The sequence below is a fragment of the Coffea arabica genome, chromosome 7e, assembly GCF_036785885.1.
Source record: "Coffea arabica cultivar ET-39 chromosome 7e, Coffea Arabica ET-39 HiFi, whole genome shotgun sequence".
Classification (NCBI taxonomy): Eukaryota; Viridiplantae; Streptophyta; class Magnoliopsida; order Gentianales; family Rubiaceae; genus Coffea; species Coffea arabica.
In genome coordinates this window covers 20957837-21029925 of record NC_092323.1, presented here as the reverse complement: position 1 = coordinate 21029925, position 72089 = coordinate 20957837, and the positions used below count along the sequence as shown (strand labels likewise).

Here is a 72089-nt window from a genome sequence, read left to right as displayed (position 1 = left end):
AAGTCTTCATGTTACCTTTTCGTTCCCAAAAATCATATTTTGCACCATTGCATTAGTAATTATTTGACGAGGCATACGACTAATAGTCGAGTCTCACTTGTACATTCCGTTTACTCGATTTTGAATGTGAAACCTTCAATTGTTTTACTTTGATGATTTTAGGGTTTCTTGGCAATTAAAGCCACTTTGGCGTGAAAACTTTGAAGTATCTGTACTTGAACCGGTGAGTGTACCACTCCCTAATTTGTTACTATCTGGCTATCTGTGACTTCTGTATACTCTGTATGAAACGAGAGTGTACTTTATCGCTCTCGTTTCTCTCGTCTGTTTACTTTGTTTTCTGCATACTGTATAAGTCTGTATTTGCTCTGTATCTGTCATCTGTATCTGTTCTCGATATAAGTCTGTGACCTCTGAGTTCAACACCTGTGGTTAGTTACTCGAGTCGAGCCGGCAGGGGCCTGGTCGATTAGATAACAAACCACGGTAGTCTGTTCTTGAGATCTTTGAATATTGAGCCCCTTGATTCCGGTATACTCGAGTATTACCATTTCTGTTTCTGTTTGGCGTTCGGGTCCAGTAAGGGGTATGTTTGGTGAACGAAATTTTGGCGTTAAAGTGGTGTTCTACTGGATTGGTTCCTTTGTTAGAACGTTGACGAAGGGTCAACGAGGCTGGATCAAGTTCTGCAATGAAAATTTGGCTCCTGAGAGCCACCCGTATCCTTTCTATTGTGATGTTCATTTATTTCCCGTATTTGATGTGAATAAGTGCTTTAGAAGTGATTTCTCATGATTTTTACTATTCGTAATTTTGGTACCTCATTGAGGTTCTAACTCACCCCGACCCGTTATCCTTATTTTCCTTACAGGAAATCATCTTTTGGGCCAATGATCATTTTGAAGAATGAATTGAGCTTGCACAAATACCCCTTTATATAGCCCTTTGAAGTTGGAAATCCTAAATGTATCTTAATACAATGTTTTCTTTTGGTTTGTAAACTTACTACTATGTATATTTTGAAGTGTTTCCTCATGTTTATGTGACATATATTTGGAAATGTACATCCTCTTATGTCAAACAACGTTTAGTTGTACTTGGTTGGATTGTGAAGTGGCAGCGACACTTCTATTTCATTTTGATCGTTTTTTTTGGGAACGTTGTACCAAAGAGTTATTGTATCCTTTAGTTGGGCGCTCAATTGGGTTCTCAATGTTTATTTCTCAAAATTCTTTGGAGCGTTTGGTAGGGTTTACGTCTGTTCCGGATCCGTAGTCCCTGCGAGAGTTGGGCAGGCGGTCTGCCGAACCCTTTGGTTCGCCTTAGGGGGAGGTGGGGCCGTCATATCGGTCATGTGCTTTACCTATTAATTGAATATGATTAGCAATGTCATGAGTTTCAAAATAATATATTACCATGTAACGTCATCTTGCATTGACTAACTGCATTTGCAATAATTTGATGTGCATAAAAAATGTGTCACTCATGAACAAATTCAACAGAAAACTCAACTTTTTTGGAGGATTATTAAAATATGTCAGATAAGAAACCTATTTAATTGTAAAATATAGAAACGACCACATAATAGCAAGAGATACAGGATTTAACATAATATGAACTAAAGATCTATATATAATTGATATGATAAACAAAAAATTATCTCGTATCTAAAATCTTATTAAGACAATGAATGAGATTTTAAAAACCAAATCAAATAATTACACAATGAAAATATTTCAGATGCAAAATAAGTTTTAAGTCAACAACATACAACAAATATAACATCTTTTTTATTTTTATTTGCATAAAAAACTTTAAAATAATATATAATCATATCCACTGTCCACATACAAAAAGAGATCTCTAAAATGCAATCTCTACAGACCCACAATTAAAATTTTGTCAATGAAGTTTTCCCCGGCGGCAGTTTCATGCTGTGATGCGTGCAAACCCAAGAAAGTCAAAACTTCAGATATTTATTTATTGATCATTTAGTTTTGTTCTCAGAACAAATATATTTTATTAGCCTTGCACCTTTGCAAACAAGTAAGTTTTTAAGGAAAAAAACTAAAAATATAAATGTGTAGATGCTATTTGTTTTCTCAATTTGAATTCGATTTCTATTATTATTCAAATCAGTCAAAATTCTGAAACTCGAAAGATGAAAAGCTTCTTAACCTTATTGATGGTTCCCTAAGATTCGAATGGTGTTAATTCTTGGTTAAAACTTATAAACTATTCTGATGTACTGACTTGATACCCTCAAAACTGTTGCTACATACAAACATCAACCACGGCAGATTTGTGGCGTGCTTAATGAAACTAAAAGCACAGGTGATGAAGGCTCCAAATCAAATAGTTTAGCATTTAGTATATTCTGTATGTATACACGTTAACAAAACCCTCAAATGCTTGGATAACAAATCAACAATAGACAATGCGAAAATGAATCAATATTTGTTTATATCAAGGTCACAAAGAGAAAAATTAAATATGACCACTGAAGATAAAATGCTGATTGATTGAATCAATATGACCACTAGGGCAAAAGCCAACAAAATTCTTGCAATTGAACATCAAAATATTTTGGTCAATTTCCTCCTTCTCGATATAAATCTCGATTATGAATGGAACAATTTCGTTCCATACATCATACATTATCTCCAAAATTTCATCATCCATCACTGTGGAGACATTATAACAGGTACGGCCACACGGTTGACGGAGAAATAAATTCAACTTGAACATCCCCCTATCGACCCCTATCGACCCCCATATATTCATAAATTCTGTCAACCAACTCCTCATATCCAATTCTATGCCGTAATGTGAATGTACGGTTGGAGGTATGAGACAAGTAACAAATTGATCCATCTTCATAATGTTATTTACCTCCCCAATAAAGAGATACTCGCAGAGGTCTTTCTATAGGCATATGTGTAAAATGAATCCCTATTTTGTGGGACAATAAATTAGAATTAGTAGCATAAGAGTATGCTATGTTAATATTCTTTCTAACTTTCCTATAAATTAGCTATACAAATCTGTACATAATGTTATTCAGGAAATGTTACCGTTCGAAATAAAAAAACTAAGTTTGCTAAGGACATACTTTCGTTGTTTTATTTCACGTTTTATAACACCCCCTTTGAGCAACTATTATCACCACTCCTTAAGAGCTACTTTTAAGTTAATTATTAACCAAAAAAGACCCAAGAATTAATCTAAACGTGTATTTGTCAAAACTTTTTAAACAACTTAGTCCAATTTTTGAAAAAATTTTGACAAAGTGTCCCCTATAAATGGGTTAAAACTCCCTACCAACCTTTTCAATCACTTATGAATTTTCAAAACTACTTTATTTATTCGCCTAAAACATTACGATGCATTCACCTAATATTTCTACATCCACCAAATTCATCATATTCGTCGGCTTTATCATTCAAAAGTAAAACTACATAAAATACCATTCAAACAAATAATAAAGAGCAAAACACAATGGTAAATCAAAATTTTCAAATCCCTGGTAATTAGGTCAAAAAAATATGTATATCTCATTTTGTCATGTTTGGAATAACCCAATATTTCAAATAAAACTTAATTGCTCAAGCAAAATGAATTTGATCATATAGTTGGACAAATATCGTAAATATAAAGAGAGGTAACTTTGATAAAGTTGCAAACTAACTATTTTATCCACGAACATAATACCAAAATTTATAAACATGCTTAACCGAAAAATACCAAAACATGCTTAACGAGGTATCGCCAAAAATTTAAATAACTATTAATCATCAATTTCCTACATTTGAACTTGTAAACATGCTTAATTACCATCCATAAGTATAAATAAGGCCAAAAACATCAATACATATCATAAAAAAATCTAAATTAAAATATGTCAAAAATCACAGAAAATTGAAAAATATAAAATCTAAAATACGAATATTTGATGAAGAATCTTACCTCAATCACATAGAAGAATGTTTGGAGAAGATGCCTGTGCCAAAAGCCCTATGAAACGCCCTTTAATTGAGTTCCAATTGAAGAAATTAAAAACTAGAAACCCTAGCCTTCAATCTCCTTGAAAATCGATTTTCAGGTATTTTTGTTGGATTTTAATCGGTTACAAAGACTATATAATGCTCAAAAGGTGTTGGGTTGATGATTTTTAACCAAGATATGGAGCGAAAATAGAATTGGGTGATTTGAATGTGAAGAGATCCGAAGAAAATGCGATTGGAATGAAGAAGAAGAAGAAGAAAATTGAGGAGGGAATTCCCGTTTTCAAACTTCGTACAATACACACAACAAGCGCCTTAGCAAAACGCGACTTGTAGTGGCTTTTTGCTAAAGGCGCATTTTCTTCAAATGTCAGGGACATCACATTTCACAAATGCGAGGTCAATGTAATAGGCCTTTATTTTTGCCTCCGTGGGTGTAAAAATGCGAAGTGAATTCGCATTCACCAAATGCGATATGAATGCAAAGACCCTCTTAACGGAATTGCATTCTCAAACCGCCTCCTTTGCAAAATTTTTTTAAAATTTCATCATAATTTTGGAATTTTCTCCGCGACACAAAACCCCAAGAAAGCGGATAAGAACAAATACCACTCACTGAAAATCACAGAGGCGATGAAAGTGATAAAACTAGATAATCCGTTGCACCGACACTACCTCAAGCAGTGTACTAACTTTTGGATAAGCCACACAACAAATAGACAGCAATAACATCCAACTATTCTCTTAAATGCCAGAAAAGTAGCTGCCCTAAAATGCTCAAACCCTGGCATTACACAACCCTGAATTTGTTTGTCGTCGTCTGTGAAGAAAGCGAACATCACCCATCCGACTGCTAACAGGGTGAATTGGGCAACGCGAAAAAATGAACGATGATTATTTATCGCTTCTTGCCATAGCTAGACTCCTAACAACCTCAAATTCTCTGTGAATGTCAGATTTTGAGCCCCAATGCCTTCAAAAAATGTAACCGCAACCATTTTCAACTCAATTAACAGAACAAATACTAGTTTAGACCTTTGAATTTCACTAGTTTGGTAGTAAAGGATGGAAAGGATTTCAAATTTTGAATTGTGGTAATTGAAGTGGAGGGTGGCGTGATTTTGGAATTTATAGGACCGGAATTTTCAGGAGAGGGCTTTTGGCGGAAAAGTAGATTCTTCTTTAATCTTTTGACTTTGAGTTTAAAACTTTGGAGTTTAGGTTTTGGATTTGGATTTTCTTAAACATGCGTAGTAGTAAAACTAATATGAATTTTTCTGAAGTATGTGTTGTGAACCAACTATAACCGTGGATCTAAAAAATAAAAGATGGTCGCACCTACGCATAGACAAGCTGAAATGAAGCATTCGGATTTTGTCCCTATGGATACTCGTGCTCGATCACGTGCTTTACCTACTAATTGAATAAAATTGGCAATGTCATGAGTTTCAAAATAATATATTACCATGTAACGTCATCTTGCATTGACTAATTGCATTGGCAATGATTTGATGTGCATCAAAAATGTGCCACTCATGAACAAATTCAAGAGAAAACTCAACTTTTTTAGAGGATTACTAAAATATGTCAGAGAAGAAGCCTATTTAATTGTAAAATATAGAAACGACCACATAATAACAAGAGATACAGGATTTAACATAATACGAACTAAAGATCTACATAAAATTGATAAGATAAACAACCCATTATCTCGCATCTAAAATCTTATTAAAACAATGAATGAGTTTTGAAAAACCAAATCAAATAATTGCATAATGAAAATATTTCAGATGCAAGATAAATTTTAAGTCAACAACATACAACAAATACAACATCTTTTTATTTTTATTTTTCTTTTTATTTGCATAAAAAACTTTAAAATAATATATAATCAAATCAAATAGTTTAGCATTTGACATATTCTGTATGTATACACGTTAACTAGCCCCTCAAATGCTTGGATAACAAATCAACAATAGACAATGAGAAAATGAATCAATATTTGTTATATCAAGGTCAAAAAGAGAAAAATTAAATAGGACCACTGAAGATAAAATGCTGACTGATTGAATCAATATGACCACTGGGGTAAAAGCCAACAAAATTCTTGCGATTGAACATCAAAACATTTTGGTAAATTTCCTCCTTCTCGATATAAATCTCGGCTATGTATGGAACGAAATCATACATTATCTCCAAAGTTTCATCATCCATCACTGTGGAGACATTATAATAGGTACGGCCACACGGTTGATGGAGAAATAAATTCAACTTGAACATCCCCCTATCGACCCCCATATATTCATAAATTCTATCAACCAACTCCTCATAGCCAATTCTATGCCACAATGTGAACGTACGGTTGGAGGTACGAGGCAAGTAACAAATTGACCCATTTTCGTAATGTATTTTATCTCCCCAATAAAGAGACACTCGCAGAGGTCTTTTTACAGGCATATGTGCGAAACGAATTCCTATTTTGGGGACAATAAATTAGAATTAGTAGCATAAGAGTATGCTATGATAATATTCTCTCTAACTTTCCTATAAATTAGCTATACAAATCTGTACATAATGTTATTCAAGAAATGTTATTGTTCGAAACAAAAAAATTAAGTTTGTTAAGGATATACTTTCGTTGTTTTATTTCACGTTTCATAACACCCCCTTTGAACAATGATTATCACCACTCCTTAAGAACTACTTTTAAGTTAATGACTAACCAAAAAAGACCCAAGAATTAATCTAAACATGTATTTGTCAAAACTTTTTAAACAACTTAGTCCAATTTTTGAAAAATTTTTTACAGAGTGTCCCTTATAAATGGGCTAAAACTCCCTGCCAACTTTTTCAACCACGTATGAATTTTCAAAATTACTTTATTTATTCACCTAAAATATTACGATGCATTCACCTAATACTTCTACATCCACTAAATTCATCATATTCGTCGGCTTTATCGTTTAGAAGTAAAACTACATAAAATACCATTCAAACAAAATAATAAAGGGCAAAATGCAATGGTAAATCAAAATTTTCAAATCCCTAGTAATTAGGTCAAAAAAATATGTATATCTCATTTTGTCATGTTCGGGACAACCCAATATTTCAAATAAAACTTAATTGTTCAAGTAAAATGAACTTGTTCATATAGTTGAACAAATATCGTAAATATAAAGAGAGGTAACTTTGATAAGATTGTCAACTAACCATTTTGTCCATGAACATAATACCAAAATTTATAAACATGCTTAACTAAAACATACCAAAACATGCATAACGAGGTATCGCCAAAAATTTAAATAACTATTAATCATCAATTTCCTACATTTGAACTTGTAAACATGCTTAATTACCATCAACAAACATAAATGAGGCTAAAAATATCAATACATATCATAAAAAATTTCAAATTAAAATATGTCAAAAATCACATAAAATTGAATAATAGAAACTCTAAAATACGAATATTTGATGAAGAATCTTATCTCAATCACATAGAATGATATTTGGAGATGATGCCTGAGCCAAAAGTCCTATGAAACGCCCTCCAATTGAGTTCCAATTAAAGAAATTAAGAACTAGAAACCCTAGCCTTCAATCTCCTTGAAAATCGATTTTCAGGTATTTTTGTTGGATTTTAATCGGTTAGAAGGGCTATATAATGCTCAAAAGGTGTTGAGTTGATGATTTTTAATCAAGATATGGAGCGAAAATAGAATTTGGTGATTTGTGTGAAGAGATCCGAAGAAAACGCGGCTGAAATGAAGAAGAAGAAGAAGAAAACTGAGGCGGAAATTCGTGTTTTTAAACTTCGTACAATACACAAAATAAGCACCTTAGCAAAATGCGACTTGTAGTGGCGTTTTGCTAAAGGCGCGTTTTCTTCGAATGTCAGGGACCTCGAATTTGTGAAATGCGAGGTCAATGTAATAGTTCTTTTTTTTTTTTGCCTCCGTGGGTGTAAAAATGAGAAGTGAATTCGCATTCACAAAATGCGATATAAATGCGAAGACCCTCTTGACGGAATTACATTCCCAAACCGCCCCCATTGCAAAATTTTTTTTAAATTTCATCACAATTTTGGAATTTTTTCCATCACACAAAGCCCCAAGAAAGCAGATAAGAACAGATACCACGCGCTGAAGATCACAGCGGCGATGAAAGTGACAAAACTAGATAATCCGTTGCACTGACACTGCCTCAAGCAGTGTACCAACTTTTGGGTAAGCCACACAACAAATAGACAGCAATAACATCCAACTATTCTCTCAAATGCCAGAAAAGTAGCTGCCCCAAAATGCTCATACCCTAGCATTACATTACCCCGAATCTGTTTGCCGTCGTCTGTGAAGAAAGCGAACATCACCCATCCGACCGTTAACAGGGTGAATTGGGCGACGCCAAGGAATGGACGACGATTATTGATCGCTCCTTGTCATAGTTAGACCCCTAACAACCTGAAATTCTCGGTGAATGTCAGATTTTGAGCCCTAATGCCTTCAAAAAATATAACCGCAACCATTTTCAACTCAATTAACAGACCAAATACCAATTTAGACCTTTGAATTCTACTAGTTCGGTAGTGAAGGATGGAGAGGATTTCAGATTTTGAATTGTGATAGTTGGAGTGGAGGGTGGCATGGTTTTGGGATTTTATAGGACTGAAATTTTCAGGAGAGGGTTTTTGGCGGGAAAGTAGGTTCTTCTTTAATCTTTTGACTTTCGGTTTAAAGCTTGGGAGTTTAGATTTTGGGTATGGATTTCCTTAAACATGCTTAGTAGTAAAACAAATATGAATTTTCCTGAAACATGTGTTGTGAACCAGGCCTAACCGTGGACCTAAGAAATAAAAGATAGTCGCACCTACGCATAGGCACGCTGAAATGAAAGATTCGGGTTTTGTCCCTATGGATGCTCGTGCTCAGTCACGTGCTTTACCTACTAATGGAATATGATTGGCAGTGTCATGAGTTTCAAAATAATATATTACCATGCAACGTCATCTTGCATTGACTAACTGCATTTGCAATGATTTGATGTGCATAAAAAATGTGCCACTCATGAACAAATTTAAGAGAAAGCTCAACTCTTTTAGAGGATTACTATATCCGATAAGAAGCCTATTTAATTGTAAAATATAAAAATGATCACATAATAGCAAGCGATACAGGATTTAATATAATATGAACTAAAGATCTACATATAACTGATAAGATAAACAACCCATTATCTCGTATCTAAACTCTTATTAATACAATGAATGAGTTTTGAAAAACCAAATCAAATAATTACACAATGAAAAGATTTCAGATACAAGATAAGTTTTAGGTCAACAACATACAACAAATATAACTGACAATTTCTGAGCAAATTGGCTGAATGCCTTTTACTTGATGATCATTTCCCTTAAATAAGAATTTTTGTACAATCTATTTTAGGTAGTCATCTATACATAGCTAATTACAGCTAATGTCCTAATTACTGATATTCTATTCTAGGTAAATATATATACACAATTAATGAACAAATCTTGGGCATGATTTATGCCATAATCTTTGCTACAATTTCTGCCATCATTTTATGCCATAATCTCTACCATTGATATCCCCCCTCAAATTGATGCTGGGTGATCAACTAGCATCAATTTGTCAACAAGAAAGTGATGTGTAGGTTTGAAAAGAGCCTTAGTAAACGCATCAGCAGTTTGGAGAGCAGTGGTGATATGCGGAAAAGAGATGACATGAGCATCAAATACTTCACGAATAAAGTGACAATCTACTTCAATATGCTTGGTACGTTCATGAAATACTGGGTTAGCAGTAATTTGAATAGCACTAGTGTTATCTGCATGGAGCGGAGTAGGCTCAATTTGAGGAAACCCAAGTTCACCCAACAATCCATGAAGCCAAACAATTTCAGAACATGCAGAGGACATGGCCCAATACTCAGACTTAGTAGAAGACTTAGACACCCGATCTTGCTTCTTGTTTTTCCAGGAAACGAGAGAGTTACCAATAAACATGCACCAACCGGTAATGGAACGTCTAGTATCAGAACAACTAGCCCAATCAGCATCACTGTATGTAACCAGACGAATAGGAGAGTCGACTTGAAAGAAAAGACCTCGAGCAGAAGCGCCTTTCAAATAGCGAACAATGCGACGAACAGCGGTGAGATGAAGGTGCCTAGGGGCTTGCATAAATTGACTGACTTGTTGAACAACAAAAGAAATATCAGGCCGAGTAATAGTCAGATAATTGAGGCTGCCTACCAGCTGTCTATATAAAGAAGGATCAGATCCTCATCATGATGATATTTAACATTCACCTCCAAGGAGTATCAACTGAACGACTATCTTGAAGGCCAGCCAAAGCAATTAACTCTTGAATGTATTTATGCTGGTGTAAGAAGGTACCAGCTGAGGTGGAACGCACCTCAAGGCCAAAAAAATACTGTAAAGGACCCAAGTCCTTTATATGAAAAGAAGTCTGAAGATGATCTTGAAGCTTAGAAATCAAGTCAGTAGCAGTCCCTGTAATAACAATATCATCAACATACACTAGAAGCAGGACAATTCCTTTAGGTGTGTTGTAAAGAAACAAAGAGGAGTCATACTGACTTTGGACAAATGAGAAATTAATAAGCGTAAAACGAAACTTATCAAACCAAGCACGTGGAGCCTGTTTCAAACCGTAGAGTGATCGTTTCAACTTACAAATATCAAATGAAAGTGTAGAAAATAACCCTGATGATGGAGTCATATAAATTTCTTCTTTAAGATCCCCATGCAAAAAGGCATTCTTAACATCCATTTGTCGCAATGACCAGCCCTTAGAAGCAGCAATAGCTAGAACAAGGCGCACTGTTGTCATAGCTAATTGCGACGGGTGCAAATGTCTCCTCATAATTTATTCCATATGCTTGTTTATTATCAAGTGCCACCAACCTCGCTTTATATCGATCAAATGAGCCATCAAACCATAACTTAATGGAATAGATCCACTTACAACCAATGGGCTTAACACCACTAGGGCATGGAACAATATCCCAAGTATGATTCTCCTGGAGAGCATGAAGTTCTTCTTGCATAGCTTTTCCCAACATGCATGCTTAGTTGCTTGAGAATAAGAGGTAGGAACTGCAATATTAGCTAAAGTGGCAGAGAAGCCATACCTAGCAGGAGGTTGACGGATACGAGAAGATCTTCGAAGAACCACTGGAACAGGCATTGATTCAGGGTCGGGAAGGATTTGTGATGATGGGGCCCTGCGTCGTTGATAGATAATGCCGGGTTTAAAACGCTCAACTGGTGGCGAGATATCATCAAAGCTAGGAAGAAGGACACGCTTGGAAGGCAAAACATGCTGCTGAAAATAGTACTCATGCTCAAAGAAAATTACATTTCTAGAAACGCGAAAACGGTTAGCAACAGCATCATAGCATAAAAATCCTTTCTGAGTGGTGCAATAACCCATAAAAGCACACCGAACTGATTGGGCTGTAAGCTTGTGACGCTTATGAGGTGGCAAGTGAACAAAACAAACACAGTCAAATGGGTGTAACATGTGATAATCAGGATGGACACCAAAAAGGCGATAATAAGAAGAGTCAAAACCCAATTGTTGAGAAGGCAGACGATTAATCAAATACACTGCAGTTGTCAAAGCTTCAACCCAAAATTTAGACGGCACTGAAGACTGTAAGAGTAATGTTCGAACAATATCCAACAAGTAACGGTTTTTACGCTCAGCCACCCCATTCTGTTGGGGCATATAAGGACATGATCGCTGAGAGAGAATGCCTTTATGTTACAAGAAGGCTTGAAAGGTATGTGACACGTATTCGCCACCATTATCAGATCGAAAAATCTTAATAGTTGTGAAAAATTGTGTCTCAATATAAGCCACAAAAGTTTGAAAAACAGTAAATACCTCAGTTTTGGTGCGCAAAAAATATATCCATGTGAACCGACTATAGTCATCAATGAACGTCACAAAATATCTATAATGCGCATGTGAAATGACAGGAGTAATGCCCCAAACATCACTGTGTATTATCTCAAAACATGCATTAGCACGACTACCATAAGTAGAAAAAGGTAAAGTTTTGCTCTTTCCTAACTTACAAGTAGAACAATCAAGAGACAATGCATAAGTAGAACACTGATCTTTTTTTCCAAGAAGACCACGCTTCATCAAATTAGATAATATCACATTATTTGGATGACCTAATCGCCCATGCCAAACGTCAGCCTTATTTTCAACAATCATAGAGGCTAACGATAAAGGTTTAGGAATAGCAAATTGCAACGGAAATAATCTTCCCACTTTAGGCCTCCTTGTGATCACCTTCCCCGTCATCTGATCCTACACACGACAACCATCACGAGAGAAGTTGACATTGTAGTTATCATCCACCAACTGACCAACAGAAATTAAACTAGTAGACAACTGAGGAGCGACAAAAACATAACGAAAAGAATGTCGAAGATCACCAATGGCTGTAATTGAAAGATTACTACCATTAGCAATCTGTATATTTTGTCTACCAGTATACTGCTGCAAATTCTGTAACGAATCAGTAGAGCCAGTCATATGATTGGATGCTCCAGAATCAACAAACCAAGTAGAAGAGATTGTCTTACCTTGGCCCTGAAGCCCAAGGGCAGAAAATGCTATGAGAATCATCTGTTGAACCATTTCTGGAGTAAGAACAGCCTGATTGGTGCTTGTGGTTGTAAGTGGAGGACCAATAACAGTAGAATCTGGAACTGCAGCGTGAAAACCTTGAGTTCGCCTATTTTCTGGTCGTGTAGGACAGTTCTTGATAATATGTCCATTCTGTTTACAGTAATTGCAAAATTTCTTACCACAATTGCGAGCAATATGTCCAAACTCCTTGCAGCTGTAGCACTGCATTAATCCCTTTCCTCTATTCCTCCCTTGTGCAGCATAAGCAACATTGACAACTTCTGATGTCCCTCCAGATGCACTTAGAACAGATTGTGTAGCCAATCGCTGTTCTTCCCGTAATAATTCACCAAGACAAACATCCAAAGAAGGAACCGGATTTCGATTCAGCAATCCACCCCGAGTAACCTCAAATTCTGATCTCAGTTTTATCAAAAATTGATCACGCATACTAACTTCATGAACCTGTTGAAGGCTGCCTAAGGCCTCCTTAGGTACCTTAGAGTAGATAAAACCAGAATATTTGCTCCATAAATTAATAAATCCAGAATAATATTGCTCAATAGAGAGATTACCTTGACTGAAGGTACTAATCTCGTGTTCAAGCTGAAATCATCTTGCAGTATTATTCTGATGATATATGCGCTGCAGATAGAGGTGGCAAAATGGGCGGGATTTGCTTGGGTTTGAAATGGAATCGAGTCATATGGGTTTGGGGCTAACCTTACCCATATGTGTTTTAGGACTAATTTGGGCGGGATCACTTTGGGATAGGTTTAGATTGATCCCGTCCAATACCCAAATCTATTTTCTACATATTTTTTCCTTTAATTCATTTTTAATTTTTTATATAACTTTAATATTTTTTTATTTATTAAATTTCTTTTAGTTTTATTATAAAAACATGCAAGTGCTTTATACTCAGGATTCCCACCAAAAATTGGATTAACAAATAAAGGAAAAGATAGATATACAACCACATTCCAACATATATCAAGATGACCAAGACACTTAGGGTGTTGAATATTTATACTCATCATTGTCCAAGGATGACGGGTATAAACTGACTGAAATTCTAGAAATTCTTGTGGATAATGACTAGGAAGACTGCTAGATTATATTCGCTGGTATGACTATAAAAATTGTTAAAGATAATTTTTGAATCTAAGACTCCGTTTGGATTGGCTATTTTTTTAAAAAATAAAATTTTTAAATATAATGTTACAGTAATGTATAATAACTCAAAAAACATCCCATCCATATTAGTATATCAAATATTTCAAAAAAAATTTATAGTAAAAATTTTTCATATACACTGCTACAATAAAATATTTCCAAAATACCCCCAAAAATAACTAATCCAAATGGAGCCCTTGCTATTTGAGCCCAATGGGTACCCAAGTATTTTTCAAAATTTTCCATCAATTAATGGGTACAATTGAGATTTGTCCCATTTTGAACCCAATATCAAATTTCAATACCCATACCGCCCAAAGTCCCCATGGACATGGGTAATCCATTGGGACTTGGGAAAAATTGACACCTCTAGCTGCAGATAACCCCACATCTCCTAGCTGTACCAAATGAACGCAAATTGTTCACCATATGAGCTACAATGGAAGCTAAAATCCAAGAAATAATTCTAGCATCCTTTGCCTCCTATTGACCAAGTTCTTTCTCATTTTCGGGAGCAGGAGAAGTCCCATCAATGTGACCCCAAAGCTCCTTCCCTTTCAGAAACATTCTGAATTGAAATTCCCAGGCCGCATAATTCTTTCCTGTAAATTTGATAGCTGAAGTCTCTGTAGGTGAGCATACAAAAGAATTTTCAATAGACATTCTTAAAAATGAGAAAGAAAAAAAAATTCAATGCAATTTTGAAATCACAAAATTGATTGAAAAAAAAAACTCTCAAAGCCAAAATTTTGATTAGAAATTAATCAACCCAGAAAACTAAATGATTCAAATATTCAGCTATGGATTCAAGAGACTAGCTCTGGTACCATGGCAATTTCTGAGCAAATTGGCTGAATTCCTTTTACTTGATGATCATTTCCCTTAAATAAGAATTTCTGTACAATCTATTTTAGGTAGTCATCTATACATAGTTAATTACAGGTAATGTCCTAATTACTGATATTCTATTCTAGGTAAATATATATACACAATTAATGAACAAATTTTGGGCATGATTTATGCCATAATCTTTGCTACAATTTCTACCATCATCTTATGCCACAATCTCTACCATTGATAATAACATCTTTTTTATTTTTTTCTTTTTATTTGCATAAAAAACTTTATAATAACATATAATCATATCCACTGTCCACATACAAAAGAGATCTCTAAAATGCAATCTTTACAGACCCATAATTATAACTTTGTCAATGAAGTTTTCCCCGACTGCAGCTTCATGCTGTGATGCGTGCAAAATCAAGAAAGTCAAAACTTCAGATATTTGTTTATTGATCATTTAGTTTTGTTCTCAGAATAAATATATTTTATTAGCCTTGCACTTTTACAAACAAGTAACTTTTTAAGGGAAAAAAACTAAAAATATAAATGTGTAGATGCTATTTGTTTTCTCAATTTGAATTCGATTTCTATTATTGTTCAAATCAATCAAAATTCTGAAACTTGAAAGATGAAAAGCTTCTTCACCTTATTGATGGTTCCCTAAGATTCGAATGGTGTTAATTTTTGGTTAAAACTTTTAAACTATTCTGATATACTGACTTGACACCCTCAAAACGGTTGGCTACATACATACATCAACCACGGCAGATTTGCAGCTTGCTTAATGAAACTGAAAGCACGGGTGATGAAGGCTCCAAATCAAATAGTTTAGCATTTAGCATATTCTGTATGTATACACGTTAACTAAACCCTCAAATGCTTGGATAACAAATCAACAATAGACAATGAGAAAATGAATCAATATTTGTTTATATCAAGGTCACAAAGAGAAAAATTAAATATGACCACTGAAGATAAAATGTTGAATGATTGAATCAATATGACCACTGGGGCAAAAGCCAACAAAATTCTTGCGATTGAATATCAAAATATTTTCGTTAATTTTCTCCTTCTCGATATAAATCTCGATTATGTATGGAACAATTTCGTTCCATACATCATATATTATCTCCAAAGTTTTATCATCTATCACTGTGGAGACATTATAACAGGTACGGCCACACGGTTAATGGAGAAATAAATTCAACTTGAACATCCCCTATCGATCCCCATATATTCATAAATTCTGTCAACCAACTTCTCATATCCAATTCTATGTCGTAATGTGAACGTATGGTTGGAGGTACGAGACAAGTAACAAATTGACCCATCTTCGTAATGTATTTTACCTCCCCAATAAAGAGACACTCACAGAGATCTTTCTACAGGCATATGTGTAAAATGAATCCCTATTTTGGGGACAATAAATTAGAATTAGTAGCATAAGAATATGCTATGTTAATATTCTTTCTAACTTTCCTATAAATTAGCTATACAAATCTGTACATAATGTTAATCAAGAAATGTTACTGTTCGAAACAAAAAAGCTAAGTTTGCTAAGGACATACTTTCGTTGTTTTATTTCACGTTTTATAACACCCCCTTTGAGCAACTGTTATCACCACTCCTTAAGAGCTACTTTTAAGTTAATGACTAACCAAAAAAGACCCAAGCATTAATCTAAACATGTATTTGTCAAAACTATTTAAATAATATAGTCCAATTTTTGAAAAATTTTTTACAGAGTGTCCCATATAAATGGGCTAAAACTCCCAACCAACCTTTTCAACCGCATATGAATTTTCAAAGCTACTTTATTTATTCGCCTAAAACATTACGATGCATTCACCTAATACTTCTACATCCACCAAATTCATCATATTCGTCGGCTTTATCGTTCAAAAGTAAAACTATATAAAATACCATTCAAACAAAAAAATAAAGGACAAAACACAATAGTAAATCAAAATTTTCAAATCCTTGGTAATTAGTAAATCAACATTGTCATGTTCGGGACAACCCAATATTTCAAATAAAACTTAATTGTTCAAGTAAAATGAACTTGTTCATATAGTTGGACAAATATCGTAAATATAAAAAGAGGTAACTTTGATAAGGTTGTAAACTAACCATTTTGTCCATGAACATAATACCAAAATTTATAAACATGCTTAACCGAAAAATACCAAAACATGCTTAACGAGGTATCGCCAAAAATTTAAATAACTATTAATCATCAATTTCCTACATTTGAACTTGTAAACATGCTTAATTACCATCAACAAGCATAAATGAGGCCAAAAACATCAATACATATCATAAAAAATTTCAAATTAAAATGTCAAAAATCACAGAAAATTGAAAAATAGAAATTCTAAAATACGAATATTTGATGAAGAATCTTACCTCAATCACATAGAAAGATGTTTGAAGATGATGCATATGCCAAAAGCTCTATGAAATGCCCTCCAATTGAATTCCAATTGAAGAAATTAAAAACTAGAAACCCTAGCCTTCAATCTCTTTGAAAATCGATTTTCAGGTATTTTTGTTGAATTTTAATCGGTTACAAAGGCAATATAATGCTCAAAAGGTGTTGGGTTGATGATTTTTAACCAAAATATGGAGCAAAAATAGAATTTAGTGATTTGTGTGTGAAGAGGCCCGAAGAAAATGCGGCTGGAAAGAAGAAGAAGAAGAAGAAAACTGAGGAGGGCATTCGCATTTTTAAATTTCGTACAATACACACAATAAGTGCCTTAGCAAAATGCGACTTGTAGTGCCATTTTGCTAAAGGCGCATTTTTTTCGAATGTCAGGGACCTCGCATTTGTGAACTGCGAGGTCAATGTAATAGTTCTTTTTTTTTTTTTTTTTTGCCTCTGTGGGTGTAAAAATGCGAAGTGAATTTGCATTCATCAAATACGAAGGCTCTCTTGACGGAATTGCATTCTCAAACCACCCCCTTTGCAAAAAAATTTTTAAATTTCTTCCCAATTTTGGAATTCTCTCCACGACACAAAGCCCCAAGAAAATGGATAAGAACAGATACCACACGCTGAAGATCACAATGGCGATGAAAGTGGCAAAACTAGATAATCCGTTGCACCGACACTGCCTCAAGCAGTGTGTAGACATCAAATTTTTGTCAATTTTCAATGTTTTCCTGAATTTTTATCTATTTGATAAGTTTTTTTTTTTAACATTTTAATGTGTAATTTTCTCATTTTTGCAGGTTTATTTTAGGAAAAGAAGAAACAAACAAACAAAACAAAAAACAAAAACAAAAACAAAGAAAAAAAGAGAAAATCAAGAAATCAAATCATCCAAATCATCCAAATCATTTTTTTTTCCACCAAATACACTTAACCCATTTCACACTCAATTGCCATGCTTCTTTCTTTTCATTAGGTGGGAAGACCACCATTTTTGACAAGAAAACATACCAACTCCCCACCTTTTCTCCCAAATACATCTCTCGATTGCACACTTGCACAAAGAGAGCTTTCTTGGCATTTCTTTCTTTTTCCCATCAGACAAGGACGGACAAAAAAAAAAAAAAAAAAAAAGCTCCAAAAAATTTTTTTCTCTCAATTCACTCTCTCGGTTCTCCCTCTTGACTCCCTCTCTTTTTTCCAACAAACTCAACACAACAAAGCCAACATAAGGGGGGAACAAGTTGTCAGGCATTGAAGCTTAGGAATTTAATCACAAACCTCACCTACCAAGTGACTGCAACATTCTTGAGGTATATTTTTTCTTTTTTTTTTCAGTTTTATTTTAACATTAAATTCATATTTTGTTGCTTGTTTTCTCCTACTTTTGTTGTCTTGCATTGTTGAACATTTGGGAAATGGTTTGAGCTAGAGTAGAGAAAAGGAGATAATTTTTGTATATGCATGTTAGATGTTTGAAAAAATGTCTAAATCAAAAACTGAATTAAAGTACTCATTATTGTGCATTTTGTTTGTTAAAATAGATGATTATGGTTAGTGCAAGGCCTGAAAACTTGAGGTTGCTCAACCATTTTGAGAGTTTGAACTTTAGAAGCATGTGAATAATTTTTCTTCATTTTGCACTGTTTTATTTTAATTTTGTCATATTTGTTGTTGCTTTTATTGATTTCAGTTCATAGTTAGGTTGTAAAAATCACAAGGAGTGTTGTAGTATATTTTTTATAATTTTTAGTGAAAGTTATGGTGATGTGAAAAAAATAAAAACTGGTCTATCTTTTGCTTTTTTGGATACTTTCGGGTCGTTTTTTTTGTAAAAACTAACTCCAAAAATGCAATCCACGTGAAAATTTGAGTGTGAAGGTGTATTTTGGTGAAATTCGGTGATCGGAGAGGTCGCCGGCGATGGTCCGAAGGCGGTGGCGCCACCGGCGGCCGCCAATTGAAGTGAGCTTCAGATGGCCAGAGGAGAAGAAGAAACGAATGGGGAAGAAAAAAAAGAAAGGAAAGAAAAGAAAAGAAGAAAAAAAAAAGGCAAAGAATTGAGCTAATTTTTTAGTGGGCTTGTGGTTATTTTGATTGGATTTTGATTTATTTCTCTTGGATTTCGGTTGGGCTAGAAGGTCAGAATTTGTTCATTTTTTATTGCATTTGAGTGATAAAAAAGGGGGTTGACTTTTTATCCTGGACTTTCGATTGGGCCGAATGGCCGTGGCACAAAGAAGAAATGGAGAATGGTCTAATGGCCCATTTTCTTAAGAATATCAGGAACCGAAATTTGTACTTTAGCCCCTGATCTTTGGAGTAGTTTCACTGCAGCACAGAACATTTTAAATTTGTTTCACTTAAGTCCTTAAATTAATTGCACTTTGGTCCTTGAATTTTATCTTTCATTTAATTTTAACCCCTAAACTTTGAAAAAATATAATTTTTGTGCCCAAAAGTTTTTCAAATTTTGCAATTCAGTCCCTGGTGAATTTTGACTCTCTTTATTATAATTGTTTCTTTTATTTAATAGCTAATTATGTTACTTTTGAATATATTTAACTTGTAATTTTAGATGTTCTTGAATTTATTTACTTTGACATGTTAAGGTGAATTTAGTATTTTCATTATTATTATTATTTTCAATTAAATTGGTCCCATGATTCTTCTATTCATTTTGAGTATAAATAAGACAATTTAACTCCATTTAGTCACCACTTCAAAAAGGAGGTACCCCTACTATTATTATTTCAATATCAATTACGTGCTTTTATGTGCACTTACGTCTTCCTATGTATTTATATATTTTTCATATGTTTTATTTATTTGATTTAAATGTTCATTCAAATTTTCTTATATTTATTTAGTTAGTTTTTATAATTATTTGAGAGGCATTTAATTACCTCAAAAAAATGTAATAGATAGGCTAACTAGATTTGTTTTATTTCATACTTTTCCCATTTAGATTGTAGTTAGGCTCCTCAATGTAATAGGTAGGTTGTGTGTTTATGTGACTTATGTGTTATATGCTTTATCCACTTTCGTTAGGATTTTTACATCTAGATATTATGTTTACGTGTTACGTGCTATGCGCTCTTATGTGTTTATTTTTTTTAATTTATGCCTCATCTGTTTTACTATGTATTATTAATGCATGGCGTCACCACACTAGTCCAACGCTAGTTGTGGCTTCTCCCTCTGCTTACTTGCTAGTCCAACGCCAATAAGGATTTTTAGAAATGGGCTAGTTCAACGCTAGACTCTTAGATCGTTCGTGCGTTAGATTATTTTTGTGTGATATTCACTACATTTTCATGCATATTTTTTATTTTTAGAATGTTTTCTCATTTGCATGATATTTTTTATTATATTATCCCCTACCCTCTATATGTGTTAATCATATCATTTAGAATTGCATCTCACTCAAGAAATTGTAGAATAAGTTAGTTCATTTGCTTGTTCATATTAGGAGAATTATTCTTTGAACATGAATATGGATGATTATAACTTTTAGTTTAAATACCCCATCGATCCCTGTATAAGAAAATTATGTCATGAGTTTTTGTCTCCCGTACCCATTATGTTGCATTCCCTTTTTCTTTGATCACTTATATCTATGTATATAATTTCTTTTCTTTTCTTTTTTTTAATTTCATCATTTGCATATTCGTGACCCCTTCAAGAAATTATTTTGACATTCGCAATTAATGCGATTGGTATCAATTAAACTCTTGAATGGATATTTTGTCCCTTTTGATATTTTATAAATTTAGATTTGCATCCATGTGGGAAACATCCAAACGTGATAAAATTAAGGGTTAGATTAGGAAAATTTTGACTAAACCTCGCAATTAGCTTAGATTAGGTTGAAAGGGTGCTTTAGATTTGACTTAATTGAATCTTTACCTTCCCTTTCTTCAACCGTGACTCCCGAACCCATTTTCTCTTGTTTCAAAGATCTGGACTTGTTCAAAAGGGTTTTATTTTATTTTATTTTTGTCAAATAACATTTTTGGGGTGACTTAGTACACCCAAATTCAATACCAAGTAACGAATCCTATTTTTCTTAAAAACCCTTTTAGACTAAATTTTGGACCCAAATTGTCGCATTTTTTTAAGTCTCATTCTAAGTCCATTTTCACTTGTTTTAAAATAAAATCACATCTTTTATAAACACCCTTTTATTTTCCATCGCGAAAAATGGGGCGCGACACAATGTACCAACTTTTGAGTAAGCCACACAACAAATAGACAGCAATAACATCCAACTATTCTCGCAAATGGCAAAAAAGTAGCTACCCCAAAATGCTCATACCCTGGCATTACACTACCCCGAATCCATTTGCCGTCGTCGGTGAAGAATGTGAACATCACCCATTCGACCGCTAACAGGATGAATTGGGCAACGCCAAGGAATGAACGACGATTATTGATCGCTCCTTGCCATAGCTAGACCCCTAACAACCTCAAATTCTCTGTGAATGTCAGATTTTGAGCCCTAATACCTTCAAAAAATGTAACCGCAACCATTTTCAACTCAATTAACAGACCAAATACTAGTTTAGACCTTTGAATTCTACTAGCTCGATAGTGAAGGATGGAGAGGATTCAGATTTTGAATTGTGATAGTTGGAGTGGAGGGTGGCGTGGTTTTGGTATTTTATAGGATCGAAATTTTCAGGAGAGGGTTTTTGGCGGGAAAGTAGGTTTTTCTTTAATCTTTTCACTTTGGGTTTAAAGCTTTGGAGTTTAAGTTTTGGGTTTGGATTTCCTTAAGCATGCTTAGTAGTAAAACTAATATGAATTTTCCTGAATCATGTGTTGTGAACCAGCCCTAACCATGGACCTAAAAAAAAAAAATGGTCGCAACTACGCATAGGCACGCTGAAATGAAGGATTCGGGTTTTGTCCCTATGGATGCTCGTGCTCGGTCACGTGCTTTACCTACTAATTGAATATGATTGGCAATTCATGAGTTTCAAACTAATATATTACCATGTAACATCATCTTGCATTGACTAACTGCATTTGCGATGATTTGATGTGCATAAAAAATGTGCCACTCGTGAACAAATTCAAGAGAAAGCTCAATTTTTTTAGAAGATTACTAAATATATCCGATAAGAAGCCTATTTAATTGTAAAATATAGAAAAGACCACATAATAGCAAGAGATACAGGATTTAACATAATATGAACTAAAGATCTATAGATAACTGATAAGATAAACAACCCATTATCTCGTATCTAAAATCTTATTAAGACAATGAATGAGTTTTTAAAAACCAAATCAAATAATTACACAATGAAAATATTTCAGATGCAAAATAAGTTTTAAGTCAACAACATACAACAAATATAACATCTTTTTTATTTTTATTTTTCTTTTTATTTGCATAAAAAACTTTAAAATAATATATAATCATATCCGCTGTCTACATACAAAAGAGATCTCTAAAATGCAATCTCTATAGACTCACAATTAAAACTTTGTCAATGAACCTTTCCCCGACTGCAGCTCCATGCTGTGATGCGTGCAAAACCAAGAAAGTCAAAACTTCATATATTTGTTTATTGATCATTTAGTTTTGTTCTCAGAACAAATATATTTTAATAGCCTTGCACTTTTACAAACAAGTAACTTTTAAGAGAAAAAAAACTAAAAATATAAATGTGTAGATGCCATTTGTTTCCTCAATTTGAATTCGATTTCTATTATTGTTCAAATCAATCGAAATTCTGAAACTTGAAAGATGAAAAGCTTCTTAACCTTATTGATGGTTCCCTAAGATTCGAATGGTGTTAATTTTTGGTTAAAACTTTTAAACTATTCTGATATACTGACTTGACACCCTCAAAATGGTTGGCTACATACGCACATCAACCACGGCAGATTTGCAGCTTGCTTAATGAAACTGAAAGCACGGGTGATGAAGGCTCCAAATCAAATAGTTTAGCATTTAGCATATTCTGTATGTATACACGTTAACTAAACCCTCAAATGCTTGGATAACAAATCAACAATAGACAATGAGAAAATGAATCAATATTTGTTTATATCAAGGTCACAAAGAAAAAAATTAAATATGACCACTGAAGATAAAATGTTGAATGATTGAATCACTATGACCACTGGGGCAAAAGCCAACAAAATTCTTGCGATTGAATATCAAAATATTTTGGTCAATTTCCTCCTTCTCGATATAAATCTCGATTATGTATGGAACAATTTCGTTCCATACATCATACATTATCTCCAAAGTTTCATCATCCATCACTGTGGAGACATTATAACAGGTATGGCCACACGGTTGACGGAGAAATAAATTCAACTTGAACATGCCCCTATCGATCCCTATATATTCATAAATTCTGTCAACCAACTCCTCATATCCAATTCTATGCTGTAATGTGAACGTACAGTTGGAGGTACGAGGCAAGTAACAAATTGACCCATCTTCGTAATGTATTTTACCTCCCCAATAAAGAGATACTCGCAGAGGTCTTTCTACAGGCATATGTGCGAAATGAATCCCTATTTTGGGAACAATAAATTAGAATTAGTAGTATAAGAGTATGCTATGTTAATATTCTCTCTAATTTTTCTATAAATTAGCTATACAAATCTGTACATAATGTTATTCAAGAAATGTAACTGTTCGAAACAAAAAAGCTAAGTTTCCTAAGGACATACTTTCGTTGTTTTATTTCACGTTTCATAACACCCCCTTTGAGCAACTATTATCACCACTCCTTAAGAGCTACTTTTAAGTTAATGACTAACCAAAAAAGACCCAAGAATTAATGTAAACATGTATTTTTCAAAATTTTTTAAACAACTTAGTCCAATTTTTGAAAATTTTTTTACAGAGTGTCCCCTATAAATGGGCTAAAACTCCCTGCCAACCTTTTCAACCACGTATGAATTTTCAAAGCTACTTTATTTATTCGCCTAAAACATTACGATGCATTCACCTAATACTTCTACATCCACCAAATTCATCATATTCGTCGGCTTTATCGTTCAAAAGTAAAACTACATAAAATACCATTCAAACAAAATAATAAAGGGCAAAACACAATGGTAAATCAAAATTTTCAAATCCCTGGTAATTAGATCAAAAAAATATGTATATCTCATTATGTCATGTTTAGGACAACCCAATATTTCAAATAAAACTTAATTGTTCAAGTAAAATGAACTTGTTCATATAGTTGGACAAATATCGTAAATATAAAGAGAGGTAACTTTGATAAGGTTGTAAACTAACCATTTTGTCCATGAACATAATACCAAAATTTATAAACATGCTTAACCGAAAAATACCAAAACATGCTTAACGAGGTATCGCCAAAAATTTAAATAACTATTAATCATCAATTTCCTACATTTGAACTTATAAATATGCTTAATTATCATCAACAAGCATAAAGAAGGCCAAAAACATCAATACATATCATAAAAAATTTCAAATTAAAATATGTCAAAAATTACAGAAAATTGAAAAATAGAAACTCTAAAATACGAATATTATATGAAGAATCTTACCTCAATCACATAGAAGGATATTTGGAGATGATGCCTGTGCCAAAATCCCTTTGAAATGCCCTCCAATTGAGTTCCAATTGAAGAAATTAAAAACTAGAAATCCTAGCCTTCAATCCCCTTGAAAATCGATTTTTAGGTATTTTTGTTAGATTTTAATCGGTTACAAAGGCTATATAATGGTCAAAAGATGTTGGGTTGATTATTTTTAACCAAGATATGGAGCGAAAATAGAATTTGGTGATTTGTGTGTGAAGAGGTCCAAAGAAAACGCGGCTAGAAAGAAGAAGAAGAAGAAGAAAACTGAGGAGAGAATTCATGTTTTTAAACTTCGTACAATACACACAATAAGCACCTTAGCAAAACGCGACTTATAGTGGCGTTTTGCTAAATGCGCGTTTTCTTTGAATGTCGGGGGCCTCGCATTTCACAAATGCGAGATCAATGTAATAGTTTTTTTTTTTTTTTGCTTCCGTGGGTGTGTGTTAAAATGTGAAGTGAATTCGCATTCACCAAATGCAAGATCCATGAACTCGCATTTTATGAATGCGAAGACCCTCTTGAGGGAATTGCTTTCTCAAACTGTCCCCTTTGCAGAAATTTTTTAAATTTGATCACAATTTTGGAATTTTCTCCACGATACAATGTCCCAAGAAAGCGGATAAGAACAGATACCACGCGTTGAAGATCACAGAGGCGATGAAAGTGACAAAACTAGATAATCCGTTGCACCGACACTGCCTCAAGCAGTGTACCAACTTTTGAGTAAGCCACACAACAAACAGACAGCAATAACATCCAACTATTCTCTCAAATGCCAGAAAAGTAGCTGCCCCAAAATGCTCATACCATGGCATTACACTACCCCGAATCCGTTTGCCGTCGTCTGTGAAAAATGCAAACATCACCCATCCAACCGCTAACAAGGTGAATTAGGCAACGCCAAGGAATGAACGACGCTTATTGATCGCTCCTTGTCATAGCTGGACCCCTAACAATCTCAAATTCTCTGCGAAGGTCAAATTTTGAGCCCTAATGCCTTCAAAAAAATGTAACCGTAGCAATTTTCAACTCAATTAACAGACCAAATGCTAGTTTAGACCTTTGAATTCTACTAGTTCGGTAGTGAAGGATGGAGAGGGTTTCAGATTTTGAATTGTGGTAGTTGGAGTGGAGGGTGACGTGGTTTTGGGGTTTTATAGGACGAGAATTTTCAGGAGAGGGTTTTTGGCGGGAAAGCAGGTTCTTCTTTAATTTTTAGAATTTGGGTTTAAGGCTTTGAAGTTTAGGTTTTGGGTTTGATATTCATTAAACACGCTTAGTATTAAAATTAATATGAATTTTCCTGAAGCATGTGTTGTGAATCAGCCCTAACCCTGGACCTAAAAAGTAAAAGATGCTCGCACCGATGCATAGGCACGCTGAAATGAAGGGTTCATGTTTTGTCCTAATGGATGCTAAGTCTGAAACGAAACCAGTGTAACCCTGGCATTACACTACCCTGAATCTGTTTGTCGTCGTCTGTGAAGAATGCGAACATCACCCATCCGACCGCTAACAGGGTGAATTGGGCAACGTCAAGGAATGAACGACGATTATTGATCGCTCCTTGCCATAACTAGGCCCTTAACAACCTCAAATTCTCTGTGAATGGCAGATTTTGAGCTCTAATGCCTCCAAAAAATGTAACCTCAGCCATTTTCAACTCAATTAACAAATCAAATGCTAGTTTAGACCTTTGAATTCTACTAGTTCGATAGTGAAGGATGGAGAGGGTTTCAGATTTTGAATTGTGGTAGTTGGAATGGAGGGTGGCATGGTTTTGGGATTTTATAGGATCGGGATTTTCAGGAGAAGGATTTTGGCGGAAAAGCAGGTTCTTCTTTAATCTTTAGGCTTCGGGTTTAAGGTTTTGGAGTTTAGGTTTTGGGTTTGGATTTCCTTAAGCACGCTTAGTAGTAAAATTAATATGAATTTTCCTAAAACATGTGTTGTGAACCAGCCCTAGCGCTGGACCTAAAAAGTAAAAGATGCTCGCACCTACGCATAGGCACGCTGAAATGAAGGGTTTGGGTTTTATCCCTATGGATGTTAAGTTTGAAACGAAACCAGTGTAACCCTGGCATTACACTATCCTGAATCCGTTTGCCGTCGTCTGTGAAGAATGCGAACATCACCCATCCGATAGCTAACAGGGTGAATTGGGCAACACCAAGAAATGAACGATAATTATTGATCGCTCCTTGCCATAACTGGACCCCTAACAACCTCAAATTCTCTATGAATGTCAGATTTTGAGCCCTAATACCTTCAAAAATTGTAACTTCAGCCATTTTCAGCTCAATTAACAAACCAAATGCTAGTTTAGGCCTTTGAATTCTACTAGTTCGCTAGAGAAGGATGGAGAGCGTTTCAGATTTTGAATTGTAATAGTTAGAGCGAAGGGTGTCGTGATTTTGGGATTTTATAGGACCGAGATTTTCAAGAGAGGACTTTTGGCGGGAAAGCAGGTTCTTCTTTAATCTTTAGACTTTGGATTTAAGGCTTTGGAGTTTAGGTTTTGGGTTTGAATTTCCTTAAGTACGCTTAGTAGTAAAACTAATATGGATTTTCCTGAAGCATGTATTGTGAATCAGCCTTAGCCCTGGACTTAAAAAGTAAAAGATGCCCGCACCTACGCATAAGCACTCTGAAATGAAGGGTTCGGGTTTTGTCTCTATGGATGCTAAGTCTGAAACGAAACCAGTGTAACCCTGGCATTACACTACCCTGAAGCCGTTTGCCGTCGTCAATGAAGAATGCGAACATCACCCATTCGACCACTAACAGGGTGAATTGAGTAACGTCAAGGAATGAACGATGATTATTGATCGCTCATTGCCATAGCTGAGCCCCTAATAACCTCAAATTCTCTGTGAATGTCAGATTTTGAGCCCTAATGCCTTCAAAAAATGTAACCTCAGCCATTTTCAACTCAATTAACAAATCAAATGCTAGTTTAGACCTTTGAATTCTACTAGTTCGGTAGTGAAGGATGGAGAGGGTTTCAGATTTTGAATTGTGGTAGTTGGAATGGAGGGTGGCGTGGTTTTGGAATTTTATAGGATCAGAATTTTCAGGAGATTTCGGCAGGAAAGCAGGTTCTTTTTTAATCTTTAGGTTTTTGGTTTAAGCCTTTGGAGTTTAGGTTTTGGGTTTGGATTTTCTTAAGCACGCTTAGTTGTAAAACTAATATGAATTTTCCTGAAGCATGTGTTGTGAACCAGCCTAGCCTTGGACCTAAAAAGTAAAAGATGCTCGCACCTACGCATAGGCACGCTGAAATGAAGGGTTCGGGTTTTATCCCTATGGATGTTAAGTTTGAAACGAAACCAGTGTAACCCTGGCATTACACTACCCTGAATCCGTTTGCCGTCGTCTGTGAAGAATGCGAACATCACCCATCCGACTGCTAACAGGGTGAATTGGGCAACGTTAAGGAATGAACGACGATTATTGATCGCTCCTTGCCATAGCTGGACCCCTAATGACCTCAAATTCTCTGTGAATGTCAGATTTTGAGCCCTAATGCCTTTAAAAAATGTAGCCTCAGCCTCTTTCAGCTCAATTAACAGACCAAATGTTAATTTAGACTTTTGAATTCTACTAGTTCAGTAGTGAAGGATGGTGAGGGTTTCAGATTTTGAATTGTGATAGTTGGAGTAGAGGGTGGCATAGTCTTGATGTTTTAGAGGACCGGAATTTTCAAGAGAGGGCTTTTAACGGGAAAGCAGGTTCTTCTTTTATCTTTAGGTTTTGGGTTTAAGGCTTTGGAGTCTAGGTTTTGGGTTTAGATTTCCTTAAGCACGCTTAGTAGTAAAACTAATATGGATTTTCTTGAAACATGTATTGTGAACCAGCTCTAACCCTGGACCTAAAAAGTAAAAGATGCTCGTACCTACGTATAGGCATGCTGAAATGAAGGGTTCGGGTTTTGTCCCTATGGATGTTAAGTCTCAAACGATACCAGTGTAACTAACATATTCCTTGCTAAACGAAACCAGTCTAAACAAGTTTTTCAATGCTGTACTGTTTGGATTCACCTATTTTTGAAAAATTATTTTTTTCAAATACAATAAAATTTTTTTAAAAAATACTATAAAAAGTACTCTGAAAAGTAGTCTAAATTTTTTTAAATTTTTAAAAAATATTTCAAAATATATTCTAGAAAATTTTCTATTCTTAAATATTCCAAAATATTTTCTAAAATATCCCAAAATATGCTCTAAAAACTCTAATACAGTAAAATTTTTCAAAAACACCCCAAAAACAACTAATCCAAACGGTGACTTTACCCAAAAGTGTCAAATTATTCAAATTTAGATAGTAAATATGAAAAGTTATATAAAGATACACCAAAATCTTTAGGATTATGTTTTTGTAATTTTATTAAGCAGTGAAAATAAGCTACAATTTTAACTTAGTGACTAAGTGACAAAGAGTCTTTTTTTTTTGCTTTACCTTTTTTTTTGTATCAGTCGATCAATCTTTTTTTTTTAAAGTCCAAGTTTTATTGATCAAATGTCAAACGGTACAACCCGGTAACTAAGACCAGTAGTAGTATTACTCCCTAACTCGCAACAGGCGAAAATACGGATATTGTCAAACATCTAAGGTAGAGATGCCTTTCACAGTTGGCAGCAAGTTGGTCGCATCGTAAGTCGCCGAATGTTTACTAGCTGCTGCACCCTTCGCCAAGACGTCCGCTGCCGAGTTGAGCTCCCTGTAGCACTGCTCCAAGAAGAAGTCTACCCTGAAAAGTTCCTACCGTACTTGCCTGATGATGATGGCAAGCTTCCAAGGCACTGTAGAAGTTCGCTGGACCATTTGAAGAAGTTGTTTAGAGTCCACCTGCACTACCAGCTTTGGCAATCTCAGGGCAATGCTCAATCGGAGACCCTCCAAGAGAGCCATGGCCTCCGCCTCCATATTGGTGCGGAATCCATAGAAAGAGTAGAAGGCCTTTAGGATGCTATCATTATGGTCACGTAGAATTCCACCCCCTCAATAGACCCGGGTTGCCAAGAGAGGAGCCATCTATGTTCAGCTTCGCGTAAGGGTATGGTGGCAAGAACCAAATCAAGGAGACGCATGTTCTCTCTCGTGGTTGTGCCATCGTCGTATGCAACCCCAACTGCCACCATGTGGGATCTTGTGACGTTGGAGAAGGGAAGGGGTAAGTAGCTCCAATACCTATCAGTAGCCCCAATACTCGGCATCGGACCTGAGCAGGTGAAGGCACTATGTTCTCATGCATCGCCTTGTTCCGGGCCTTCCACAGCTCCCAATAGATAAGCATCGGCAAGAAGTGTGTAAAAGTGGCCCTGAGCGATCTCCTCGAAGAGTGCATCCACCACCCTTGCAACTTAAGTGAAATTGAGTCTGAGGCGCCTGCGCGTAACCCAAGTCCTTGCTCAAACCAGCCCCAGACCTAGCCTATAGCACAACATTCAACAAAACAATGTGTCAGGGAGTCTTTACTAGGGCAGAAGGGGCATTTGGAAGGCAGGTGTAGACCAAACTACCTCAGTATGTCGGGGAACGGAAGTAGGCCATTCAGCAGACATCACACGAAGATCGAGATCTTGAGAGGTATACGCTTGTCCCAAATAAGCTTACGAGAAATTAAAGGGTCGAAGGGGTGCCAAGCCCTCTCCAGCACGAACAAAACCTTGAAAGAGCCAGCCGGTGAGGTTTGCCATACTACACGGTCCTTGTCCTGCAAGGGTAGGACTTGGAAAGTGAGAATGCGTTGCCTTTCCTCCCCCGTAAGAGACTCCTCAATTTGGTCCAAGCGCCACTCCCCTTCCTCCACCATTTCTGCAATCCGGAGGTTAGGGAGAGGGAACGACTGCTTGCCTCATGCCAGTGGACCCGTGCCCAACCATCTTCTTTTCCAAATCCACAAGCTCAAGGGACGTACTGGCGCCAATGCCACATGCTCGTACTCGGTCACGTGCTTTACCTACTAATTGAATAGGATTAGCAATGTCATGAGTTTCAAAATAATATATTACCATGTAACGTCATCTTGCATTGACTAACTGCATTTGCAATGATTTGATGTGTATAAAAAATGTGCCACTCATGAACAAATTGAAGAGAAAGCTCAACTTTTTGAGAGCAATACTAAAATATGTCGGATAAGAAGCCTATTTAATTGTAAAATATAGAAACGACCACATAATAGTAAGAGATACAGGATTTAACATAATATGAACTAAAGATCTACATATAACTGATAAGATAAACAACCCATTATCTCGTATGTAAAATCTTATTAAGACAATGAATGAGTTTTGAAAAACCAAATCAAATAATTACACAATGAAAATATTTCAGATGCAATATAAGTTTTAAGTCAACAACATACAACAAATATAACATCTTTTTTATTTTTCTTTTTCTTTTTTTGCATAAAAGAAACTTTAATAATATATAATCATATCCACTGTCCACATACAAAAGAGATCTCTAAAATGCAGTCTCTACAGACCCACAATGAAAACTTTGTCAATGAAGGTTTCCTCGGCTGCAGCTTCATGCTGTGATGCGTGCAAAACCAAGAAAGTCTTCAAATATTTGTTTCTTGATCATTTAGTTTTGTTCTCAGAACAAATATATTTTATTAGCCTTGCACTTTGCAAACAAGTAACTTTTTAAGGGAAAAAAAACCAAATATATAACAGTGCAGATGCTATTTGTTTCCTCAATTTGAATTCGATTTCTATTATTGTTCAAATCAGTCAAAATTCTGAAACTCGAAAGATGAGAAGCTTCTTAACCTTATTGATGGTTCCCTAAGATTCGAATGGTGTTAATTCCTGGTTAAAACTTATAAACTATTATGGTGTACTGACTTGACACCCTCAAAACTGTTGGCTATATACACACATCAACCACAGCAGATTTGCGGCTTGCTTAATGAAACTGAAAGCACAGGTGATGAAGGCTCCAAATCAAATAGTTTAGCATTTAGCATATTCTATATGTATGCACGTTAACTAAACCCTCAAATGCTTGGATAACAAATCAACAATAGACAATGAGAAAATGAATCAATATTTGTTTATATCAAGGTCACAAAGGAAAATTAAATATGACCATTGAAAATAAAATGCTGACTGATTGAATCAATATGACCACCGGGGCAAAAGCGAACAAAATTCTCGCGATTGAACATCAAACCTTGATTGATTATGTCCTCTTCAAAAGATAACCCAAAAAAAGGCCAGGCAAACCCACAATAATGGCATACATGAAAGGGATGCCACCACGGCTTCTATTACTCTCACGCCTCAATAGATCCTGTAAATTGCACAACAAAGGTCAGAGAGAGTTAGAAGACAGAATATCCCAAGGCTTTCATCTACATAAGCTATTGACTTGGAGTTATTTCTTATAAAAAAAATAAGATTTTTAACACCATATCCCACTGCCCCTTCTCCTGCCCTACAGATACCAAATCATCAGATATTAGAAGCAAACATACAGGCCAAAACGCAAAATAGAGATATCAAGGAAAAATTAAAAAAATATGAACTCAAGACAGTGGGCATCAAATGAGCTATGTCTTAATCGACAAGAGTCACAAGACCAAGCTTTACGTACAAAAATTCACAACAAAAGTCAATAGATAAAAATAGACCAATCCAGCGAGCCATCTCTAAACCAAAGGTAAAGCTAAGGGCCGTATTTCTGAGAGGCACTAACAAATCTAAATAGCATCCGGAGTCTTTTCAAACATCAGGTTTTCCAGATTAGCATATTCTATTTGAGTATATTATTTGCGGAATGCTCAAAAAGATCATTCCAATATTATACAGAAATCTATAGAAGTTACCATCTATAGAGACATGGCAGAGACATGAACAAGAACCAAGAAAATTGACAATTTCAGTTATTTTGAAAAACCCAAGCAACAACTAAACAAGAGCTGGGAAATTTGAACATAGAGCATCAGCTGCTCTATCTGCTAAATTTAAGACATTTCAACTGCTGAGAAATAGTTCAAAATAAAAATTTTCAGATAATCAAACACACCCAGCTCTCCGAGAAAAAAAAAACAACTATAGTACTACCTCACTTAGATATTTGACTTCAAAGGCATGGATAAGTTACCACACCCCACACATACAATTCCAATAAATACAATGCGCATTCAAGAGGGACGTGGGAATCACTTTCAAACGTCAAGAGTTCTTGTCAAGATTTTATGGTGCAACTAAAGGACTCCAAACTCCACCAAGGTTTTGATTGTTACTTGCCAATCACTTTGTTGCTTGCTCACCTTGGCTATTATTTCATCAAGGTTCGTAAAGCTATTTTGTAATACAATTGGTAATGTACCAAATTGTAATCAGAATGTGAGAGATAGGGCCTTTTTTTTTAATTCGAAGAGACATATATGTTTCAATGTCCAAATATTTGTCAAATTATAACAACCTATGTGGTCTTTATATTCATGAATGAATACACCATCAGATTCCCCTGGCTGATTAGATGTTTGTGGTATATTTAGTTGGGATAGAGGCAGGCACACTTGAGATTTGGTGTAATTGGTACTAGGAGTGTTTAAACTTCAGGAAAAAAGAAAAATTGAACATTGGATATCCGTGGAACAAAATTTGGAAAAAAAAACTAATTTATATCCAATTTTTAAAGTTTGGTAAAATAGTTGGGAATGAATTTTAAAATTTGATTCTTGAATTCCAGATTACAAGTTGAATTACCAAATATAATATTTTAGTAATACATTTTATACTACATAACAACTAATATACTATATTACATACTAATTTATTAGCGAATAGCGTTATAATTTATGCTTCTATGACCTTAAATACATATCACTTAATTTGTTAATAACCCCCATATTATTAATTACATGTTAAATATAGTTAAGTAATCTATATTCAATGATATTTAGATATAACTGGAATATTGATTATCTGGGCAAAATCTAATTATCAATATCCAAATTATCAAATAAAAGTTTGGACATTAATTGGATGTTGGTCTTGTAGAAAATAATTTTTTAAAAAAAATTTACTAAATTACCCATTACCAGCCGATGGACACTTCTAATTGGCGGGGTTATTGTACTTCTTTTAAAAATTGGTGTACACTTACAAACCTGATTATGCTTGTATATTGAGTTGATATGCTTGAACATGCTTCACGTACACAAAAAAAGTAATGTTAGTATATACTAAATCAAATTGCCTGGGGAGTAAAAGGGAAATGGGTGGTAGTATCCCACTTAGTAGCGGGTTCCCCTCCATAGGTAGTTTATCCCACATCGGGGTTGGGGTTGGGTTATAAGTCCCTGGGATCGTGCCAAGAGTTGCCGGCTTTTGGTATTGGTTATGGGATTAGGTTTACAATTCAACAAAAGTCTGATTTCGGCTGTTGAAAAAAGACAAATTGCCTGGGGAGTAAAAGGGAAATGGGTGGTAGTATCCCACTTAGTAGCGGGTTCCCCTCCATAGGTAGTTTATCTGTCAGGTTCGTGAGCTAATTTCTGGAATTGGGATTGGTTTCAGAGGGCATGAAGGTAGGAAGAACAAGAAGGGATTAGAGAGAACAAGAAGAAGAAGAGAGATAAAATAACAGAAAGGAAAGAGAAAGATATTCTCTGCATTTACTCAACATAACCGTATTACAACTGTAGAGGGACTATTTATGCAATTTAATCCCAACAGATTATGCGCGCCAATTACATTCACCGCCATTTAAGTAGAACGGTGCCGTATTACAACTTATTAGCTAAACGCAAGAATCACTATACCAAACGACCAAGTGATAGTGTCTTTGGTCCTGACAGTCCCACCCCCTTAGCAAAAGCTTGTCCTCAAGCTTGAAAGTCTGGGAATTGGCTGTCTATGAAGCTTTTATCCTTCCAGGATGACTCCGACTCTGGTAAATTGTTCCATTTTACCAAGTATTGGACGACTGGTTGAGCAGCTCTCATTACTGCCCGTCTCTGGAGAACCTTCTCTGGCCTTAATAAGCATTGGTCTGTCGCATCCAATTCCGGTAGGTTGGAATCCACACTCTGTGCAAGTCCTATCTTCCTCTTGAGTAATGAAACATGAAATACTGGATGGATCCGGGCTCCCTCTGGTAATTTGAGTTTATATGCTACCTCTCCCACCTTCGCACTAATCTGGAAGGGTCCAAAATATTTAGCAGCTAATTTTAAGTTTCTACGAATAGCAACTTACTGCTGCCTATATGGTTGTAGCTTGAGAAATACCCAATCCCCTTCCTGGAATACTCTCTCTGAACGATGTTTATCGGCAAAAACCTTCATGCGATTATGAGCTTTGGCCAAGTTCTCTTTGATGAGAGCTATGACCTGAAGCCTCGACTGGACCATATTGCTGGCAGCAGGTATGATACTATCATGGAAGGGTCCCAGGGGTATGTGACTAGGTTTATAACCATACAACGCCTCAAAGGGTGTTATCTGCAAGCTAGTATGGAAGTTAGAATTATACCATAGTTCAGCTGTAGGTAGCCAGCTGCTCCAGTGGGAAGGGTGGTCACTGCACATACATCTGAGGTAGTTTTCCAAGCACTGATTGACTCTTTCCGTTTGTCCGTCTGACTGGGGATGATATGCTGAACTATAGTGTAGATTCACCCCCAGTAAACTGAATAGCTCCTGCCAGAAGTTACTAAGGAAAATCCTGTCCCTGTCAGATATAATTATTTCTGGTAGGCCATGTAACCTGTACACATTATCAAGAAAAGTCTGAGCCACCTGCTGTGCAGAATAAGGATGAGTGAGCTTGATAAAGTGACTGAACTTGGTGAACCGATCCACCACTACCAGTATGGTGTCAAATCCATGAGATGGTGGTAGTTGCTCAATAAAGTCCATGGTGAGGTGTGACCACGCTTGTTGGGGCACTGGGATAGGCTGCAGTAGACCAGGATAAGGGACATTTTCGTGTTTGTTCCTCTGGCAGACATCACAGGATCTGACATATTGGATAACATCCCTTTTTAACCCAGGCCAATGGAACAAAGCCTGTAGTCTGTGCAGACATCCCCTCTGTCCTGAGTGACCCCCAATTGCTGAATCATGCAGGAGCCTGATCAGCCTGACCCTGATGTCATTGGCTGAGCCTACATACAGTTTCCCTTTGAACTTGAGTACCCCACCTTCCACCTGATAATCTGGGTCTGCATGGGAATCCAGTAGTAGCTCAGCTAGCTTCTGCTGAACCACTGTATCCCCAGTATAACTTTCTAGCAACTCCTGCATCCACCTAGGTTGGACTGTGGAGATGGCACATACCTGGTGCTCAGTTTGTTCACTGCCCGTGTCAGTTTCCTCCATTCTCCTTCTGGACAGGGCATCAGCTACCCCATTTTCTGATCCCTTCTTGTACTGTATTTCATAATCCAATCCAAGTAATTTGGTTAGCCATTTGTGTTGCAGAGGGTGAGTAAGTCTTTGCTCCAACAGATGTTTAAGGGCCTGGTGGTCAGTCTTGATAATAAAGTGATGGCCAACTAAGTAATGCTTCCATTTGCTCACAGCTAATACTAATGCAAAAAGCTCCTTCTCATACACTGACAGCCCCAAATTCTGAGCTGATAAAGCTTTGCTAAGGAAGGCCAAGGGATGTCCCTGTTGCATTAATACTGCCCCAATGCCAACCCCACAGGCATCCGTCTCTATCACAAAAGGAAGATCAAAGTTTGGCATACTTAACACTGGAGCTGTGGTCATAGCTCTTTTTAAATCTTCAAAAGCCATCTGAGCATTGTGGTTCCATGTGAATCCCTCTTTCTTAAGCAGGAGTGTAAGTGGTTTACTGATCACCCCGTACCCTTTTATGAACCTTCTGTAGTAACCAGTTAATCCCAAAAAGCCCCTCAATTCCTTTACTGTTTTGGGAACAGGCCATGACTTGATGCACTCTATCTTAGTAGAGTCCATGCTCACTCCTGCTTCAGATATTATATGCCCCAGGTACTCAATTGAAGTTTGAGCAAAAGAACATTTTGACCTTTTACAATATAACTGATTTTCTGCTAGTACCTTGAGTACAATTTGCAGGTGCTGTGCATGCGACTCCAAAGTTGGACTGTACACCAGGATGTCATCGAAGAAAACCAACACGAACTTCCTCAGGTATGGCTGGAAGATTCTGTTCATCAATGCCTGAAATGTGGCTGGAGCGTTTGTCAGCCCAAAAGGCATCACCAAGAATTCAAAGTGGCCATGGTGTGTCTGGAAAGCTGTTTTGGGGATGTCAATTGCTTTGACTCTTAGCTGATGGTAGCCAGCTCTGAGGTCTAGTTTAGACATATATTTCGTGCCATGCAACTCATCTAATAGCTCATCTATATTTGGGATAGGAAATTTGTCCTTTACGGTTAATTCATTCAGTCTCCTATAGTCTATACAGAGCCCCAAGAATTATCCTTCTTTTTAACTAATAATACTGGAGAAGCAAAAGGACTAGTGCTGTGCATAATAATCCCATTAGTGAGCATCTCAGTGACCTGTTTTTCAATTTCTGCTTTGTGAGAGTGGGGGTACCTGTAAGGCTTGAGTTTAAAAGGCTCAGCACCTGGTTTGAGGTTGATCTGATGATCCAGCTCCCTCTCTGGGGGTAAGCCTTTAGGAGTGGAAAACACCTCCGAATGCTGTTGCAGGATTCTTCCTATGGATTCTGGAAGCTGATCCTCTGACCCCCTTGTTGCTTCTGTCTCCAGTGCTGCACAGCTTGTTTGCTTCTCCTGTATGAATGACCTGAGGTCCTTGCCCCTCACTAGCCTCATTGCAGGCTGATTCACCAACCCTTGCAAGTGCAGTAAACTCCCCTTATCACTAAGTGCAATGCTGAGGGAATGGAAATCAAAAGTAATGGGACTGAATTGGCACATCCAGTCTACTCCCAGTATTATATCCCATCCCCCTAACTCCATTATTTTCAGATCAAACTGGAATCGATAGTCTTGTATCACCCAGCTTACATTTGGACTAATGGCACCACTAGTGATGTCAGTCCCATCTGCTAAGGTCACAGTGAAAGGGCTGACTGAGTGGTATGGCAAATGCAACAGGTTGACAACTCTGTGGTGGATAAAACTGTCAGAGCTTCCTGTGTCCACCAAGATCTTGACTGGAAGTCCCCCTAAATTGCCCATCAGCAGGATAGACTTCCTTTTTATGGCTCCAGACAATGCATTGAGGGATACTTCTGCTAATTCCCCCACCCTTCCAGTGAGTTCATCTTGCTCTCCTTCAGCATCCTCAAATTCAACCTCCTCCTCTTCCTCTTCAGTGTTCGCACAATTCAGATTTCCCTTCCTGCACTGGTGTCCTACTCCAAATTTCTCCCCACATCTGTAGCACAAGCCATGCTTACGTCTATACTGCATCTCCTCAGCTGTTATCTTACTGAGGTCTCTATGGATTGAATCAGTTTTCCTCGGGGCAGGGATGATAGCTGGTAACCTGTATGATTGTTGGCGAGCCTGGTCCTGTGTGGAATTCTTGTATATTCCAAATCTTGGTTCTACTGTCCCCCTCCCTGTGGCCTTACTTTGTTTGCTCTGGATTTCCAGTGAGCATTCTTGCAGCTCTGCCACTTCAAAAGCCTTCATTAGTGTCTGCGGTTTGAACATCTTCACCGTAGGCTTAATCTCGTCCTTGAGTCCACTAATAAAGCTGGAAACAAAGTAAGACTCATCCAATCTAGGATTTCTCGTCAGCATGAGTGTTTTTAATTCTTCAAATTTCTCCTCATAATCTTCAATAGTGCCTTTCTGATGTAACTTATTAAACTCCTCCACTATGTCACGTGAGTTCCTTCCAGAAAATCTCTCACACAAGAGTTCACTAAATTCTCCCCAGGACAGTCTAGGTTTCACCAGTTTTACCCCTTGGAACCAATTGTCAGCCTTCCCTTCCAAAAACATTTCTGCCACATCTACTTTCTGACATTCTGCTATCTGATAATTCAGGAAGTATTTTTGACATTTTCTCACCCACTCCCTAGGGTTCCCAGAGCTAAACATTGGCAACTCCATACGAGGTATATTAGGAAAGAACTGCCTACCTCTCATCTCAGGTTGACTCCCTGGCCTTTCGTTTGAAGGTGTCAATCGTAGATGCAATGGAGGTGTCGGCAAGAGTGGTTCAGTTCCTCCTCCGTCCCCGTCAGAAATGCCTTTCTCCCTCATCAACAGCTTCATCATCGTACTGAACCTCTGCTCCATCGCATTGAATCTCTGGTCCAGATTCCCCACCATTGCCTCCAATTTCGCATTATTCTGATCAATGTCGGTATGAAGTTTCTGCTGCAGCTCCTCCATACTTGAATTCTGCATTGTTGCTACAGATTCCATCAATTCCTGCAGCTTACTTTCCTGTTTCTTGAGTTGATCTTCCAGACTCCTAAATCGAGTGCTCTCCGCCATATTAGATATCTTCGCGGCCAAGGATCGACCGCTCTGATACCAAATGTCAGGTTCGTGAGCTAATTTCTGGAATTGGGATTGGTTTCAGAGGGCATGAAGGTAGGAAGAACAAGAAGGGATCAGAGAGAACAAGAAGAAGAAGAGAGAGAAAATAACATAAAGGAAAGAGAAAGATATTCTCTGCATTTACTCAACATAACCGTATTACAACTGTAGAGGGACTATTTATGCAATTTAATCCCAACAGATTATGCGCGCCAATTACATTCACCGCCATTTAAGTAGAACGGTACCGTATTACAACTTATTAGCTAAACGCAAGAATCACTATACCAAACGACCAAGTGATAGTGTCTTTGGTCCTGACATTATCCCACATCGGGGTTGGGGTTGGGTTTGGGTTGGGTTATAAGTCCCTGGTATCATGCCAAGAGTTGCCGGCTTTTGGTATTGGTTCTGGGATTAGGTTTACAATTCAACAAAAGTCTGATTTCGGCTGTTGAAAAAAAAAAAGTATATACTAAATCATATAAAATATATAAACTGGGACAATTATAGAAAAATCTCAGCCGCACTTGCTCCGTCCGCTATTTAGTTTACTTCGAAAAAAGGGTAGGAAGTGCTGCTCTGCCAATAGCCGCCAATATAGCCACTAGAGGCGGCTTTCTTAGGCTGGAATTTAGTGGCGCGAAAATGTTTTAGAACAAGGGATAATTGCAGAAACCTCCCCTGAGATTTCTGACATTTGCACTGACCTCCCCTCTAGGTTTAGAAATTGCATTCACCTCCCCTGAACAGTAACAATTTGTTGCAGAAACCTCCCTCACAGCTTTTGTAGAAGTGAGATAAGAAATTTCTTCCAATTTTGCCCTCTTCTTGCTTGACAATTATTATTTGCTTGACAATTGCTTAACTAATTATCTAATTATTTAATAATTAAACTAATTAACTATTAATTAATCATTTGATTAATTATTAACTAACTAACTAATTAATTAATTAACTAATTTCTATTTATCTAATTAACTAATTAACTAAAACTATTGTCTGTCCGAAACTAACAAACTATTTACATGTTAAACTAATTAACTAATTAACTGCTTAACTAATTAACTAATTAACAAACTATTTGCATATTAAACTATATGCAGTACGCATTACCTATTTAAAGTATCGGATCTTTATGGGTATTTTACTTTCAAACATTTAATTTATGATAAAAACATCAATGTTTGTAAGTAAAATTCAAAAAGTTTTACAATAATATTCTTACAAAAAGGGAGGGGTATAGGGCCATAAATTAAATGTTTGAAATTAAGAATATTGATATTTTTTGTAACACTTTTTGAATTTTACTTACAAACATTGATATTTTTATCATAAATTAAATGTTTGAAAGTAAAATACCTATAAAGAGCCGATACTTTAAATAGGTGATGCGTACTGCATATAGTTTAACATGCAAATAGTTTGTTAATTAGTTAATTAATTAATTAGTTAATTAGTTAAGCAGTTAATTAGTTAATTAGTTTAACATGCAAATAGTTTGTTAGTTCCGGACAGACAATAGCTTTAGTTAATTAGATAAATAGAAATTAGTTAATTAGTTAATTAATTAATTAGATAATTAGTTAGTTAATTAGTTAATTAGTTAATTAGTTTAACATATAAATAGTTTGTTAGTTTCGGATAGACAACAGCTTTAGTTAATTAGTTAATTAGTTAATTAGATAAACAAAAATTAGTTAATTAATTAATTGGATAATTAGTTAGTTAATTAGTTAAGCAGTTAATTAGTTAATTAGTTTAACATACAAATAGTTTGTTAGTTTCGGATAGACAACAGCTTTAGTTAATTAGTTAATTAGATAAACAAAAATTAGTTAACTAATTAATTGGATAATTAGTTAGTTAATTAGTTAAGCAGTTAGTTAGTTAATTAGTTTAACATACAAATAGTTTGTTAGTTTCGGATAGACAACAGCTTTAGTTAATTAGTTAATTAGATAAACAAAAATTAGTTAACTAATTAATTGGATAATTAGTTAGTTAATTAGTTAAGCAGTTAGTTAGTTAATTAGTTTAACATACAAATAGTTTGTTAGTTTCGGATAGACAACAGCTTTAGTTAAATAGTTAATTAGATAAACAAAAATTAGTTAATTAATTAATTGGATAATTAGTTAGTTAATTAGTTAAGTAGTTAATTAGTTAATTAGTTTAACATGCAAATAGTTTGTTAGTTTAGGATAGACAATAGCTTTAGTTAATTAGTTAATTAGTTAAGCAATTAATTAGTTAATTAGTTTAATATGCAAATAGTTTGTTAGTTTCGGATAAACAACAACTTTAGTTAATTAGATAATTAGTTAATTAGTTAATTAGATAAACAAAAATTAGTTAATTAGTTAATTAATTAATTAGATAATTAGGTAGTTAATTAGTTAAGCAGCTAATTAGTTTAACATGCAAATAGTTTATTAGTTTCGGATAGACAACAGCTTTAGTTAATTAGATAAATAGAGATTAGTTAATTAGATAAACAGAAATTAGTTAATTAGATAATTATTTAATTAGTTAATTAGTTAATAGTTAATTAGATAATTAGTTAATAGTTAATTAGTTTAATTATGCAGAAATAGTTTGATTAGTTAATAACTATTAACAATTAGTTAATTAGTTAATAGTTAATTAGATAATTAGTTATTAGTTAATTAGATTATTAGTTATTTAGTTAATTAGTTAAACTATGCAGAAATAGTTAATTTAGTGTAATTTTTATTAACAAATGTTTTGTTGGGTTTGATGAAAGTACTCATCACATTCATTTGGTAAAATTAAATCATGTCAGGGGTACTTTGGTAAATTGATCCACTTTTGCCTATTTAATTGCCTCCAACTTTAGATAGGGGAGGTCAGTGCTATTTCAAAATTGATAGAGGAGATCAATGCTATTACTATAAAAGTCAGGGGAGGTTTATGCAATTATCCCTTAGAACAAAGATTTGTGAGCATCAAAAGTGTCGCGCCCCACTTTTTGATATGATGTGTGATGATGTGTTGTGTGGTGTGAGATGTGAGTGGTGTAATGGAATGTGAACGTGTGTAAATGAAAAGTAAAAGGCCATGGGACTTGATAATGCGACGGTTTGGCCATATAAAGTTCAAAAAGGGTTTTTTGTATCAAAAATGGAGTCGCCACTTGGTATAGGGTTAGGGTGTACCAAGTCACCCAAAAAATGATTTTTTGTTTTTGAATAAAAAAAAGTAAATAAACCCTTTTAAAGAACTTTTGGGTCTACGTAACCAAAAAGAGGGATCGGGGGTCACATTTGACGAAGGGGAAGGCAAGGATAAAAATCCAAGGCACCCCTTCGACCTAGCCAAGGCTAGTTGCGTGACTTAAACCAATTTTTCCTAATTTTTCTACCCAAGGTATGTATCGCGTGTTGGATATGTCTATATGAATGCAAAAACCTAGACCTAGGGGGACATGGGGGAAATTTCTCTTCAAAGGTTGAGCGGTGCCAATCACATTAATTGTGAAGCCCAATAATGATCCTTTGGAGAGGTCACACGTAATCCTAAATGACGTAAAATGAGTGGAATGCATGCCATGTGAAAGTGTGAGTTTGTGTGAAGTGAGAAAAATGATAAAAGTAATAAGATATAAGTGGAGGTGTGCAAATGTCTTTGCAAGGTAAAGTAAGTAAAGAATAATAAGGTGAAAAATGCCATAAGGTGCATGTGTGAAGAGAGAATGTAGAAAGTAGTGTGAAAGTAGTGTGAAGTGAGAATGTGGAAAAAGGGTTAGAATATAAAGTAAGTGTATGTGATAGTGAATGAATAGAATGCATGAATCCTATAGGAATGCATCAAGACGGGAACGGGGAGTCCTAACTTTGTGACTTAATCTTCCCTTTGATTAGAAGGCAAAACTAGCGTGCTAAGGCTATCGAGTAGCCACACTCGCTCGTTTCCCTTATCGAAAGGGGACTCTCAAGCAAATGAGCCCTATAACTAGTATGAGATGCAAAACCTAAAAATGAGGGGAAAAAGGGGTTCGAGGAGCATGCCAATGATAAAACTAAGAAAAATGCATGACATGTAGTGAACATGCAAATATGCACTAACAAAAGGGGATGGCCTATTGGGTCTAGCGTTGGACTAGCTCTTTCTATGAATTCCTAATGAAATAATGAGCCACAACTAGCATTGGACTAGTGTGGTGACGTACATTCATCCATCACATTCATTCATGGCTATGGAAAGCGATTAGACATGCCAAACACCCATAAACACATAGCACATAACAATTAGCATGCTCGACTAGATGCAAGAACCTAATAAAGCAAATTAACACATAGCAACTAAGCATGCAAGACACATAAAGCAATTGAAGCCCTAACTATTACATTTGCTAGCTAGGCACATGTCTTCAACAGGTCTTCATCGAATGCTCCTCCAAGCCCTATCTATTACAAGCCAAGAGGTGTACACATACCCCATAATGAAATACTTAAATAAAAGGCAAAAGTAAATGAAATAAATGAAAGGAATTAAAGAAATGCAAGGAAAGCAACGTAGACATGCAATTCACACTTAGCACGTTGGATCACATAGGAGAAATGAAAATCAAGGAGATAGAGGTTACCTCCCTTTGCAATTGGGCCCCAATGAAGTGAAATCACTAACTTACCCTCCAAAATAATAAAAAGGTCAAGGTACCACTTAAATTATCAAATAATCACATGAAACAAAAATTAAATATGAAAAATGAAAGTTAAACACTAAATTGAGTCAACTAAAGTATTTACATAGACAAACCAACCATGTACAAAGCAATTAATGCAAGAGGGACTTAATTAGAAGGACTGAAAATTTCTGAAAGAGAGTAAAATAAAATACCAAAATTGATGACTTAAGATGAGACCCATAAAAATCAAATGCAAAAATGTGATTAGAACACAAATCCAAGCTAAAAAATTCTATTAAAACTTATTGAACCTCAAAATGCATCCTAAAACTCACTAAACGTCTTACCCAAAATCATGTCAAAGCAAAACAAAAGCAATTAAGATTCTAGAATGACAAAAATGATTAAATTATTCAACTAATTGGACCATAACAAGACAAGGGGGAACTTAGGGGGTTAAAGTGCAAGTGTTTTAGGACCTCATTGTAAGAACAAACACATAATTGGGCCCTTGAAACATAGATGGAAACTAAAGGGAGCAAAGCTGCAATTTTCTTGGACATTCTTCATGCAAAAGCATGCAACTCACGTAGAAGACATTTTTTTTTGCAGAATTTCTGTCATACTTCATCAACCGAAACAAAATTCCAGCACAGCTTTTTCGAGAACAGATTTCAAGTCCAAATTCACAACTTTAAACTAGCAGCAAACTACACCATCACTATCATCCAAACAAATAGGAAACTTAAAAAAAAACCATGCAAAATCATAAAAAAGTGGGCAAAACATTTGAAGAATGAAACTGCTGTAACTTTCTTAGCTTCACATTCCAAGACCAGATTTCAGATTCAAGCAACCTTAACCAAAATTTCCTTGATCTAACACCTAAACTTTGAACTAAACAAACAAGACATGAATTTGACATCTAAACAAACAAGAAACATAGGAGAACTGGTGCAAAAGGTCACGGAAAAAACTCAAGCATGCTGCAAACTCACGGTTGCATAGTCTCATTCAATTTCCTATCCATTTGGCCGAATCTATATTCATGCAAATAACCCAAGTATCTCCACTTGAATCAAAATGCAGAGATTTGAAGCAAAGGTAGGAGTAAGATCAAACAGGTTTTAAACTCAAAATGCAACAAAAATGATTTGAGGAACAAGATTTTTCTGCAATTTTCACATGCCACGGCTTTTCTTTCCACTTCATGATGCTGGCCAGATTTTGATTCAAATACAAAGCTTTAATTAGATGTTTTCCAACCCAACATCAAACTTTAACTAAGCAACAAGCTACTTCAAACAAGCAAGAACAATGAAGGAATTAATGCATCACAGAAATTCTGGGCAGGAGACCCATGTAAAATGGTTTAGCAATCTGAAATCCATTTCCAGCAAAGTGTTTTTTTTTAGACCCATACTTGCAAACTCAAACACCAAACTCTCATTCCCTCCCTTCAACATAAGATTAGGCGTGCAAATTGAGTGAGAAAATTCATGGCGCAGACATGGAACAACCCAAGCAATCAACAAAAAAACATGGAAGATGCACGGACAAATGCAGCCTGACCGCAAATGAAACCAGCAGTGGTATCATCGAGACCCGAAGAAAATTTTAGCTTCTTCATTCAAACCAGCAAACATCAGACCTTTTACACTATCAGAGCAACCAGCAAATAAGATGACCGAAACTCAGTGAGTCATGGCAGAAAACAAAACAGCAAAGAGAAACGCAAGAACCTTCTGTTTTGCGGCAAACACAAAAAATGCAGCCCAGCCCATCTGTTTACACTCTTATGAAACCCGAACCTAATCTATTACTTTGTCAACCTAAACCGCGTAATCATCAACCCCTTATCATTTACAGAAACCTAACAGATCGAAAACAAAATTTGAAACCCAAAACATAGGCAACTTAAAATCAAAACAGATTAGAAGGTCATGCAAATCTGACAAAGGGAAAGAAAAATCTACAATTTTGTTGGGCTTGCATGTCATGAATACCGGCCATGAAAATGAAACAAAGGGCATCTTAAATTCATGATAAAAATACCACTGAGGATTCCCAAGCTATTGTCCATGCATTCATCAACCATAAATCAAACATTAATGACATAAAAATCCAATCTTGGTGAGAGTTTATGACTGGAGTACCTTGGAACAGATGTGAAAGGCGATGGAGAGGAAAGAAAATGAAAGCTTCGGCCTCTACCTCAACTCCTGTAATTTCCCTTGCTGGCTTTCTCTTTGTTTTCGGCTCACCTCCAAACCAACACTCAAACTCAGCCGTCAAACCTTCTTTTTCAGCTCTCAAACCCTCGGCCTTTCCTTTCAACCGTGAGCAAAACCCATGAAACTCGCTGCTGTTTCTTGCCTTTAGCTTTCCTTTTCGTTAGCTCCCCTACTTCCCCCCTTGCTCTCTACTCTCTTTCTCTCTCAGACCTCAGCCCCGATTTTTCTCCTTTTCTCTCGGTTTTTTTGTTTTTCCCAGAAAAGCTTCCTCTCCTTTTGTTTTCTTTTCAGTCGCTTAACTCTTTTCCAACTCCCCCCTTTCTCCCCTTGCGGCTACCCTCAAATGCAAAACCCCTTCTCCCAACCCTTCATCCTACGGCCTCCCTTTGCTGCTTCTTTTCCTTTTCATTTCAATCCCTACACCTTGCATAGAAGCTTCCTCTATTAGCCAGGTGTCTGGCCACCTGGAAACACCAGCCCTCTTCCTCTAAAAATTGCAGCCAAAGGGCTGCCCGAGCCCTTTCTTGCAAGCTGCGCAAATACGCAGCTTGCATGTCACGACGCCCCCCCCTTTTTTTTTTTTTTTAAAGTAATTTAACACAAATGATAATAAAAATAAATAACAAAAATAATTTAATTAACATTGGGTAAAATAAATAAACTAGAAGCAACAAAGTGCAATTTCCATTTTTCTTTTTTCATTTTCCATTTTTCATTGTTTTTCTTCTTTTTTCTTTTTTCAAAATAACTTAACAAAATAGGTAAGATGCTAAAAGATTGATTTTAAAAGAAATAAACATATTTCGTGAACAATTTCCTTTTTCCAAATTTTATGTTAGAAACTTAAAAAATAAAAACTAAAAAACTAAAAAACTAAAAAGTGAATAAAACTTATCACGACAAATAAAACTAAGAAGTAAATAGCAAATTATGCTGAAAAAATTTGGTGTCTACAGTTTGCCCCTCTTTGTCTGAGTTTTGAAAAAACTTGAGACAAAGAAGTAGACACCAAATACTTACCTGTGTTATTCGGTTGCCCCTTTTCGGAGGACTGACCTAACAAGGAATTTCAGACATGGGACTGGCCCGAACAGAATTGTAAACGGGATAGACCCGGACAGAAATTTAAATGGGATAGACCCAGACAGAAATTTAAATGGGATAGACCCAGACAAAAAAGTAAATGGGATAGACCCACGGGATAGACCCGGACAGAAATGTAAATGGGATAGACCCACGGGATAGACTCGGACAGAAATGTAAATGGGATAGACCCGGACAAAAATAAATGGGATAGACCCACGGGATAGACCCGGACTGAAAAGTAAATGGGATAGACCCACGGGATAGACCCGAACTGAAATTTTAATCATGGGACGCACGCTAGTGGGATTGACCCAACAGCTAGCGGCGGTACAAAATAAAATGCCCACTGGCGGGACTCACCTCACACTCCAGTGGCTGTAAAAATGAAAAGCTCACCGGCGGGACAAACCACACGCTCCAGTGGCTATGAAAAAAGAAATGCTCACTGGCGGGATAAACCTCAGCTCCAGTGGCAATGAAAATGTAATGCTTACTGGTGGGACAAACCCAGCTCCAGTGGCTGTGAATGAAATGCACACTGGCGGGACTAACCTCTGCTCCAAGTGGCTGTGAAAATGAAATGTTCTGACAAATGGACAGTGGGATTAAACCCGAGCCTGCCAAGGTTGGCGGGATGAAACCCGGTTCCAATTTGATAAAAATGGTCAGCGGGATCATACCCGGTCCTGCCGAGATTGGCGGGATGAAACCCGGTCCCAATTTGATAAAAAGCGGTCAGCGGGATTATACCCGGTCCTGCCGAGATTGGCGGGATGAAACCCGGTCCCAATTTGATAAAAACGGTCAGCGGGATTATACCCGGTCCTGCCGTTCAATTGGTCAAGAAATTGAATTTGATTTGTCAAGAAACAAGAAACTATATTTGATTTTCCAAGAAACAAGAGTTTGAACTTGATTTTGAATTTTCCTGATTTTTCGAGAGAGTCTTTTTCAAAAATAATTTGCCCCAGTGTAGGGCCCTTTTCCCTTCTTTCTTCTCTTTCTTCGGCATCGGCCCTCCACATCGCCAGATGCTCTTTCGTCGATTTCAACTATGAATACCTGCACAGGGGGCTTACATGCATTCAAATTTTCATGAAAATGGCAGCGTGATTGATTTGAAAGTTTTGCTTGAGTCTTTGACGAAATCCTCAAATGGACTATAAAAAATTTTGCCCCAGTGTGGGCTTATTTTGTGAAATCTTGGAAATAAAAATTTTGCCCCGGTATGGGCCCATTTGATTGCAAGAAATTGGTTTGGATGCCTCTCCATTTATTTGAACAAAGAGAAATCGCACTTTTCCAAAATTTAGAAAGTAATCATATATACGACGTGAAGAAATTTGAATGTTGAGTTCATGCAGAAATTTCATGATGAATTCCTCAAAATAATGCCAAATTACAAGAGATTTCTTCCTTACCTTAGCATCGAAGCTTTGGGTAATGGGCGTTATTTCTGATTTGGAAATGGGAGGTCAAGATTTGTCTTATTCATATGCTCAGATGGTATGTAATCCCTTCAATACCATATCTTAGTGAAAGCAAAGAGTTTGTCACCCTTATTTCTTAAGAAAACTTAGTCAACGTATAAGCTTCATGGGCTTGCAAAATTTTTGGGTAGAAATGATAGCTAAACATGTGAAATCTGGTTATACCCTTATGATCATGAGTGATCGATGAATTTTTATGAGCATAATCCTCACTTTGGATTGTCACGAAGGAATAAGTCAACGATGGACTTTATTAGCTTGTAATTTGGCTTGAAAACGATAGCTAAAGAAATAATTTTCAAAGGACATTGCACCGAAGATCGCATTTTTCAACATTGCCCTCATCTGGACTCCAAACTCTTGGACTTTGTTTGACTTTTTATCATCACCCAACAGCATCAAAACTTTTTACATCTTTCTTTTGCATTCGCTCTCTTTTCTTTTCCAAAAATGCCCCCGCGGGGTTTCACATGAAGAGCAGTGTCAACCTCACACCTAATCAATTCAGAACACAGCCAGAATTTTCCGGCATCAGAAATTTTCTTGATAGGGCCATTGCAAAGAACAGAAGTCAGGGCTTTCGGCTTTTGTAATGGGGTCAGGTGGGGTGCTTAGAAAAGTTAAGGCTTGAAAGCGGATTCCAAAAGCGGTTTGAAGAATCTGAGATCGCATTGTCACGCCAACCCTACTTTAGGGTTAAATTCAGAATTTGCCCCAGTTTATGCTCACTTGAGGCTTTTTCTCTTTCATTTTCTTTCTTTTTTGATTTTTCGGCCTTCGGCCATTTTTGAACTTTCACAAAATTTGCCCCAATTTAATTTTGAACTGAGGTTCTCTTTTCTCTTTTGTCTTTTGATTTTGTGGCTTTTCACCTTTCACTTCTTGAAATTTTTCTTTTCAACTCAACTTGTCCCAGTGTGGGGTTTGCGATTCTCAGGGGTTGCCAAACGAAGTATTTTATTCTGAAGGCTCAAAAGGGATAACTAAGGATAGAATGTTTGATTGGAAAAGAAGATGGCCTGACTTGTATTCCGTTCCTTACATTGACTCTGAAAGGAAACTTTCATTAATGCGAAATTTTTGGCATGTATCTGAATTAACTGATTAAGGAAGACCCTTGCTCATTCATATCTATGAAGCATAAGTGATCCCCTGGACAGAACTTGTCCTTTTCTTTTCTTCTTTCTTTGTTTTGTTTTTCCTCTTTTCAAAATTGGAATCCAAGTGGAATCAAATTTCCCCAATTGCAGTTCCCTCCTTATTCTAGCATTTTTGCTTTTTGCTTTTTATTTTTTTTTTTGAAAATTTCCCAATCTCCTTCCCCAATGTGGGGTGCGATCATATGTGCACTCGAAAAGAACCACCAATTTTAGCTCAAATGAGGATGCAAGGGATAAATAGTGTTTGGATTGTAGAAGCGATGGTCAAAGTATCATTCTTACACTTCATGACAACCAGAGTAACGAAATGCTCATTGACAATCCATTCTTCTTTTTGATATTTGAAAATTTTCCAATATAGGGTAGTGATCGCCAAGGCACTTCTTGGAACGAAATTATTCTTTCAAAGGCTCAAATGGGAGAGCAAATGATAAAATGTGTATAGGTAGAGAAAAGAATGCTCGAAGTATCATTCTAAATTTTCAAAACAAACAAGAATAATGCACATTTTTGCTTTCACTTAGATGTGATTGAATCCGGTTAAACCAATGGGGATTTTTCCAAGCAAATATTGTCCCAATTTGTAATTTATCAATCAATGTGACTGATTTTATTTTGGGGTCAAATGAGGGAGAAAACGTATCTTATTGGGCCATTTGAGTGATCGCTCACCCTTTTTCTTTCTGAGCACTCTTATTGTATAGCTCGAATCACCAACCAAGTGTACGTAAGGATTTTAAAAAGCATACACTTGCGAATTTTCAGGCTGGAGGTTGAAAAAATCTTCAACTCGGTCTTATTTCTTAAAATTCATCATGAAATCTCCAATGAGCAAAAGAATGAAATGTACATGAATATACACAAAACAATAATTGTCCAAAAATTTTATTGCTGAAAAAAATTTGAAACAAAATTCCTCATTCAATTATGATACAAATGAGAAAAGAGAAACTTGTAAAGGGCTCCACATATACACTTTTCATCTCCTTTTCTTTTGGAACAAAATGTATTAACAAAACAGAATTTCCTTTTGGAAAATAATTACAAAATCTCTCAGAGGCTTTAGCATAGAGCTTCCAGATAGATCATTTATGTTTTCATTGTAGGATTTGCCAAAGAATCAGATAACACTTGTAATCTTCAAACTTTATTGGATTAAAAGTATCATCAGATATAGAAGAATATTTTCGTCTTATTGAACCATTTTTATGAATGCAGGGGAGGGGGAAAACAAAAGAAAAATACCCCGAGTTAGTAGGCAAAACTGCAAAATCGGTATGCATGTCCTATGGGAGAACCCTTTTTATGCCAAGGGTAGGCCTATCATGAAAATGCAATCCTCTAGGGTAGGCACTATACAATACCTGATGGATCCAATCAGCTTATGGAGTGAAAAATAATTTGAAAAATTTGGCCCATTGGAATGAGAAGAGACGTTTGTCAAAATGAGGACCTCGTCCGAAGGGATTGATCACTTGTAAAAACGCACAGGTTTGACCTTGACGAACTTCCTATCGAAGAGATTGGAATTCATTGACCAAATTTTTTCAGTGAAGCACAGGTCAAAACCCCAACTGATCAAATGTCTGGATGCAATGAATGGTTTTCTCAAAATCGACTAGGTTTCTCAATTTGAAATTTGACACTGAAACCCTGATTGGTCAAACGGGTTGAATGAAATTGGCCATTTATTTAAAATCGACCAGATTACCCTAAAAAAGGGAAACTAGTCAAATGAATTGAGTGGAATTTAATTTATCCAAAATTAATCCGATCACCCTAAAAAGGGTAAATTGATCAAATAGATTGAACGAAACTTGATTTATTCAAAATCGGCTCGGTTGCCCTAAAAATGGGTAAATTGGCCAAATGAATTGACGATTTATTCAAAATCGACCAGGTGACCCTAAAAAGGGTAAATTGGTCAAATGAATTGATGATTTATTGAATGAATTGGCAAAATGGATTGGTTGAATTGTCCGGCCATTGGTCATTTCTAAATTTTTGAGGTGCATTAGTCTATGACCTTCTAAAAATCAAATTTTGGCCTCAATTTATTTATCGTCTCAATAAGAGGAATCATTTGTGAATTTCTTCAAATTAATGTCCTTCGCGCAAGGAATTTTTACCAATTTTGATAAGGTGGCCAAAAAGTGATTATTAGATGCTCATATTCCAAAGATCACTCTATGAAGACGATCGGATCCTACCTTACCTTGTGCAATACCCCTTTGGATGGTACAAAATGTAAACGTGCAAGTCTCACTGGATTAAGTATCCGAGACACAAGGTGGCTTATTCTTAAACACGGGATTCCCTATGTGGCATTCCCTTTCTATGGTTTGTGCATGATGCTATTTTATTAAAGCAGTAAAATATGCAATCCGAAATGAAACATGACCTAAGGGACCCTTTATTACGCCAAGGTAGGCTTAGAATGCTATGCAATTATTAATCTATGAATGCAATATACCAAAATCTTTAAACGTGCAATAACCTATCTACGAGGGTAGGTTCTAAAAGACGGTCATGCCAGACCTCTTATTTGCTAGGGTTTGTGAATGCAATGGGACACAAAATCAAGAAAAGTTAGTTCAACCAGATAAATACACATAACACATTGGAGCAACGAAATCAATACAAAGAAATAAAGCAATAAAAGGGAAAGAGGGGTTGGACCCCTCCCCTCGTGAATAGTGTCCCTAATAGGGCAAGGCAGACTCTACCCTAGGCAAGCTATCATGGATGCATGAGGTATTGGCTCACTAATGCATCTAGACTCGATAGGTTTTTAGGTCCCCGAGCCTTCAGACTTGGAAACCAAGGGTCATCAATCCCAAGGCTCTTTGTCGGTGGCTCGAGCGATTCCCCAGACATTGCTACGCACACATCGTGTCACGGCTACATGTCATGAGTGAATCTATCAAAAATCCTCAACCTTCCACTAAAAGCTAAAGGTTATGAACCCAAAGCTCAAAATGGAAGATTGAGTGACTCCTCGGATCATGCTACGCACACATCGTGTCGCGATCACAAGTCCAAGTGAGTCGCCTAAAATCCTAATAGGGTGGAGTGGCGTGACAAGCCACTAAAAGAAAAATAAAGGAGGGATAAATAATTAAAGCGTATGCACGTATGCTAGTGCTCGTTTGGAGGGGAGGGATCGAGAACCAAAGCGCGAGGCTCTAGGGTAATGTCTCCCCACCCCAAATGCAATGCAAAGCGCGGAATAAAACAAGTACAACATACATCCAAACAACCAATCATACATACGTGAGTGAGGGAATAGTTTGGTACGCGCGCGAGGCAAAAAGTCCTAAAAGGGAAATGCAACCCTAATATCCACATGCTATACATAAAAGGGGTAGAAAAAGGAAAAGAATGGCTAAATCAAAAGCTTGGACCCACTTAGGATATCCCCAGTGGAGTCGCCAACTGTCGCGCCCCACTTTTTGATATGATGTGTGGTGATGTGTTGTGTGGTGTGAGATGTGAGTGGTGTAATGGAATGTGAACGTGTGTAAATGAAAAGTAAAAGGCCATGGGACTTGATAATGCGACGGTTTGGCCATATAAAGTTCAAAAAGGGTTTTTTGTATCAAAAATGGAGTCGCCACTTGGTATAGGGTTAGGGTGTACCAAGTCACCCAAAAAATGATTTTTTGTTTTTGAATAAAAAAAAGTAAATAAACCCTTTTAAAGAACTTTTGGGTCTACGTAACCAAAAAGAGGGATCGGGGGTCACATTTGACGAAGGGGAAGGCAAGGATAAAAATCCAAGGCACCCCTTCGACCTAGCCAAGGCTAGTTGCGTGACTTAAACCAATTTTTCCTAATTTTTCTACCCAAGGTATGTATCGCGTGTTGGATATGTCTATATGAATGCAAAAACCTAGACCTAGGGGGACATGGGGGAAATTTCTCTTCAAAGGTTGAGCGGTGCCAATCACATTAATTGTGAAGCCCAATAATGATCCTTTGGAGAGGTCACACGTAATCCTAAATGACGTAAAATGAGTGGAATGCATGCCATGTGAAAGTGTGAGTTTGTGTGAAGTGAGAAAAATGATAAAAGTAATAAGATATAAGTGGAGGTGTGCAAATGTCTTTGCAAGGTAAAGTAAATAAAGAATAATAAGGTGAAAAATGCCATAAGGTGCATGTGTGAAGAGAGAATGTAGAAAGTAGTGTGAAAGTAGTGTGAAGTGAGAATGTGGAAAAAGGGTTAGAATATAAAGTAAGTGTATGTGATAGTGAATGAATAGAATGCATGAATCCTATAGGAATGCATCAAGACGGGAACGGGGAGTCCTAACTTTGTGACTTAATCTTCCCTTTGATTAGAAGGCAAAACTAGCGTGCTAAGGCTATCGAGTAGCCACACTTGACTCTCAAGCAAATGAGCCCTATAACTAGTATGAGATGCAAAACCTAAAAATGAGGGGAAAAAGGGGTTCGAGGAGCATGCCAATGATAAAACTAAGAAAAATGCATGACATGTAGTGAACATGCAAATATGCACTAACAAAAGGGGATGGCCTATTGGGTCTAGCGTTGGACTAGCTCTTTCTATGAATTCCTAATGAAATAATGAGCCACAACTAGCATTGGACTAGTGTGGTGACGTACATTCATCCATCACATTCATTCATGGCTATGGAAAGCGATTAGACATGCCAAACACCCATAAACACATAGCACATAACAATTAGCATGCTCGACTAGATGCAAGAACCTAATAAAGCAAATTAACACATAGCAACTAAGCATGCAAGACACATAAAGCAATTGAAGCCCTAACTATTACATTTGCTAGCTAGGCACATGTCTTCAACAGGTCTTCATCGAATGCTCCTCCAAGCCCTATCTATTACAAGCCAAGAGGTGTACACATACCCCATAATGAAATACTTAAATAAAAGGCAAAAGTAAATGAAATAAATGAAAGGAATTAAAGAAATGCAAGGAAAGCAACGTAGACATGCAATTCACACTTAGCACGTTGGATCACATAGGAGAAATGAAAATCAAGGAGATAGAGGTTACCTCCCTTTGCAATTGGGCCCCAATGAAGTGAAATCACTAACTTACCCTCCAAAATAATAAAAAGGTCAAGGTACCACTTAAATTATCAAATAATCACATGAAACAAAAATTAAATATGAAAAATGAAAGTTAAACACTAAATTGAGTCAACTAAAGTATTTACATAGACAAACCAACCATGTACAAAGCAATTAATGCAAGAGGGACTTAATTAGAAGGACTGAAAATTTCTGAAAGAGAGTAAAATAAAATACCAAAATTGATGACTTAAGATGAGACCCATAAAAATCAAATGCAAAAATGTGATTAGAACACAAATCCAAGCTAAAAAATTCTATTAAAACTTATTGAACCTCAAAATGCATCCTAAAACTCACTAAACGTCTTACCCAAAATCATGTCAAAGCAAAACAAAAGCAATTAAGATTCTAGAATGACAAAAATGATTAAATTATTCAACTAATTGGACCATAACAAGACAAGGGGGAACTTAGGGGGTTAAAGTGCAAGTGTTTTAGGACCTCATTGTAAGAACAAACACATAATTGGGCCCTTGAAACATAGATGGAAACTAAAGGGAGCAAAGCTGCAATTTTCTTGGACATTCTTCATGCAAAAGCATGCAACTCACGTAGAAGACATTTTTTTTTGCAGAATTTCTGTCATACTTCATCAACCGAAACAAAATTCCAGCACAGCTTTTTCGAGAACAGATTTCAAGTCCAAATTCACAACTTTAAACTAGCAGCAAACTACACCATCACTATCATCCAAACAAATAGGAAACTTAAAAAAAAACCATGCAAAATCATAAAAAAGTGGGCAAAACATTTGAAGAATGAAACTGCTGTAACTTTCTTAGCTTCACATTCCAAGACCAGATTTCAGATTCAAGCAACCTTAACCAAAATTTCCTTGATCTAACACCTAAACTTTGAACTAAACAAACAAGACATGAATTTGACATCTAAACAAACAAGAAACATAGGAGAACTGGTGCAAAAGGTCACGGAAAAAACTCAAGCATGCTGCAAACTCACGGTTGCATAGTCTCATTCAATTTCCTATCCATTTGGCCGAATCTATATTCATGCAAATAACCCAAGTATCTCCACTTGAATCAAAATGCAGAGATTTGAAGCAAAGGTAGGAGTAAGATCAAACAGGTTTTAAACTCAAAATGCAACAAAAATGATTTGAGGAACAAGATTTTTCTGCAATTTTCACATGCCACGGCTTTTCTTTCCACTTCATGATGCTGGCCAGATTTTGATTCAAATACAAAGCTTTAATTAGATGTTTTCCAACCCAACATCAAACTTTAACTAAGCAACAAGCTACTTCAAACAAGCAAGAACAATGAAGGAATTAATGCATCACAGAAATTCTGGGCAGGAGACCCATGTAAAATGGTTTAGCAATCTGAAATCCATTTCCAGCAAAGTGTTTTTTTTTAGACCCATACTTGCAAACTCAAACACCAAACTCTCATTCCCTCCCTTCAACATAAGATTAGGCGTGCAAATTGAGTGAGAAAATTCATGGCGCAGACATGGAACAACCCAAGCAATCAACAAAAAAACATGGAAGATGCACGGACAAATGCAGCCTGACCGCAAATGAAACCAGCAGTGGTATCATCGAGACCCGAAGAAAATTTTAGCTTCTTCATTCAAACCAGCAAACATCAGACCTTTTACACTATCAGAGCAACCAGCAAATAAGATGACCGAAACTCAGTGAGTCATGGCAGAAAACAAAACAGCAAAGAGAAACGCAAGAACCTTCTGTTTTGCGGCAAACACAAAAAATGCAGCCCAGCCCATCTGTTTACACTCTTATGAAACCCGAACCTAATCTATTACTTTGTCAACCTAAACCGCGTAATCATCAACCCCTTATCATTTACAGAAACCTAACAGATCGAAAACAAAATTTGAAACCCAAAACATAGGCAACTTAAAATCAAAACAGATTAGAAGGTCATGCAAATCTGACAAAGGGAAAGAAAAATCTACAATTTTGTTGGGCTTGCATGTCATGAATACCGGCCATGAAAATGAAACAAAGGGCATCTTAAATTCATGATAAAAATACCACTGAGGATTCCCAAGCTATTGTCCATGCATTCATCAACCATAAATCAAACATTAATGACATAAAAATCCAATCTTGGTGAGAGTTTATGACTGGAGTACCTTGGAACAGATGTGAAAGGCGATGGAGAGGAAAGAAAATGAAAGCTTCGGCCTCTACCTCAACTCCTGTAATTTCCCTTGCTGGCTTTCTCTTTGTTTTCGGCTCACCTCCAAACCAACACTCAAACTCAGCCGTCAAACCTTCTTTTTCAGCTCTCAAACCCTCGGCCTTTCCTTTCAACCGTGAGCAAAACCCATGAAACTCGCTGCTGTTTCTTGCCTTTAGCTTTCCTTTTCGTTAGCTCCCCTACTTCCCCCCTTGCTCTCTACTCTCTTTCTCTCTCAGACCTCAGCCCCGATTTTTCTCCTTTTCTCTCGGTTTTTTTGTTTTTCCCAGAAAAGCTTCCTCTCCTTTTGTTTTCTTTTCAGTCGCTTAACTCTTTTCCAACTCCCCCCTTTCTCCCCTTGCGGCTACCCTCAAATGCAAAACCCCTTCTCCCAACCCTTCATCCTACGGCCTCCCTTTGCTGCTTCTTTTCCTTTTCATTTCAATCCCTACACCTTGCATAGAAGCTTCCTCTATTAGCCAGGTGTCTGGCCACCTGGAAACACCAGCCCTCTTCCTCTAAAAATTGCAGCCAAAGGGCTGCCCGAGCCCTTTCTTGCAAGCTGCGCAAATACGCAGCTTGCATGTCACGACGCCCCTTTTTTTTTTTTTTTTTTTAAAGTAATTTAACACAAATGATAATAAAAATAAATAACAAAAATAATTTAATTAACATTGGGTAAAATAAATAAACTAGAAGCAACAAAGTGCAATTTCCATTTTTCTTTTTTCATTTTCCATTTTTCATTGTTTTTCTTCTTTTTTCTTTTTTCAAAATAACTTAACAAAATAGGTAAGATGCTAAAAGATTGATTTTAAAAGAAATAAACATATTTCGTGAACAATTTCCTTTTTCCAAATTTTATGTTAGAAACTTAAAAAATAAAAACTAAAAAATTAAAAAACTAAAAAGTGAATAAAACTTATAACGACAAATAAAACTAAGAAGTAAATAGCAAATTATGCTGAAAAAATTTGGTGTCTACAAAAAGTGTGCAGTTTGTCGTGAAGAAAGAAACGTTTGAAACCCAGTGGGCTCTCACTCATAAGTCATAACCCAACCCCTCCAAAAGTTTACTGGATTTCTAAGTAACCCAAACCTAGCAGACTCATAATTCAATTAGACCCAATTAGTCTTTCATTAACAAAAAATTAGTCTTTCATTTTGGGTTGGGTTTGGCAGCTTATGGACTTCGGTGTTATGTTATTATAAAACAGTGCTTTTGTAGTGCGAGGAGATTTATGTTTATTTTTTTCCACGAGGTAAGAGTTTTTTTGAACTCCACTTTCTTTTTCGATATTATACTTATAGATTTGGATTCAACAGCATCTTGAAAACAGAACAAAAAAAAAAAAAAGAAATTTCAGCTTAAAGGTACAATTTTATAGCGCAAATTTCTCGTCTGAAAAAACATTTTCTAAGGTTCTTAGGTTACAGTGGTAAAATTAAATAGAAAAGAGAAGGTGAGTCTCGTCAAATATTTAGGATCGTATGTTTTAGCATTGGGTTGCGATTTCTTCCCTTCAAATCCATCTTCAGATTGTTGATTGGAGAATCAGACAAGAAGACAGTAGTTCTTCCCTTGAGTTAACGTGTCTTCATTTCAAATCCCTCTTTAGAAAATAAATCGGGAGTCCAAATTGTAGCTTGCAATTAAAAAAAAAAAAACAGAAAAAAATGTGTGATAATGTACCTTTCTAGTTTAGAAGGATCCTTCTCATTTATTTTTTTATAATATCTTTCTGAATTTCTTTCAAATTAGAGTAAAATAATATAGGTGTTGCTGAAGGAAAAAAAAAAAAAGAAGAAGAAGTTGAGGTTCCTATATTATAAAAAAGAAAGAAATGGTACAGAGTAGCCCATCTATAGCCTGTATGAAAAATTAACAAACAGCCAGTACATTTGAGACCCATTTTTCAACCCATTAAAGTAAAGCTCAGTTCTTTTGGATTTAAATAAAAGAACTAAAGAGCCTATTATATTTTTGTCCTTTAATTAATCCTGTATGAGGACCTTTGTGATATTCGCATGTCAGGACTATTTTCGGTTAGTTGCTTAACCGATGGCACAATGGCCATTGGCCACCCCAGTATTTCCCCCGCCACAGGATATTCCATCCTATTCTAAAACCAGAAATTTAATATATAGAGACATTAGTCAAATGACTTCTGTTTCAACACCCAAGTCACTGTCTCTCCCAACTAGAGCTGTAAACGAACCGAATCGAACCGAGTATCTCATGTTTGAGCTCTGTTCGTTAAGCAGTTCGAACAACGTTCGTGTTCGTTCGTTAATTTTCGAACTCCAAACCTGTGTTCGTGTTCGGTTCGTTAAGTAAAATTTGTGTTCGAGTTCGAGTTCGTGTTCGGCTAGTTTAACATAAACGAGCCGTTCGCGAACATGTTCGAAATGCTCGAATCCAAATTATTTTATGATTTAAATATGCCATGCAAATTATTAATCATTCTCAAAAATAATTAAAGCACTAAGTGACTAAATTCTATTATTCATTAACTATATAACTAACATTAACATAAAAACAACAAATAAAACAAAGAAATTTGCCCTCCAAAATAAAAGTCTAGCCATAAAATTAACCTTAAAATTTGTCAAATGATAATTATGTCTATGTTCACGAACATTCGTTAAAACTCGCGAACATACTCGTGTTCGCGAACGTTCGTTTAGCATGCTCGCGAACGTTCGTTAAAACTCGCGAACATGCTCGTGTTCGTTCGATTATTAATCGAACAAAAAAATTCGTTCGAACTCAGTTCGTTTAAAATTTCGAACGAGCCTTTCACGAACACGAACGAGCCGAAACGAACCGAGCTAACGAACAGTTCGGTTCGTTTAACAGCTCTACTCCCAACCATTATGTTCCTTGTAAGGTATGTGTGTGTGTGTGTCTATATATATATATATATATATTATGTTCCTTGTAAGGTGTGTGTGTATATATATATCATCTGTAGCTTTCTTCGTTTAGAACCCAAAAATTTAAAAGTCTTATTTTTCTTTTTTGTTTTGAACGCAATAATTCCCATGCAAACTAAAGGTGTTGCTAAAATTTTTTTTTTTTTTGGCAAAGCCCCAAATTGGGGTAGGGATACCATCCCTTAATTTATTTATATCGAAAAAGAGTACAGCGAAATAGAAGGGGGTCAAACCTGACCTCTGTTAAAATAAACTAGACAGCTAAAGATCCATAATGATACGCACATATGGTAAAGTCTGGAATTCTAAACACATAACAGATTAATCAAACGAAATCATCCACATAAGGGTACCCCACACATTTGTGGGATTATGAGTGAGTATGGGAATTTGGTTTAACATCCTGACGTGTTTGAGGTGTTGCTAAATTGAGTTTTCCTATTACTTATCCTTGTAGATTTTACTCCTAGGAAAAAATTGAATTTCTTAAGGTTCCTATCTGGATAATAGGAACCTGGATGATACAGGGACTGAACCAGCCGCGATGGGCAGGGGTCCGTCCCATGTTATGTTTTGAAAAATTAAGTTTTTCTCCTTTTAAATTAAAAATTTCAAAAATTTCTTTCTAATTTTACTTTTGCCCCTGCAAAAATTAAAAATATTTTAGATTAATATTTAGTTGAATTAAAGTTCATCCTCTCAAAAGAGATTTTCTGACTTCGTCTATGGGAGAATATATGTTAGAATGGATATTATGGAGCGTAAGGTCACACTAGTTTCACTTTAACTAGTCATGTAGATTCGATGTGTCATGTAATGTTCCGATCCTTTAGTTTAATTATTTATTAATTTTTCTGCGGATTTCTGAATTCTAACTATATTTGGTAAGTAATAAATGGCATTTTGTAGGAAGAACATATTTATTTTTGAATAAATTTTACATATACTATCATGGTTGAATGGATAATACATGAATAAATTTTGAATTTCAAATTCAAATTTTGCACATATGTCATATATCAAATGGTGATAATGTATACAAAATTAATTCTATATATTTTTTTTTAGACTGCACAATTAAAAACAATGGACAATTCAATTATGAGATCGGCAAGACATAGAATGATGGTGATCTCAAGCGTATGTCTCACTATTGCGTGATACATACTACAATATAGGATTATAAATTTTATGGGCGAATATTTCATACCAATATGTGTATCCATGCAGATTGGATGTACAAATTGTGAACTTGTTTTGTACATCTCTTTCACTGGAAGGGAATTTTAATATCTGTAGTCATGGTTTGGCTATACAAGCCATCAACCTTAGTGATATGAGGTGGAATAAGCACTTTTCTTTGGGATTTAAGAAAGGGGCACATAATAATTCTCTAACTTTATCAGCAATATGTATTTGATTTAATTCATACATATATTTATTTGATTTCACCCACAAGTATAATTAGCTTGTTCAGATAAAATTAAATAGAGATATATAACATAAAATTAAATCAAATAGATATATTCATATATACATGAGTTATAAAAAACAAGAAAAAACTATTTGTACACATGGTCAATGAGAGATAAAAACTTTATTTTATAAAATATGAGGGACGAAAAAATTCATCTTATGAATTGTGGGAGATTATGAATCGGATTATGTGAAATATGATTTGACAATGTTGCCTCTAAAAAATGATCACGTGTAAGGCTTGTGGTGAATTTCGAATAAGAACTAATCGGAAACCTAAGTAGGGATCAAATTTTATGAATGTGAATTTGTAAGGGACGTAAAATTACACTTTTAAAAATAAGAAACGAAAAAAGTCATTTTACAAAATATGAAACACGTTTTAAGCAATTTTCCCAAAGAAAATTTCACAAAACACCTCTCAACCATCATTATCTAGTACAAGAAATTGCTCCATGGTTAAACATGAAGTTTCTACAAAAGCACAAGATAAAAAAAAAAAATCAACTTTAATTGTAGTTTGTATTAGGAATTTTTTTTGACACGGAAAATGTAGTGCGACAAGTATTGCCAATTTTTATGTTTTCTAGATCAGCTAAAATTTCTTTTAAATTAACGTGTATTACAAAGCCAATCTTGCGTCAAAAGTACAGCTTTTGACTATTTGACCGAGAATTTGATTACAAGTACTCAATCAAATTTAATAAATTATTTCTAGAATTAGCTTTTTATGCACTAACAGTGTAGTAATTTTTTTTATATTAACAAATTTTTATATATGCCATGTGTATATGATTTGAATTTTAAATTTAAATTGATATTATGTGGCATGATTTAAATCTATTAGTGTAAAAAAAATTGTACACTAACAATGTATAAAAAAAAAAAAAGTTATCCTTGCCTCTAGAAGTTTAAATGGTATATACTTATATGGGTCGGGTACCCATGCTCGCCAATTCTCAAATTTATGATGTGTTTGCATATATGCAATATCTACTTCTAACTTCAATTCATTGATAATAGACACTGAAAGCGGATTTCATATTTGTTTAAATATGCAAGAATTAAAGAAAAGTAAGTGATACCAAAACTCGAAGCTTCACTCACTTGAACCCAATGCAATAAGAACATATGAAATTCATAATGAAATGATAGTATTAAGCTTGAAGAGGCAATTGAAATTCGAGAAGCAGTTGAAAGCAAATTGCGTTTCCAATAGAGAAATGTTAGTTGCACTCTATATTTTATTACTTGCACTTTATTTAGAGAAATGTTATTTTTACTTACATTATTTCATAAAGGTTCGTGATTGGGTAACTTCCTTTACTACTTTTTATGAATTGATCATGTTTTATTTTCATTTATTTCAAATTTTGTGATATGTAATTTATGTGTTTGATTATAAATGAACTCTTTTGGACATGGCAATCAATTTACTGAGCATTATTTCATCGAGGTTAATAGCTTAACCTTTCTTTGTCTCTATTAAGCTCCCAAGCCAAAGTTTCTTGCTTCCAACAAGATCAAGATTCACCTTATTAATGGCTCTAGGTTAGTGAAAATTAAGGGTGTGAATCGAAATCGAAATCGGTAATTTGGAATTTTGAAATCGAAATTTTTCGAATTTTTGGTATTAGAATTTTCGACCGATTTCGATTTCGAATTCACCAATTTCGAATTCAATTCGGACTTCAGTAAATTCCGATTTCACCGAATTCATGAACATAAAAATTATTATTATTATTATATAAATATTATATTACATATATATATAATATTATATATATATGTGTGAAAACGAAATTGAAATCGAAATAGGAATTCCGATTCCATCGAATTCATGAATATAAAAATTATTATTATAATATAAATGTTATATTATATATACATATGTGAAAAACAGATTTGAAATCGAGACGTGCAAGTCTCACTGGATTAAGTATCCGAGACACAAGGTGGCTTATTCTTAAACACGGGATTCCCTATGTGGCATTCCCTTTCTATGGTTTGTGCATGATGCTATTTTATTAAAGCAGTAAAATATGCAATCCGAAATGAAACATGACCTAAGGGACCCTTTATTACGCCAAGGTAGGCTTAGAATGCTATGCAATTATTAATCTATGAATGCAATATACCAAAATCTTTAAACGTGCAATAACCTATCTACGAGGGTAGGTTCTAAAAGACGGTCATGCCAGACCTCTTATTTGCTAGGGTTTGTGAATGCAATGGGACACAAAATCAAGAAAAGTTAGTTCAACCAGATAAATACACATAACACATTGGAGCAACGAAATCAATACAAAGAAATAAAGCAATAAAAGGGAAAGAGGGGTTGGACCCCTCCCCTCGTGAATAGTGTCCCTAATAGGGCAAGGCAGACTCTACCCTAGGCAAGCTATCATGGATGCATGAGGTATTGGCTCACTAATGCATCTAGACTCGATAGGTTTTTAGGTCCCCGAGCCTTCAGACTTGGAAACCAAGGGTCATCAATCCCAAGGCTCTTTGTCGGTGGCTCGAGCGATTCCCCAGACATTGCTACGCACACATCGTGTCACGGCTACATGTCATGAGTGAATCTATCAAAAATCCTCAACCTTCCACTAAAAGCTAAAGGTTATGAACCCAAAGCTCAAAATGGAAGATTGAGTGACTCCTCGGATCATGCTACGCACACATCGTGTCGCGATCACAAGTCCAAGTGAGTCGCCTAAAATCCTAATAGGGTGGAGTGGCGTGACAAGCCACTAAAAGAAAAATAAAGGAGGGATAAATAATTAAAGCGTATGCACGTATGCTAGTGCTCGTTTGGAGGGGAGGGATCGAGAACCAAAGCGCGAGGCTCTAGGGTAATGTCTCCCCACCCCAAATGCAATGCAAAGCGCGGAATAAAACAAGTACAACATACATCCAAACAACCAATCATACATACGTGAGTGAGGGAATAGTTTGGTACGCGCGCGAGGCAAAAAGTCCTAAAAGGGAAATGCAACCCTAATATCCACATGCTATACATAAAAGGGGTAGAAAAAGGAAAAGAATGGCTAAATCAAAAGCTTGGACCCACTTAGGATATCCCCAGTGGAGTCGCCAACTGTCGCGCCCCACTTTTTGATATGATGTGTGGTGATGTGTTGTGTGGTGTGAGATGTGAGTGGTGTAATGGAATGTGAACGTGTGTAAATGAAAAGTAAAAGGCCATGGGACTTGATAATGCGACGGTTTGGCCATATAAAGTTCAAAAAGGGTTTTTTGTATCAAAAATGGAGTCGCCACTTGGTATAGGGTTAGGGTGTACCAAGTCACCCAAAAAATGATTTTTTGTTTTTGAATAAAAAAAAGTAAATAAACCCTTTTAAAGAACTTTTGGGTCTACGTAACCAAAAAGAGGGATCGGGGGTCACATTTGACGAAGGGGAAGGCAAGGATAAAAATCCAAGGCACCCCTTCGACCTAGCCAAGGCTAGTTGCGTGACTTAAACCAATTTTTCCTAATTTTTCTACCCAAGGTATGTATCGCGTGTTGGATATGTCTATATGAATGCAAAAACCTAGACCTAGGGGGACATGGGGGAAATTTCTCTTCAAAGGTTGAGCGGTGCCAATCACATTAATTGTGAAGCCCAATAATGATCCTTTGGAGAGGTCACACGTAATCCTAAATGACGTAAAATGAGTGGAATGCATGCCATGTGAAAGTGTGAGTTTGTGTGAAGTGAGAAAAATGATAAAAGTAATAAGATATAAGTGGAGGTGTGCAAATGTCTTTGCAAGGTAAAGTAAATAAAGAATAATAAGGTGAAAAATGCCATAAGGTGCATGTGTGAAGAGAGAATGTAGAAAGTAGTGTGAAAGTAGTGTGAAGTGAGAATGTGGAAAAAGGGTTAGAATATAAAGTAAGTGTATGTGATAGTGAATGAATAGAATGCATGAATCCTATAGGAATGCATCAAGACGGGAACGGGGAGTCCTAACTTTGTGACTTAATCTTCCCTTTGATTAGAAGGCAAAACTAGCGTGCTAAGGCTATCGAGTAGCCACACTTGACTCTCAAGCAAATGAGCCCTATAACTAGTATGAGATGCAAAACCTAAAAATGAGGGGAAAAAGGGGTTCGAGGAGCATGCCAATGATAAAACTAAGAAAAATGCATGACATGTAGTGAACATGCAAATATGCACTAACAAAAGGGGATGGCCTATTGGGTCTAGCGTTGGACTAGCTCTTTCTATGAATTCCTAATGAAATAATGAGCCACAACTAGCATTGGACTAGTGTGGTGACGTACATTCATCCATCACATTCATTCATGGCTATGGAAAGCGATTAGACATGCCAAACACCCATAAACACATAGCACATAACAATTAGCATGCTCGACTAGATGCAAGAACCTAATAAAGCAAATTAACACATAGCAACTAAGCATGCAAGACACATAAAGCAATTGAAGCCCTAACTATTACATTTGCTAGCTAGGCACATGTCTTCAACAGGTCTTCATCGAATGCTCCTCCAAGCCCTATCTATTACAAGCCAAGAGGTGTACACATACCCCATAATGAAATACTTAAATAAAAGGCAAAAGTAAATGAAATAAATGAAAGGAATTAAAGAAATGCAAGGAAAGCAACGTAGACATGCAATTCACACTTAGCACGTTGGATCACATAGGAGAAATGAAAATCAAGGAGATAGAGGTTACCTCCCTTTGCAATTGGGCCCCAATGAAGTGAAATCACTAACTTACCCTCCAAAATAATAAAAAGGTCAAGGTACCACTTAAATTATCAAATAATCACATGAAACAAAAATTAAATATGAAAAATGAAAGTTAAACACTAAATTGAGTCAACTAAAGTATTTACATAGACAAACCAACCATGTACAAAGCAATTAATGCAAGAGGGACTTAATTAGAAGGACTGAAAATTTCTGAAAGAGAGTAAAATAAAATACCAAAATTGATGACTTAAGATGAGACCCATAAAAATCAAATGCAAAAATGTGATTAGAACACAAATCCAAGCTAAAAAATTCTATTAAAACTTATTGAACCTCAAAATGCATCCTAAAACTCACTAAACGTCTTACCCAAAATCATGTCAAAGCAAAACAAAAGCAATTAAGATTCTAGAATGACAAAAATGATTAAATTATTCAACTAATTGGACCATAACAAGACAAGGGGGAACTTAGGGGGTTAAAGTGCAAGTGTTTTAGGACCTCATTGTAAGAACAAACACATAATTGGGCCCTTGAAACATAGATGGAAACTAAAGGGAGCAAAGCTGCAATTTTCTTGGACATTCTTCATGCAAAAGCATGCAACTCACGTAGAAGACATTTTTTTTTGCAGAATTTCTGTCATACTTCATCAACCGAAACAAAATTCCAGCACAGCTTTTTCGAGAACAGATTTCAAGTCCAAATTCACAACTTTAAACTAGCAGCAAACTACACCATCACTATCATCCAAACAAATAGGAAACTTAAAAAAAAACCATGCAAAATCATAAAAAAGTGGGCAAAACATTTGAAGAATGAAACTGCTGTAACTTTCTTAGCTTCACATTCCAAGACCAGATTTCAGATTCAAGCAACCTTAACCAAAATTTCCTTGATCTAACACCTAAACTTTGAACTAAACAAACAAGACATGAATTTGACATCTAAACAAACAAGAAACATAGGAGAACTGGTGCAAAAGGTCACGGAAAAAACTCAAGCATGCTGCAAACTCACGGTTGCATAGTCTCATTCAATTTCCTATCCATTTGGCCGAATCTATATTCATGCAAATAACCCAAGTATCTCCACTTGAATCAAAATGCAGAGATTTGAAGCAAAGGTAGGAGTAAGATCAAACAGGTTTTAAACTCAAAATGCAACAAAAATGATTTGAGGAACAAGATTTTTCTGCAATTTTCACATGCCACGGCTTTTCTTTCCACTTCATGATGCTGGCCAGATTTTGATTCAAATACAAAGCTTTAATTAGATGTTTTCCAACCCAACATCAAACTTTAACTAAGCAACAAGCTACTTCAAACAAGCAAGAACAATGAAGGAATTAATGCATCACAGAAATTCTGGGCAGGAGACCCATGTAAAATGGTTTAGCAATCTGAAATCCATTTCCAGCAAAGTGTTTTTTTTTAGACCCATACTTGCAAACTCAAACACCAAACTCTCATTCCCTCCCTTCAACATAAGATTAGGCGTGCAAATTGAGTGAGAAAATTCATGGCGCAGACATGGAACAACCCAAGCAATCAACAAAAAAACATGGAAGATGCACGGACAAATGCAGCCTGACCGCAAATGAAACCAGCAGTGGTATCATCGAGACCCGAAGAAAATTTTAGCTTCTTCATTCAAACCAGCAAACATCAGACCTTTTACACTATCAGAGCAACCAGCAAATAAGATGACCGAAACTCAGTGAGTCATGGCAGAAAACAAAACAGCAAAGAGAAACGCAAGAACCTTCTGTTTTGCGGCAAACACAAAAAATGCAGCCCAGCCCATCTGTTTACACTCTTATGAAACCCGAACCTAATCTATTACTTTGTCAACCTAAACCGCGTAATCATCAACCCCTTATCATTTACAGAAACCTAACAGATCGAAAACAAAATTTGAAACCCAAAACATAGGCAACTTAAAATCAAAACAGATTAGAAGGTCATGCAAATCTGACAAAGGGAAAGAAAAATCTACAATTTTGTTGGGCTTGCATGTCATGAATACCGGCCATGAAAATGAAACAAAGGGCATCTTAAATTCATGATAAAAATACCACTGAGGATTCCCAAGCTATTGTCCATGCATTCATCAACCATAAATCAAACATTAATGACATAAAAATCCAATCTTGGTGAGAGTTTATGACTGGAGTACCTTGGAACAGATGTGAAAGGCGATGGAGAGGAAAGAAAATGAAAGCTTCGGCCTCTACCTCAACTCCTGTAATTTCCCTTGCTGGCTTTCTCTTTGTTTTCGGCTCACCTCCAAACCAACACTCAAACTCAGCCGTCAAACCTTCTTTTTCAGCTCTCAAACCCTCGGCCTTTCCTTTCAACCGTGAGCAAAACCCATGAAACTCGCTGCTGTTTCTTGCCTTTAGCTTTCCTTTTCGTTAGCTCCCCTACTTCCCCCCTTGCTCTCTACTCTCTTTCTCTCTCAGACCTCAGCCCCGATTTTTCTCCTTTTCTCTCGGTTTTTTTGTTTTTCCCAGAAAAGCTTCCTCTCCTTTTGTTTTCTTTTCAGTCGCTTAACTCTTTTCCAACTCCCCCCTTTCTCCCCTTGCGGCTACCCTCAAATGCAAAACCCCTTCTCCCAACCCTTCATCCTACGGCCTCCCTTTGCTGCTTCTTTTCCTTTTCATTTCAATCCCTACACCTTGCATAGAAGCTTCCTCTATTAGCCAGGTGTCTGGCCACCTGGAAACACCAGCCCTCTTCCTCTAAAAATTGCAGCCAAAGGGCTGCCCGAGCCCTTTCTTGCAAGCTGCGCAAATACGCAGCTTGCATGTCACGACGCCCCTTTTTTTTTTTTTTTTTTTAAAGTAATTTAACACAAATGATAATAAAAATAAATAACAAAAATAATTTAATTAACATTGGGTAAAATAAATAAACTAGAAGCAACAAAGTGCAATTTCCATTTTTCTTTTTTCATTTTCCATTTTTCATTGTTTTTCTTCTTTTTTCTTTTTTCAAAATAACTTAACAAAATAGGTAAGATGCTAAAAGATTGATTTTAAAAGAAATAAACATATTTCGTGAACAATTTCCTTTTTCCAAATTTTATGTTAGAAACTTAAAAAATAAAAACTAAAAAATTAAAAAACTAAAAAGTGAATAAAACTTATAACGACAAATAAAACTAAGAAGTAAATAGCAAATTATGCTGAAAAAATTTGGTGTCTACAAAAAGTGTGCAGTTTGTCGTGAAGAAAGAAACGTTTGAAACCCAGTGGGCTCTCACTCATAAGTCATAACCCAACCCCTCCAAAAGTTTACTGGATTTCTAAGTAACCCAAACCTAGCAGACTCATAATTCAATTAGACCCAATTAGTCTTTCATTAACAAAAAATTAGTCTTTCATTTTGGGTTGGGTTTGGCAGCTTATGGACTTCGGTGTTATGTTATTATAAAACAGTGCTTTTGTAGTGCGAGGAGATTTATGTTTATTTTTTTCCACGAGGTAAGAGTTTTTTTGAACTCCACTTTCTTTTTCGATATTATACTTATAGATTTGGATTCAACAGCATCTTGAAAACAGAACAAAAAAAAAAAAAAGAAATTTCAGCTTAAAGGTACAATTTTATAGCGCAAATTTCTCGTCTGAAAAAACATTTTCTAAGGTTCTTAGGTTACAGTGGTAAAATTAAATAGAAAAGAGAAGGTGAGTCTCGTCAAATATTTAGGATCGTATGTTTTAGCATTGGGTTGCGATTTCTTCCCTTCAAATCCATCTTCAGATTGTTGATTGGAGAATCAGACAAGAAGACAGTAGTTCTTCCCTTGAGTTAACGTGTCTTCATTTCAAATCCCTCTTTAGAAAATAAATCGGGAGTCCAAATTGTAGCTTGCAATTAAAAAAAAAAAAACAGAAAAAAATGTGTGATAATGTACCTTTCTAGTTTAGAAGGATCCTTCTCATTTATTTTTTTATAATATCTTTCTGAATTTCTTTCAAATTAGAGTAAAATAATATAGGTGTTGCTGAAGGAAAAAAAAAAAAAGAAGAAGAAGTTGAGGTTCCTATATTATAAAAAAGAAAGAAATGGTACAGAGTAGCCCATCTATAGCCTGTATGAAAAATTAACAAACAGCCAGTACATTTGAGACCCATTTTTCAACCCATTAAAGTAAAGCTCAGTTCTTTTGGATTTAAATAAAAGAACTAAAGAGCCTATTATATTTTTGTCCTTTAATTAATCCTGTATGAGGACCTTTGTGATATTCGCATGTCAGGACTATTTTCGGTTAGTTGCTTAACCGATGGCACAATGGCCATTGGCCACCCCAGTATTTCCCCCGCCACAGGATATTCCATCCTATTCTAAAACCAGAAATTTAATATATAGAGACATTAGTCAAATGACTTCTGTTTCAACACCCAAGTCACTGTCTCTCCCAACTAGAGCTGTAAACGAACCGAATCGAACCGAGTATCTCATGTTTGAGCTCTGTTCGTTAAGCAGTTCGAACAACGTTCGTGTTCGTTCGTTAATTTTCGAACTCCAAACCTGTGTTCGTGTTCGGTTCGTTAAGTAAAATTTGTGTTCGAGTTCGAGTTCGTGTTCGGCTAGTTTAACATAAACGAGCCGTTCGCGAACATGTTCGAAATGCTCGAATCCAAATTATTTTATGATTTAAATATGCCATGCAAATTATTAATCATTCTCAAAAATAATTAAAGCACTAAGTGACTAAATTCTATTATTCATTAACTATATAACTAACATTAACATAAAAACAACAAATAAAACAAAGAAATTTGCCCTCCAAAATAAAAGTCTAGCCATAAAATTAACCTTAAAATTTGTCAAATGATAATTATGTCTATGTTCACGAACATTCGTTAAAACTCGCGAACATACTCGTGTTCGCGAACGTTCGTTTAGCATGCTCGCGAACGTTCGTTAAAACTCGCGAACATGCTCGTGTTCGTTCGATTATTAATCGAACAAAAAAATTCGTTCGAACTCAGTTCGTTTAAAATTTCGAACGAGCCTTTCACGAACACGAACGAGCCGAAACGAACCGAGCTAACGAACAGTTCGGTTCGTTTAACAGCTCTACTCCCAACCATTATGTTCCTTGTAAGGTATGTGTGTGTGTGTGTCTATATATATATATATATATATTATGTTCCTTGTAAGGTGTGTGTGTATATATATATCATCTGTAGCTTTCTTCGTTTAGAACCCAAAAATTTAAAAGTCTTATTTTTCTTTTTTGTTTTGAACGCAATAATTCCCATGCAAACTAAAGGTGTTGCTAAAATTTTTTTTTTTTTTGGCAAAGCCCCAAATTGGGGTAGGGATACCATCCCTTAATTTATTTATATCGAAAAAGAGTACAGCGAAATAGAAGGGGGTCAAACCTGACCTCTGTTAAAATAAACTAGACAGCTAAAGATCCATAATGATACGCACATATGGTAAAGTCTGGAATTCTAAACACATAACAGATTAATCAAACGAAATCATCCACATAAGGGTACCCCACACATTTGTGGGATTATGAGTGAGTATGGGAATTTGGTTTAACATCCTGACGTGTTTGAGGTGTTGCTAAATTGAGTTTTCCTATTACTTATCCTTGTAGATTTTACTCCTAGGAAAAAATTGAATTTCTTAAGGTTCCTATCTGGATAATAGGAACCTGGATGATACAGGGACTGAACCAGCCGCGATGGGCAGGGGTCCGTCCCATGTTATGTTTTGAAAAATTAAGTTTTTCTCCTTTTAAATTAAAAATTTCAAAAATTTCTTTCTAATTTTACTTTTGC

At 35.9% G+C, this 72089-nt stretch overlaps 1 protein-coding gene and 4 long non-coding RNA genes across 5 annotated transcripts; 1 reads left to right on the top strand and 4 right to left on the bottom strand.

Annotated features, from left to right (window-relative positions):
* The first annotated feature begins 18056 nt into the window (after positions 1-18056).
* LOC140011466 (uncharacterized) lies at positions 18057-19152 on the top strand. The gene is made up of 2 exons (XR_011818645.1): positions 18057-18463; positions 19032-19152. It is a non-coding gene; the product is annotated as an uncharacterized lncRNA (long non-coding RNA).
* An 18005-nt stretch (positions 19153-37157) lies between these two features.
* LOC113700705 (uncharacterized) lies at positions 37158-39185 on the bottom strand. The gene has a single exon (XM_027221163.1). The coding sequence runs from the start codon at positions 39183-39185 to the stop codon at positions 37158-37160; it is 2028 nt and encodes a 675-aa protein (XP_027076964.1).
* A 3491-nt stretch (positions 39186-42676) lies between these two features.
* On the bottom strand, positions 42677-46590 carry LOC140010929 (uncharacterized). The gene is made up of 2 exons (XR_011818123.1): positions 46038-46590; positions 42677-43885 (listed from the first exon to the last, which is right to left on the bottom strand). It is a non-coding gene; the product is annotated as an uncharacterized lncRNA (long non-coding RNA).
* Positions 46591-53757: 7167 nt separating this feature from the next.
* Positions 53758-57648, bottom strand: LOC140010881 (uncharacterized). The gene is made up of 2 exons (XR_011818055.1): positions 57096-57648; positions 53758-54943 (listed from the first exon to the last, which is right to left on the bottom strand). It is a non-coding gene; the product is annotated as an uncharacterized lncRNA (long non-coding RNA).
* A 7478-nt stretch (positions 57649-65126) lies between these two features.
* LOC140010905 (uncharacterized) lies at positions 65127-69017 on the bottom strand. Its single transcript, XR_011818105.1, has 2 exons — positions 68465-69017; positions 65127-66312 (listed from the first exon to the last, which is right to left on the bottom strand). It is a non-coding gene; the product is annotated as an uncharacterized lncRNA (long non-coding RNA).
* Between the last annotated feature and the right edge of the window lie 3072 nt (positions 69018-72089).

What these genes read in the sequence shown, in the direction of transcription:
- LOC113700705 (XM_027221163.1), bottom strand. Translation starts at nt 39,185, where the DNA reads ATGGCGGAGAGCACTCGATTTAGGAGTCTGGAAGATCAACTCAAGAAA.